The following is a 72,089-nucleotide window of genomic DNA, read 5'->3' as shown; positions in this document are numbered from 1 at the left end:
ATTCACTGTACTGAGTTCGAACCGTAATCCAATACACGTCTGTACGCTCGCGATTGAAACAATCAACTTATGGCAACAATCTCGTAATTATTTTGGCTAGCCTCAGATAATTGGGTTGGTCAACTCAACGGTGCTTTTACACACAAACATTCATTCGAAAGATTCCGGTAACTAAAAATCTTAAAAGCTTTTAAGACAAAAAGCTTTTTCCTTTCCACTATTAAATTATTTTAAGCACCAAAAGCGTGGAAACAGACTGAAAAGAAATCGAAATGGTTTTAATATTATCACTTTATGTAAATTATAAATGTGAAGGATTCTGTATAGTGGTGTCCTTTGTGGTAGTGGGATGCAGATTGCAAATTACACTGTTGTCTATTGTCCAATATTAAATATTTATAATGAAACATTGTCAAGATAAAATTGATCGATACAATAACCAACTTGTAAGATTATCAACGAATTTTAATAAATTTGCATTAATTAGTAGTATAATCTCAAAAGTTTTAAGAAGAAAACTGGTAGAAAAAATGGAGAAATGATAATTTTGATTGATGTGTGGAATTGTGTGGCAATATGATTTACCTATAGTGCGAGTTTACGTTGGCTGAAATTAATTATGAAACAATTTACATAAACAATTCCTCATGGGACTATAGCGTGGGAATTATGACAAATAGGAGAATATACACAAAACACCACCCACAAATCTTTTTATACAATCCACCATGAAATATTCTGAACTAATATGGAATAAATAGTTTTCGTTCAGTTACGAAAGTACCAATGTACTGTGGACGAACTTGTATGGGTATGGCAGCCAAAAATACTTCCTCTGTAGATACGAAAATTTCAGTAAAATTTACTGTAATAACATCAATAATTAAAAAAATCAACATAGGATAGAATTAAGTTATAGCCCCATAGAACAATTCCCCCGATTACTGGTTTTCGAGGATCTTGGCCACAGCATTCAATGAAATAAAATTTGGCAGTCGGTCTTCTGTAGTGTTGGAAAACATTTTGGGATGGGTCCACATTTCGATGTGGTCCCTTTAAAACAGTACCAGGAGCTTTTCGGAATTTTAAGGGTTTTATATACAACTAACAAAGTGTCCGCTGCATCGTATGCGACAAGGATATAAAAACAAAAAAAAAAAAAACAATATTTAATATGGAAATGGCGAACACTGAACATTTTGTTGCACTAATACCAATTTTAATCAATATTTTATTATTTATATTTATGTACTTTTCGCACCATTGTAGTTCGATTTTCAAAAAAATCAGCCGCATCTCACCCTAACACATCAACATTTTTTGAGACATTTTAATTACAGGCTTTCTGTCCTCAGAAGGTAAAACATTCTTGTAAACAAACCCAATACCATTTAGTACTTTTTATAGCCATATAATAGGAATTTCCAATCTAATTTCAGCCATCAGCGACCGGCATACCAAAATTCAGAATTTGTAAGCATTTCAAAAAAAAAAAAAACTTATATTATCGTTTATGCAATAACAATGGTTCCAAATTTAGTCCTTTTGTATACCTGGGTATAATCTTTAAAAAATTACCTGCTTATATTAACCAGCCGCGAATCTCATTTTAAGCTTTATCAGTTCTTCCAAGCCCAAGAATAGTAATTTACACATAAATACATAAGTATGAATTTCCGAAAAATTTCAAAAAATCCTGCTAACCCCTTTACACAATAGCAAATTATATCAAATTCTGTACCTTTATTACTTTGCATAGTATGCATTTCCAAAACCATCTCCATATCTTAACCCAACATACCAACAGTGACTCTAAGAACAAATTTTAGACATTAATACAAAATAATAACAGTAATCTTAACAGTAATCAGGATTCCAGCTCTATCCGTTCTCTCAAATACAAATCGTACTAAATTTAGTAACATTTAGTACGCTTTGTACCCATTAGTACGAATTTCCAAAACATCCTCAATCCTAAACTCCTCCAGTAATCTTAATTTCAGGATTCGAGCTCTATCCATACAATGTAGTACTTTTCGTAACCATAAATACGTATTTCCAAAACTATCACAATCCTACCCCAAACTGTTCCAAATTTAGTACCATTTAGTACTTTCTGGACCCATATGTACGAATTTCCAAAACATCCACACTTCCACAGTAATCTTATTCCAAATTTGTACCGAATTTAGTACCATCGCAATCCTAGACCCAATAGCAATCTTAATTCTGAATTTCAGGATTCCAGCTCTATCCGTTCACCCAAATCCAAATTGTTCCAAATTTAGTACAATTTAGTACTTTCTGTACCCATAAGTACGAATTTCCAAAACTACCTCATTCCTACAGTCCAACAGCAAATTTAATTTCAAATTTCAGGATTCCAGTTCTATCTGTTTGATCAAATCCAAATTTTACCAAACTTAGTACCATTTAGTACGCTTCTTACCTATAAGTACGAATTTCCAAAACATTCTCAATCCTAAACTCCTACAGTAATCTTAATTCCAAATTCCAAGTTTCCAGCTCTGTCCGTACACCCATATCCAAATGGTACCAAATTTAGTATCATTTAGTACCCATAAGTGCGTATCTCCAACAATACATCAATCGTACATCCCAATAGCTATCTTCATTCCTAATTACAAATTTCCGTTCACCCAAATCCAAATTTAGTACTCTTCGTACACATAAGTACGGATTTCCAAAACTACCTCCATATCTCAATCCTACACTCCAACAGTAATCTTAATTCCAAATTTCAAGTTTCCAGCTCGGTCCGTACACAAAAATCCAAGTTGTATTAAATTTAGTACCTGTTAGTATGTACTTTTCGTACCCATAAGCAAGAATTTCCAAAACCACCCCCATATCTCAATCCTACACTTCAACAGTAATATTAATTCCAAATTTCATGATTCCACCTCTTTCCGTTCAGCCAAATTCAAGTTGTACCAAATTTAGTACCATTTAGTACTTTTTGTACACATTAGTACGAATTTCCAAAACCACCCTCATATCTCAATGTTACACTTCAACAGTAATCTTAATTCCAAATTTCAGGTTTCCAGCTCTCTCTATTCACCCAAATAAAAATTGTACTAATTTTAGTACCATTTAGTACTTTTCGTACACATAAGTACGAATTTCCCAAACCATTTCCTCTTAGAATATACAAATGTTACTAAATTTGGTAAATTTTAGTACTTTTCGTACACTTAGAAGTCGAATTTCCAAAAACCCTTTAGTACATCTTTCTAACTCTCCATCAGTGACCCTCATTTCAAATGATACAAAGGGTACTATATTTATAATTTTTAGTACCTTTTAGTACTTTTTGTCCCCTTTTAGGTCGAATTTCGAAAAACCCAGCCTTATCTCACCCATACACACCACCAGCAACCCACAGTTGGCCGAAGTTGGCGCTTTATCTGCCCTCCAGAAATTGGCCCACACACTTTTATATTGTGCCCATAGAACTGTAACGCTTATTTTTCAGTATTCTGAAGGTTTTAGATATATTGTTATCAAAATGGCTGGATTTTCGAAGTTATACATAGAGGACCATGTTTGGGCATAGCCTCCATGTAATTGTACCCCATCATTTTTCTACTACTGCTTGAAAAGTGAAAAAAGCATCCTGGGTGGTACCCTTAGTATTTGGGAACAACTTCAAAAAATTCAAAAACCGGTAGATAGTATATTGAAATTTAGGATCTGATGACTATATACTAAAGAATGACATTACAAAAGACCTTCAGACAACACACATTTTCAATAATGAATTCAAAAACTTAAACACAAAACTGCATAAAAATAAGCTTAATACCTGGGTTTTTAATATTCCAATTAGGTTTGTTTAATATACAGTTCATTTAATTTGATCCAAATATTTTACTTTCATCTAATTGTTGCACTGAATTCTCTTCGAAAATAAACATATTAAACTTTATCTTTTTTGATGCTATTCTCAAAGTGTACGGTACGAAGTAATTCATAAGAAATTTATTTTAAAGAAATGTACAACGTTAAGAGTAAATATGAAAAAAAACCAAAAAGTAGACTTTCATTTTTTAATTTTGACCAATTGCAACGGCCACTGTGCAATGTCAACAATTTTATGTGGAAAAGTTTTTTGACCATTGGAAACCCCAAATACTTAATTTTAGCTATTTCGGTGAGCTAAAAACTTTAAAATACCTGAAATTGGGTGATACCGTCATATGGGTGCTATAGCACAACGTGGGTCCATGTTCACAATTTATGATGTAGAAGTTTTTAACCAATGTGATCCATAATTGTCATAATAATAATAATTGTTCCACAAACATCCCGATTCATATTAGATCAATGATATGGGACCTACTGTTTATCGCCGAGTCCGAACGGCGTGTCTAAGACACCACTTGTAGAGAAGTAATACAAGGCTGTCGCAAACATTACTATCGCCAACATTACTGAGGGGTATTTTGCCACCGTTGAAAAGTTGTTGATGTTGACTGCCCGAAGAATCGAACCCACGACCTTCAGCATGCAAGGCGGGTGTGCATATCATTGCACCACGGTGGCACCCCATAAATGTCATGCAACATCAAATTTTGCTTGGAAATGTAGATAAAAAACTTCTATTGCCACTACCAATAGTTCAAAGAACGATTATTGACTTTTTCGAATGAATTAAATGATGAAATAAGACAATAAAAATAAGGTAATAAAAATTATATTTTTCGAAAGTGGAGGAGTCCACTTCTTGAATAAATGTAAAGGAAACATATAGCAATGGGCCCTAAAGCATTAATTTTCTACTGCAACTGTTTTATTGAAGCCCCCGAATTTTCAGCTTTACAGCAGCACTTCACATAACGGAGGTGGAACACAATTGATCAAAAGTTTGTTTGTTAAAATGTGACATAAAGTGTTCCATGTGACACAAATTGCCAAAAACATGAAAAAAAGATCCTATGGAACAAATCACCAACCTTTTGTATTTATAAAAATTGGCCATAACTTCTAGACTATAGCAGATATCTGACTAAAATAAACTCCCAATATATTCTTTGAGTTTAGTTAAGTAAAACTGAGCTCTTAAAGTATTAGATTTTTGCACCACATCTAGCCTGTATAGACTAAAACATTAACTTGAGTTTTTCTCGGAACAGGCAAATGGCGTATGGAACACTTAAGCATGACACCGACGAAATGTCTATGAACGGTTCTTAATGGTAAAAATAGCAAAAGTCTTTTGAAAATATCCAATTTTTACACTTTTTGCTTCGACTCTGGTCCAAAGATACGCAACCGCCTAAAAATTAAGGATACAGTCAACCACAAAAATGTACCTAAGATTTCAATAAACAACTAAGAATCATTCCTAGAATCTTCATTTGTTCTATAGACTTGTTTGTTGAAATCTAAGGTACATTTTTGTAGTTGACTGTATCCTTAATTTTTAGGCGGTTGAATATCTTTGGACCAGAGTCAGAGAAAAAAAGTATAAAAATTGGATATTTTCAAAAGATTAGTGCTATTTTTACCATTAAAAACCGTTCATAGACATTTCGTATGTTCCGGAAAGTTGTTCATTGATGCCTTTGCTACAATATTGTGGTAGATTGTTTTCTTGAATTTTGAACGGTTTAGTGTCTATGGAGCAAAAGTCGAGAAAAGATGATAAAAATCGAAATTGTTTTGTTATTTTGACCATTAAGATCCGTTTCTACAGAGTTCGTATATTCTAGAAAGATGTTTAATGAGATCTGAGGTACATTTTTGTAGTTGGTTATTTGCTTCAAATTTGATCGGTTTGATAGCTGTATAACAAAACTTGAGAAAAAATTTAAAAGAAATTTTACTATGGCGATTTTGACCTTGCAGATGAAGTTTGGTGGATTATATGTGCCCACAATTTTTGTTCTTTAAGACAAGAGCTACCACTTTGCCTCTGAGATGAATTCAAGTTTCCTTTTGGGTTGGGATATATAGTCCTGACTAAATTACCCTTTTTACACCAAAGCCTCAAACATTTGGAGGCCTATAACCGCGAAAGTTGATGAGATACGAAAAAACGGCGAGACACGTGTCCTCTCTTTTTTGGTCTTCTATCACGCTGCGGTGTCAGAATATGGTTAATAATTTTCATGTTGCACAGTGTTACTAGATAAAATTCAATATTCAATATTGTTTGGAAACCTTTTTTCTAGGCCAAATTCAGTCACACATTCCAAATCTCATCGAAATTGGACACACGTAACGCGTTTGGTGTATCAAATACGTGAAACTGAACCGATTTCGATATAATTTGGCACATTTATTTCTAGACCGAATTCAGTCACATATTCAAAATCGTGTTCAATGCAGCAAATGCGTGAAGTCGGCCGAAAATATATACAGTAGCTATATCTAAATCTGAACCGATTTTCGCCAAAAGCAATAGCGTCCTTCCTATAGCTAAAAAAATATATTCCCCAATTTTCATCTGAATCGGACAATAAATGCCACCTTTACGTTGCAAACGGGCGGACGGGCATTCATAAATCGACTCAAAAAGTGATTCTATGTATATTCCCATAAGGAACTATGGGTCTATTTCGTTTCCTTATGCATGGTACATACAAATGCACAAATACATGATACCCCTTACTACAGTGTGGTGTTGGGTATAAAAAGGGCCAACAAATCTGAAAGCAACCTAATACATAATTATGTGTTGGGATATCGGTTGCGTAGCCGGTATTCAATTCGTTATTGTCAATATATGAAAGTTTAAATTCACACATGCTGAGGGTATAACTCTGCACTTGCATATGAAAAAATCATCGATCACTCAGTTCAGCTCCAACGAGATATTAATAAGAATTAATCTTCGCTCTAACATGAAAAATGTCAAATAAATAAACCAGCTTGAGCCAGGCTGGAATTTGAACCCAAGTTCTCAAAAACATATGATAAATGTTATCATGAACAAAAATGAAATAACTTCCAAAGGCTGTGCTAAAAAGCGTGTGTCATTGCAGCCATGCAGGTTGAATTGGAAAAAAGCTCATCACAGAAAAAAAGACAAGTAAAAAAGTATCAGTTGGCTTTGCCGACTATGTGAATTTAAACTTTCATCTACGGACAGATCGAATGTATTTAGGTTTTTTTTTCGGAATTTGGTGGCCCTTTTTGGACATTTGAGCTTGCCTACAAAAATATGGATTAGGATTAAAGTGCAGAAGTGTTGCGCAGGAGGTACCTAAAGGAATGGACCGACTTGGTTCATTATGGAAGTGGATCTTATTTTGGGAGTCATATGTTTTCGCCCACTATTCATTTTATAAAACTTTTGCACCATTACGCCAGGAAGCATGGACTTATCCACGGAAAACATAATATCGCTTTAAACAGGACCACAACGAACAGCATCGGTATACATTTCCAAAGGATCTTCGAACAGACCCAAAACTGCACTTAGACACAAATGTTGAACTCTTTTGGGGAGGTACCGTAAAAAGAGGACCGATATGGGTCATTTTAGAAGTTGAACTAAATTTTAACAAAATATTAGGAGATCCAAAGCTTGGACCAAATTGGTTGCCAAGTTCAAAAGATATCGTGCATACCATTTAAGTGAAATGTTTAAACATTGGGGGAATTACTGGAATTTGTGGACCGGTACGGTATTGACCAGTGTATGTAAGAAGTATGGACCTGCCCCTAAAAAAACATTTACTGTTCACGGTGTGCCTTAACCAAATGTAAATGGAAGGTGCTTACACCTGGGAAGTTTTTGAAGATTCTGAAACTACAATGCTCATAGATGAGAAATATCAAGAAACAAAAAAAATCGCCGGAGGGATTTTCAAATAAATCGCGATTTAAGTTCACAATTTTAGCGGTTTTTTAGGTTTTCACGATTTTGCTTGGAAACCGCTAGTCCTATGTAAATGGGCCCAAGAAAATGTTGTAAAAAGATTGACCTTTATCATATTTTCGTAGGTTTTACCCTTTTTAAATATAGAAGTTCAAATTGAGACAATTCACTGCATGTATCGCCTCCTTATAAATCAATATCATGCTCAGTGCGCCTTAACTAACTTTTGATGAAAACCGCTTACACATGGGAAGATTTCACGGATTCTGAAACAGCAATGTTCATAGATATGAAAAATAAAAAAAAAAACAGAAAAAATCGCCGGAGGGATTTTTAAAAAATCGCGATCAAAATTCACAACTTTAGGGTTTTTTTAGGTTTTCACGATTTTGCTTGGAAAACGCAAGTCGTATCGAAATGAGTCTAAATAAAATGTTGTAGCTGTGAAAGTTCTCTACAATACTGACCTTTAGGTTTTTTTTGTAGGTTTTACCATTTTTGAGAAATATAGGTTCAGTTCAAATTTTTAGGTTTTTATCTCAAGTTTTCAAGATTTTGCTTGGAAACCGCAAGTCATATCAAAATGAGACTAAAGAAAATGTTGAAGCTGTGAAAATTCTCTACAAGATTGGATAATTTTTTTTCCTAGGTTGTACCATTTTCAAGATATATAAGTTTAATTTGGGAAATTGCAGTAATGACATTGTTTTATAAGGAGGCGATACAGTCAGTGCATTGTCTCAATTTGAACTTCTATGTCTGAAAAACGGTAAAACCTACGAAAAAATCATAAAGGTCAATCTAGTGCTACAACATTTTCTTTGGGCCCATTTACATAGGACTCGCGGTTTCCAAGCAAAATCGTGAAAACCTAAAGAACCCCAAAAAATGTGAACTTAAATCGCGATTTATTTGAAAATCCCTCCAGCGATTTTTTTTTGTATCTTGATATTTCTCATCTATGAGAATTGTAGTTTCAGAATCTGCAAAAACTTCCTAGGTGTAAGCAACTTCCATTTAAAATTAGTTAAGGCGCACCGTGTGTCGTAATTGAGGTAGCGAATGCATGTTGCTTCAACAAAAATCTTCGAGAGCAGGTCTTAAAGTAAACTTATCCGAAATTTTGTGTGGGGAGTACTCAAAGGAGTGGACAAATATAGTCCATATTCGAACCTCATCTATATCTGGTAGATATATTAGGACGTGTAAAGTATGAACCAAATCGGTCACTCCCTTCAAGAGTTATCGTGCGCACAATTTTTCCGAACATTTTTAAACTTTTGTGGGGGAGGTACATGAAGTTTGGTAAGTTTGGACAAAATATTGCGAAGGCCAAATTTTGGACCGATTCGGTAGATCCGTTCGAGATTTATCGTGCGCTCCAATTACTACACCTGGTGTCATAGGGTTTTTTTGGAAACTTTCAGGCTATGGACTTGCACCGTCGTATAGGGAACAGTGAATACAAGTTGTAGCAACAAAAATCAAAGCGATTCAAGAGCAGGTCCTAAACTGAACTTTTCCGAGATTTTGTGTGGGAGGTATCCGAAGGAGTGGACCGATTGAGTCCATATTGGAACCTCATCTAAATCTGGTAGAAATTTCACGATGTACAAAGTATGGACCAAATCGGTTACTCCCTTCAAGAGTTTTCGTGCGCACAAATGTTCAGAACATTTTCGAACTTTTGTCGGGGAGGTACCGGAAGGAGTTGACCGATATAACCCATCTTTGAACTTAAACAAAGTTTGGGCAATATATTACGAAAGCCATATTTTGCACCGAATTTTTTGTTCCGTTCGAGAGTTATCGTTCGCTCCAGCCAGACAGACGGACGGGCATGGCTAACTCAACTCCAAATTGTCTGAAACGGATTTCGTCCAAACATACTTGGGGTCTAAAACCACTATTTCGATGAGGCACATTTTGCCAGTTAGCATAAATGCTGCGGGTATATTAAAAACATTGCATTTGAAAAATCAAAGTTCATAATTGCAATATTCGCAGTTACAATAATACAATAACTTCGGTATAAATTATTAAAAAAGATAATCACTTTATGTTGATAATTTTCTGTGTGGAGGTTTTCTGTCCATTGAGAGCCCGGAATACCAAGTTGCATCTACTTCAGAGCTCACCACCCACACCCAAAATATGGACCAATATTAACAATTTTCCGAATTGAGCTTTTTTATCCTTTGAAAACACACAATAGCACATTACAGCAATCTCAGTTGGAAAATTTGACAAAAAACCCGCATAATATATACGTAAGTATAATATGGACAGTGCATATGTATGAACAGTTAATTGCGAGTATGTTTCCTATCTTCTGGGAACGCAAAATTCCAATTAACAACCAATTCCGTATAAAAGTCTGACTAAAATCTTAAATCAGGTGGTACCCTATAGGGGCTGTATCAAAACGTCGTCGTTTTGTAACTCCAACGACGACTAAATACCAAATTTCAGTAATTTCGGTTGAATAATTTAGTTAAAATTTCTATGGGCGCTATATGAAGAGGTACACTGATTAATTGCTGCTGGAAAGTTTTATGCCGCCAAAGACTCGCTAATTCTAACAATGATAATTTCTGTAAAATTAAGAAACCTCTCGCAGTTTTTCATAGTTTTGACCTCTAAATGTCGGTGATTTACATATAGTGCAACATATTTGGATGCTGCGGTGCAAGTACCAAAATACGTTAAAAATTTTAATGCAGTGCAGACCTGAACTTGATCTGAAAGACATTATTAACAAAATTAATGGTACAGACCTGCTGAATGGACCAATAAACATTATAGATACAAATGAAAACAAAAAAATATTTACATTTGACTCCTTAATAGATGTGTAGGGTTGGGGGGCTTCACCCAGAAGTGGACCTATGTTGACAGCTTTTGTGTGAGGAGGTTTTTTATTCGCTAACATCTTAAAATTTACATTTGCATCAAAATCGGCTGCAATTTTTGTCTTTAACGTTTAAATACCCAATATGAGGGAACCCGGCATGTGGGTGCTATTCCAAAACGCGAACCTATATTGAAAATATTTTGTACATAAGTTTTCTATCCGCTGAAAACTCAATATACCAATTTGCATTAAAATCGATTGAAAAATGAATGTAAAATGTAAAAACGGCAGCCACCATTACATGAGCGCTACAGGAAACCGCGGGTCTATGTGGACCAATTTGAGCCCCACACTGTCCACTACCATAAGAAACACTGGTGCAAAATTTTAGGAATCTACACCTTTTCCTTTAAAAGTTATTAGTAAAGTTCCGCTAAAGTGCTCATATTTCGCACTGTGCGCTGGTTTGGATCGATGTGTGAAAGCTCTCATAGTCATGGTGTACAATGACTCGTCTTCTGTTATTCGTTTTCCCAACTTGTACGAATACTTCAAGCAAACAAATTGTGGTATACCACTCAAAATTAACCGTCCTACGTACCTCAAACCTTATAGTTGCCACATGTTCAGTTTAATAGGTTTAATATCATCGATGCCCTCTTGCCGTGATAATCCACGTCGACAGTTGTGAAAAATGATCAGTCGAAAATGCTCACCAGTAAATTCCATGTTTTGGGTAAATTGATTTTTTCAAGTACAACTCATCGTAGTACTTTAAAGCGTACTGAGTACGTTAATGCAAAAAAATAAACTTCCTAATGGAAATATTAAATAGCGTCTGACAACAATAACACCACGTTGCCTAGGACAGAAACTTATCTAGTTGCCCGCCTTGACATTTCCAAAATAAGTCGTTGACATATCCAAAATACCGAAAATCTTGAAGGGCCGTTCTGTGGGGGCTATATCAAAACATGGTCAGATATAACCCATTTTCAATACTTAACATACAGTGGTGTGAAAAATAATAAGGACAGTGATCTTCGTTGTCTTTGATCATACCAAATATGCGTATAATGGAAGAATTTACGATGACAATTTGTTTTTGACAATGTACATAGATTGCAATAAATGATTGTTTCGTTTTTATGCAAACACATGTTTTTTCATAAAACGCTCGATTTCTGCTGTGAAAAATAATAAGGACAGTTTTTCGTTTTGTGAGAATAAAGTAATTTTATGTTTTTTTTAATTCATTCCTGTAAGTAAAGGTTTAAAATAAATTATTAGCTATCCATTAAATGTTAATGACACTGATAATTTTAATTTTTTTAGCAAATATGGGCAAAAATATGCACTGTGACAACGCTTCTCGAGAGGTCATCAAATGTTTACATAAAGAAGGACATTCGTATAGAAAAATTGCAGGAAAGCTTGGAATTTCCAAGACGATGGTAGAGAATGCAATTAAGTGGACACAAAAAGAAGAAACTTGCGGTAGAAAACCAAAAATTACACCTGCAATAAAAGACGTATTATTCGATGCATGAAAATTGACCCTTTTACCACGTCTATAAAAATAAAAACCGACTTAAATATTAATGTTGACACATCAACAATTCGAAAAACACTCATTGGTGAGAACATTAGAGCTCGCAGTGCCAGAAAAGTGCCATTTTTATCGAAAAAGAATATTCAACAAAGGATACAGTTTGCAAGAAATCACATCGCTTGGCCTATGGAAAAATGGCGTAACATTCTTTGGTCCGATGAAACCAAAAAATATAACAAACAAGAGTTATTTTGACTTTTTTGTCCGTTTCCAATGCAATCTTCGTTTGGGATTTCAGTGTCCTTATTATTTTTCACACCACTGTACTAGGATCAATTACAAAAAATCCACGATTTAAAAAAAATTCAAGATTTGTAAAAAAATATTGTTTAAAAAAAATCCACGATTTGTAAGAAAATATTGTTTAAAATATTCACGATTTGTAAAAAAAATATTGTTTAAAATATTCACGATTTGTAAAAAAATATTGTTTAAAAAAATCCACGATTTGTAAGAAAATATTGTTTAAAAAATTCAAGATTTTTAAAAAAAAAATTATTGTTTGAAAAATTCACAATTTGTAAAAAAATATTGTTTAAAAAATCCACGATTTGTAAAAAATATTGTTTAAAAAATCCACGATTTGTAAAAAATATTGTTTAAAAAATCCACGATTTGTAAGAAAATATCGCTTAAAAAATTTACGATTTGTAAAAAATGTCGCTTAAAAATTTACGATTTGTAAAAAAATATATTTTAAAAATTCACGATTTGTAAAAAATGTTGTTTAAAAAATCCACGATTTGTAAAAAATATTCTTTAAAAAATTCACGATTTCTAAAAAAATATTGTTAAAAAATTCACTATTTGTAAAAAAAATATTGTTAAAAAATTCACTATTTGTAAAAAAATATTGTTTAAAAAATCCACGATTTTTAAAAAGAATGTTTAAAAAATCCGCGATTTGAAAAAATATATTTTAAAAGTCCACGATTTGTAAAAAAAAATTGTTTAAAAAATCTACGATTTGTAAAAGATATATTTTAAATGTCCACGATTTGTAAAAAATGTTTAAAAAAATCAGCGATTTGTAAAAATATTGTTTAAAAAATCCATGATTTTTAAAAAAAGATTGTTTAAAAAATCCAAGATTTGTAAAGAAATATTTTTTAAAAAATTCATGCTTTTTAAAAAAATAATTGTTTAAAAAATCCAAGACTTGCAAAAAAATTGTTTAAAAAATTCCAGGATTTGTAAAAAAATACTCTTTAAAAAATCCACGATCTGTAAAAAAATATTGTTTAAAAAATTCACGATTTCTAAAAAATTGTTTTAAAAATTCACGATTTGTAAAAAAATATCGTTTAAAAATTTCACGATTTCTAAAAAAATTTAAAAAAAAATCCACGATTTGTAAAAAATATTGTTTAAACTGATGAGTCCAAGTGGCGTTGGACGAAGCTAGTCTTCTCTGCCATCCCCTTAAGTAATCAATTTTAACTACATTCCACTTTAAACTTGTTGTTTTTAAAATTGAAAACAACAAATATGAGATTAAGCTTGACTTACCTACAAATAGTAAGTACAAAAACCTTTGAATAAACATTATATGACTGATGTCTTAAATTGTATCCGCAGAAAGTTAACACCAAAAAGTAGCGATGTAGGGTATCACAGGGGTGGCCCATCCCATTAAAGTATTTGTCTACTTGTTATACCCTCAGCCTTTAGGCTAAAGAGGGTATTTACACTTTGATACGACCAAAAATGTGCCTCATCGAAATAATGGTTTTAGACCCCAAGTATGTTTGTACGATATCCGTTTCAGACAATTTTGAGTAGATCTAGCAATGTCCGTCCGTCTGTCTGTCTGGCAGGCTGGTGCGCACGATAACTCTCGAACGGATCAATCGATTCGGTTCAAATTTTGGGTATCGAAATATTTTGTCCAGATTCGATTTGAGTTCGAAGATGGGCCATATAGGTCCACTCCTTCAGGTACCTCCCCCAGAAATGTTCAAAAATTGTCGCAAAACTTGTGCGCACGATAACTCTTGTAGGGAATAACCGATTTGGTCCATACTTTGCACATCGTGTAATTTCTAACAAACTTAGATGAGGTTCCAATATGGACTCAATCGGCCCACTGCTTCAGTGTATAGGATCTGGTCTCGAATCGCTTTGATTTTTGTTTACGCAAGTTTTATTCGCTGTCCTCTATACGACGCTGTAAGTTTCATTAGGGGCAAGTCCATACTTCCTGAGAAAATAGCCTGAAAGTTACCGACACCGTGTGTAGTGGTTGGAGCGCAAGATAACTCTCGAACGGATCTGCCGATTCGGTCCAAAATTTGGCTTTCGTTATATTTTGTCCAAACTTAGTTCAAGTTCAAAGATGGATTATATCGGTCCACACCTTCCGGTACCTCCCCCACAAAAGTTCGAAAATGTTCGGAAAATTTGTGCGTGCGATAACTCCTGAAGGGAGTAACCGATTTGGTCCATACTTTGCACATTATGAAATTTCTACCAGACTTAGATGAGGTTACAATATGGACTCAATCGGTAAACACCTTCGAGTACCTCCCACACAAAATTTCGGAAAAGTTCAGGTTAGGACCTGCTCTCGAATCGTCTTGGATTTTGTTGTAACATCTTGTATTCACTGTCCCCTATACGAAGGTACACGTTTCCTCAGGGACAAGTCCATACTTCCTGAAAAAATAGCCTGAAAGTTGAAAAGCAAACCCTATGACACCATGTTTATGGGTGGAAGCGCAAGATAATTCTCGAACGGAAACGTGATTCCGGCCACAATTTGGGCTTCGTAATAGTGTTTCCAAATTTACTTTAAGTTCGTAGATAAGCAATATCGGTCCACTCCTTCAGGTACCTACTCCACAAAAGTTCAAAAATATTCGGAAAAATTGTGCGCCCGATAACTCTTGATGGGAGTGACCGATTTGGTCCATACTTTACACATTCTCATAATATCTACCAGATATAGATCAGGTTCGAATATGGACTATATTTGTCCACTCCTTCCGGTACCTCCCACACAAAATTTTGGATAAGTTCACTTTAAGACCTACTATTGAATCACTTTGATTTTTGTTGAAGCAACTTACATTCGCTGCCTCAATTACGATGGTAAAAGTTGTTTCAGGGGCAAGTCCATACTTCTTGAGAAAACAGCCCGAAGGGTGAAAAACCCCCTATGGCACCCCCATGGTCTATGTCGGTCCATTCCTTTAAGTACCTTTTCCGCAAAATTTTTGAATTTTAATCCTAATCTACATTTTTGTCGGTTCATGCGACTAAAATTTTGAAATACATAAGTTTTTTGTGAAAAAAGTGTTTCAATTTGCACAGGCTGAGGGTATACCTCTGTCGGCAACGCCGACTGATACTTTTTTACTTGTTTTTTTTTTATTTTTTGCTTGTCGGTATTTAAAATTATCGATTGTTCCGAACTTTATACTATTTCATTGCCCATCGATGTAGTCAGTTGTTTGTTGCAGAATATCACCCCCAACGAAGTTTGTTTCTTAAGTCTTTCGTTTCAGAGAGCAACATAAAAGAGATTATTCAAGCAAGAGACCGGCAACGAATCTCTTCGTTAGTTGGCAACAAAACACACACACAAACGCCTTTAACAACAAAAATATACAGTTAGAAAAGAAAAGTTATTAAAATTCAACACCACACACAGATGCCATGAATTCATTTCGCTCGCCTCTCTTTCGTGGGTTTTTGTTGAGCGTATTGACCACAAACTTGAATGGGAAATAGGTATGACAAGTGAGACTTGATTTGTGGTAAAAGTTTGAAATATATGTATTAAGGTAACAGCATAGTTTAAGTAGTGTTTTTAGAAGTTAAATTAATTTATGGACAAATTGTTGTCAATTTTTTTTTTAAAGATGTAAAATTCTTTTTGCGATAGTACGGGACGTGTTTTCAAGCAAAAAAGTTTTACAAACTGCAAAAGTTGGGCATTAGTACACGCTTTGCAGTACAATTATTACTCCTACGTCCACATTGTATTACTCAGGACGCCTTTTCTTGGGAAGCTGAATAGGTTTTATTGGTCGGAAGGTTTTATGATGAAGTTATTAGTTTCTCATTACGAAATTTTGTCTATCACTTGTTGGAAATGATCACAAATACCCTGAAGAACATATTAACCTTAAATGCAATGGAAGTTAAATACCTGCGAAGTTGATTTTCAAAAGAACATAACAATGCAAATTATTAACCCAAAAGCCACAAATTCAATTCCTCATAACTATACTTCTCAACCGTCATCCCTAAAGGCCAAATGCATGCCAGCACATTAACATTGTTGGCTAGTTGGAGCTGGCCATAATCGCAGTCTTGAATTAAGTTTAAGAAGAACCACGCTACGGTACACAAGCAGCAATTCATGGTACAAAATAAAGTAACGCGATATACGACAAAGACTCAGTGAAACGCTACGAACGGTCGAGAGCGGAAAGGCGGTAACGCATGCGCGCATACCAAAAATAAAATATACCCAACAGTAGTGTATAGCTGAGAAAGAAACAAGAAAACAACAACAAAGAATAAAATCAAAACGAAAACGAAAAGTGAAACAAGTTTTTACGTTCGGCGTTGTGGATTGGAGGTTTTGTCAGTTAGTCAGTCAGCCAGCCAGCTAGTTTCCTCTTTGTGTGTTTCTTTGAAAAGTACATATCGGTTTGGATTTCGCATGACACGACAAATGAAAAAAAAACTGGTGACGCAGAGTGACTGACGACGGTCGGAACGTTATGCTATGGTGCGAGTGAGTGTGTGTGTGTGTAATTTTGTGTGCGTTTTAATATGCAATGAAATTTCTTAGTTAGAAAAAATATAGAGAAATAAAGTGAAATGAAATAAAATATTTAACAAAAAAATTTCAAGTGAATATTTTGAAAAACTTATGATATCAAATAAAAAATTTGAGAAATTTTCAAAGAAATATTATGTTTAATAATACGAAATAAAAATCACTACGAAATCACAATTCATCAACGTCCACGTAGTCTAAAACAAAACAAAATCAATCAAATCAAATTTGATTTTTTCTTATACCAAAAATGACATTGAATTCACGGCGTTCCATTGACGGAAGTTGTATCCAATCATTCAGCTTTAACAGATTATGGAGTTTATGCATCTGCCTAGCTGTAATATGTTTACTCTTTCCTTTACACACAGGTAATATATTTTTTTAAGTTAAAAACAATTCATAAAAACACAAATTTTTATTGTCTTGGGTATACAGTATGCGGCCATTGAATTTTGACAGCTTGAAAAAACATAAAAAAACAGAAAATAGTTAAAAAAATTATGAAATGCCTCAGATACTATCGTCAGGTTGTTGAGGACTCTTGAATTGAATTGAGAAGTAATATGTTTGCAAAGCCATAAGCGTTGGATAAAATTTTGATTATGTCTCTGTAATTTTCTTATCTCTCACTAAGTATGTTTCAATTATCGTGTATGCGTTCCTCTTGCCAGATGCTTCTAACTAGCTGCTGTATACAGCTTATTAACGCGTCACCGCCTGTCATAATTCGTTCGCCTGGTCATCGACCCATTGACTGACTCATTTATGCAATGTGGTATACATCCCATTGAATCTTCTAGATTAGGATTTTGCGGTATCATCGTCTTCAATATTTCTGCATATCAACAACCTAAAAATTGTTCCTTCCATAATAAGCATGTTTTTATACCACCTACTCGTAATATGGAGGCTAGAGTAAACCTTGTCATTCAGCTTGTAACTCATCTAAATCGTATTATTGATCAGCATAACATTCTAAATCGTTATAACCATATTCCTGAGTCCGGACAAGATAGAGCTCGCAATATTTAAGGAAGAGCTTCATAATTTGATACATATGTTTATATTGATACTAGGATATTTGGTATTGAAAATCGGTCCCCCATTAGCAACACAATCCTATCAAAATGAATAAAATGTAATATTTAGTATTCGAAAAAGGTATAAAACATACTAACAGATAATTGTGGGTATTACGCTAGGGGGATTCGAAAACCTTAATGAGTCCTTCGCGTTTCTGATTCCTGGGATTGAACTGAGCAAAAAGACCTCTAGACCATACCGAATCAAAGGTATTTTCGTTGTCCATTGACCCCAACACGATAGAATTTTGTAACAGAACGTTTGAATATTTTTTTGATCAACTTTTGTAGCACAGTGTCATTTATCGATATTAGCCGAAAAATTTGCGCAGTCTCAAGGCCAAAACTGCCTGAAGAAGCATTCAAATACTTTTGCGATGTACTAGAGAGTTCTTAATTATTATCTTGGCTACAATTTTGGTCTTTGTGTTGGATCGCAAATCTCAATGGCTGTGTTTGGCTGTTATATGCCAAAATATCCAAAAACGTCAATAAAAAACTTCAAGTCAAAAGATGGTCTAGTGGACTTTTTTGCGCAGTTCAATCCCAGGAATAAGAAACGCAAAGGGCCCATTAAGATTTTTTCCTTCCACACAAATCGCCCCGGTCTAGTGGGTATAGATCGCGGTCAAAGTTCACATTTTTAGGGTCTTTTTAGGTTTTCACGGATTTGCTTGGAAACCGCTGTCCCTATAGTATTAGAAATGTGCTAAAAAAGGTTGTAGCAGTGAAAATTCTCTACAAGATTGACCTTTATGATTTTTTCCTTGTTTTTACTATTTTTGAGATATAGAAGTTCAAATTGGGACAATGCACTGACTGTATCGCCTTAACTAACTTTAAATAAAAACCGCTTACACCTGGGAAGTTTTTGCGGATTCTGAAACAGCAATGTTTATAGATGGGAAAAATCCGAAAACAACAAAAAATCGCTGGAGGGATTTTTAAATAAATCGCGGTCAAAGTTCACATTTTTAGGTTTATCGTATATTTTATTGCTTTAGCGAATATCTCCGGTTCTTTCAGACAAAATAAGAACATATTCGTGGGTTAATTGTCATTATTTAAGGTCAGACTTCGCTGATAGTTCGTTGAAGCCGACCCTTGCAGATTTCTTTGAGTTTTTCATTCAAATATTTTACAAAAATATTTTACACAGTGGAAATGAAGTTCTTGAGATCCCAGGAAGCCTTGAAGACGTCGCTGTGAGTTATCGGATTTAAATTAAATACATCGATGATCGGAGAAGTAGTGTTCCGGTGAGACACTTCACTCATGTACTTCATTTATTAAGTTAGCATCCACTACGTACAAGTACTTCTTACCTGTTTGATTAGCCCCCACCCGAAGTTGTCGGTGAGTCGAACGGTAGATATACACCAATGCCATGTATATGTTCCTTCCTTGATTTGTCTAGTCCCTGTACTATCTTAAAAAGTTGATAATTTATATGGTTTATTCCAAGTCCAAGGTTCCTGCATTAAGTAAATATGACATTACTTTTATTTATTTTCTCCTTCAGGGTCATATAAATCGTTTAAGGTTTATCCGGATGACCTCAATAATAGGTTCTCAAGTAAACGGGCTTCTTGGGAGTCGCTGTAAGTTTCGTTTCCCGCTTGTGTGTCGCTCTTGGTTGTTTTGTTTAGTACCCCCTTAATTGCCGATTTTTAGAGTACACAATTCCCTTAGTCTTTGTAAGGCTGGTCATTGATATATAGTTAATTACCACCAAAAGTAGAGTACCATCCTCTTTCTCTTCTCTTCCCTATGGAAGACCTGTTATCTCTCGCTCTCTCTGAGCATGCGTTCCATCTCGAGTTTTCAGTCATATCCTCTGACGTCCACGCCTTTTTGGTCAGATGAGAGATTTCATGTTTCCTTTTGTAGCCTGGTTTCGATCGCTGCATAACACAGTTCGTCCCTGTAATGTATTTTTGCTTTGACGTTAGTTGATGGCGACTCCTTTCCAGTCTCCGCGGCCATCTTCCTTTTCTGAATGGTTCGGGATTTCCTTTCAGAATCCCCAGACCAGCTATGAACAAAGCAGTACTCTAGCGTCGATCATGGCACAAATACTGCAGTCACACATATTATTTTGTGCATCATTGCCCCAGACTTTCCAGAAAATTTAGTAATCGGGATCACCTTCTTCATGTCCAAGCTCCTTCTCTGCACGGATCTTGACGAGGCTGAAGCTCTTTTTATACCCTATAAAATTCTAAGACGATCTAGCTATGTCCGTCTGTTTATCTGTTGTAATCATTCTAGCGTTCGCAATAATTGAGCTAGAGCGCTATATTTTTGCACCCGAGCTTTCAATAGGCAAATCAATTTATCTCTCACTTTTTTCAATAGGCAAGTCAAGTTCGAAGATGAGCTATATCGGACCAATTTTTGACATAGCTCCCATAGAACGGTACCTTCCGATTTTCGGTATTTTGTGGATTTTAACTCCATTTTTTGACCGAACTACATTCAATTTCATGTTTCGGGTTCCCTGTGATCAAAAAACATCTCTACTAAAAACTGTCAACATAGGCCCATGTTTTGGTATAGCCCCCATATAACGGTACCTCCAAGTTTCGGTATTTTTGACCGAACTATCTGTAGTTCGAAAAACTGTCAACATAGGTCCATGTTTTGGTACAGACCCCCTATAACGGTACCTCCCGATTTTCGTGTTTTTTGGATTTTAGCTAGAATTTTTGACCCAAGTATCTGCAATTCGACATTTGAGGTTCCCAGTGGTCACAAAACTCCTCCACCAAAAACATAGGTCCACACTTTGATATTGCCCCATATAAGGTACCCGACCGATTGAATACATTTTTATGCTTTTTTACCTTATTTAGGTATCACTGGTCACAAAATATCTCCGTCTAAAATTGTGGACAGGAAAGAAAATAATTATTCCGTTTTAGTTCAGAATATTTTATGGTGGAGGGTATCAAATGTTTGGCCCGGCCGAACTTAACGCTTGTTCTTATTACGTCGTCGCTTTCGAGGAATTGGAAGGAGTGTCTTTGAACTCCCTAGGAGGAGCATCCAGCTATTTATTGTTTTTTAGGCTCTGCGCCGTAAATTTTTTTGTTTTTTGTTGTAGGAGAAGGCAGGTGATGTTAAACGTATCCTAGGGAAAACTGAACATGTAACTAGACTCTCTGAGTTTTAAGTCAATACCAAAGTGTTGATCAGGAACGTAAGATGGGTTGTTTTCAGGTGGACCCCCCCCCCCAAAATGTAAGTATTTCATACACTTGTTTATAACCTGGCGACAAGGCGACCATTTCCTTCGAAGTGCTTCTTACATGAACAACTTTCGTTGGATTTGGCTAGCTATACGGTCGATTTCGGTTTTTTTCGGGCTCCTAAGGATAAATCTGTAAGGATCTTATAAACGATGTTTGAAGCACTGCAATCGTTTTAATTCACAATTTATTTGCACCAGTTCACAAAAGCCGTTTTTGAGCGATTGACCTATTTTGCTGGATCTAACGAGAAAATCCAATTTTTGAAGTCAGGTGTTCATGCAATATCAAATGTTAGTGGAAGAAATGCCCAAGAGTGTCTCTATCTCACGGTATATAACATGGCGATCTTGCATTATCCGTTCACGCACGGCTAGTCTTGTGCAACGGCCGTTTTTTGGACGACCCTCACGACTTTAGTTTTTGGAGCGAGTGTCGGCCACTATTGAATTCATTAAACCAGTTTTTCATAGTACTGTGGGATAGCCCTTTATCGCCATACAAAGATTCAATTTGATCGATGCACTTTTGCCGAGATTATCCATGTCGAAATTTGTGAAAAATTATCGAAAGAAAATGTTCACAAGTAAATCCCATGTTTTTGCAAAGTGATTTTTCAAGTCACTGTAAACAACCTGGCAAACTGTCCAGAGTACGTTTAGACTCAAACGGTCAAACTTTCCAAAAACACGCAGTGTTACCTAGATCAGAAAGTTTCCGTGGAGCCCACGTACGTTGATATTTAGGGTTCATAAAGAAATTTTGTTATTTTGAAGTTTTTAGCTAAATGTTCTGAATTAGCTGTAATATGGCATTTAGGGTTCATAGTGGCCAGACAACTTATCCATCAAAAATTGTGGATATAAGTCTCCTTTTTGGAATAGCTCACATATAATGGTACCGGGATTTTGATGTTTTATCGACCTTTCCTGTCCAAATTGGGTGTGATTTGCCATATAGGGTTCAAAGTGGTCAACAAACATTCTCCACAAAAATTGTGGACCTATGTCCACACGACTCGATTTTAGGAATTTTGGAGTTTTTATCGAAATTTTCGGTTCAAATTGACTGTAATCTGGCATTTACGGTCTTTATCTTCTCCATAAATTGTGTACTTAGATCACGTTACCGTCCGTTTTGATGTTTTGATTGACCATTTTCTTCCAAATTGGGTTTAAGGTGGTCAAAAAAACTTCTCCAGCAAAAATTGTGGACATATGTAGCCCCAATATAACAGTAACCCACGATTTCAGGTACTTTGGTGTTCTGGCATGGTTTAATGTATTTTAAAGTTTTTATCTACTTTTTCGATCTAAATTGGATGTAATTTGGCATTTAGGGCTCCCAGTGGTCAGAAAACGACCCCACCTTAAATTATTGACATATGTACTTTCTTAACAGAAAGAAAACTAATTATTCTATTTTAGCTGAGAATATTTATGGTGGAGGGTATAACAAGTTCGGCCCGTCCGAATTTAATTCATTTTTACTTGTTCACATTTTGCTTCCCAAAATGCATATTAAGTCAAATTGAGTCGATATTGTTGAGCCTGGTCTTTGAGTTTTATATAGGCCATAACTTTGAAGTAATCGTTGTACATGAAAATTCTCTCTAAAATAAATGTTGATCTGTGATAAACTTATGCACAGGGGTAGTGGTTTAGCATATCATATAGTCGGTCATGTCCTGGCTTTAGCTTTTGTTTACTTGTTAAAAATTTGTAGCCTATAGTTATCGAAATAGATGTTTTGTTTTCAGATTATTTTTACATCATTCTAATGCACAAACCTTTTACTGTACTCCAATAACTAACAGACTGGCTTTGGGTTTGCTTTGTTTTCAAGTTTCCCTTTCAAGTTTATCGGAGTACGAAGCATAAAAAAACATGAACAGAAAATATACTCCAAAGAGTAGCGAACTTAACTAAGCTGCGCTTAGCTGAACTAAAATCGCATAAAAGAAATTCACTTTCGTTCAAAACTAGAGAAACTGGTATAATGGCTATTGTGGAGACTAACAGACAGACAGCAGCCTGATAGACTGGGTAACACTGACCACTGTCATGCTTTACTCTCACATCTACAAATGTTGGTTCTTCTTGCCAAAGTTGTGTGGCTGTCTGTTTTCTTTATTTCGCATAGCATTAATAATAAAAAATATTTTTATTATTCACATAGTTATGCTTAGCATCACAACCTTTTTGGTCTTTCGATTCATTGTTGTTATTTTGTTTACTTTCCAGCTTAATAGGTCAGCTATAGCTATAATTCGTATGCATGAGAAGAATAATAAGAAAGAAAAAAAAAAACAAAGACATTTAGTAACTTTTAAGATTGATTGGAAACAAATGAGCTAAGGTTTAGTATTGGCCTTAAAAACAAAGGTGGGTAATTTCTTGTATTTTTTGTTTCGTTTTAAATCATCACTGTTGAGTCATAACGAACCCTGTGGTTTAATAATTTCATCAAATTCAAAATAAATTAAAGAGTTGTTCTGGTTATTATATTTGGAGTTCATGAGTAACAATTTTTCCAGATAACAAACATTATTTGAGGAAAAGCCCCATTTATACATTGATTTGCATATATGCCGATGATTATCATGATGCCGATGATTGTCATGAAGAACATTGTTGATAACTACCGGTCCTAACAAACAGTTTTGGTAAAAATCCGTTTTTAATATCTCACTCACTGAAACTCACAAATAATTACAGATCAGACCATCGAAACTGGATTTTTTAAAGAATATTTTTCATGGGCCATCTGAACAAGAAACGTGGATTTTTTGAAAGAATATTTTTTCAGGGGCCATCTGAACACCAAACGTGGATTTTTTAAAGAATGTTTTTCCATGTGCCATCTGAACACCAAACGTGGATTTTTAAAGAATATTTTTTCATGTGCCATCTGAACACCAAACGTGGATTTTTAAAGAATATTTTTTCATGTGCCATCTGAACACCAAACGTGGATTTTTTAAAGAATATTTTTTCATGTGCCATCTGAACACCAAACGTGGATTTTTTAAAGAATATTTTTTCATGTGCCATCTGAACACCAAACGTGGATTTTGTAAAGAATATTTTTTCATGTGCCATCTGAACACCAAACGTGGATTTTTTAAAGAATATTTTTTCATGTGCCATCTGAACACCAAACGTGGATTTTTTAAAGAATATTTTTTCATGTGCCATCTGAACACCAAACGTGGATTTTTTAAAGAATATTTTTTCATGTGCCATCTGAACACCAAACGTGGATTTTTTAAAGAATATTTTTCATGTGCCATCTGAACACCAAACGTGGATTTTTTAAGGAATATTTTTTCACCCAATTTCAGACCACCAAACATGGATTTTTTTAAAGAATATTTTTTCATGTGCCATCTGAACACCAAACGTGGATTTTTTAAAGAATATTTTTTCACCCAATTTCAGACCACCAAACGTGGATTTTTTTAAAGAATATTTTTTCATGTGCCATCTGAACACCAAACGTGGATTTTTTAAAGAATATTTTTTCATGTGCCATCTGAACACCAAACGTGGATTTTTTAAAGAATATTTTTTCATGTGCCATCTGAACACCAAACGTGGATTTTTTAAAGAATATTTTTCATGTGCCATCTGAACACCAAACGTGGATTTTTTAAAGAATATTTTTTCACCCAATTTCAGACCACCAAACGTGGATTTTTTTAAAGAATATTTTTTCACCCAATTTCAGACCACCAAACGTGGATTTTTTTAAAGAATATTTTTTCATGTGCCATCTGAACACCAAACGTGGATTTTTTAAAGAATATTTTTTCACCCAATTTCGGACCACCAAACATGGATTTTTTTAAAGAATATTTTTTCATGTGCCATCTGAACACCAAACGTGGATTTTTTAAAGAATATTTTTTTCATGTGCCATCTGAACACCAAACGTGGATTTTTTAAAGAATATTTTTTTCATGTGCCATCTGAACACCAAACGTGGATTTTTTAAAGAATATTTTGTTCATGTGCCATCTGAACACCAAACGTGGATTTTTTAAAGAATATTTTTTCACTCGACATCGAACGTGGATTTTTTAAAGAATATTTTTTCACTCGACATCGAACGTGGATTTTTTAAAGAATATTTTTTCACTCGACATCGAACGTGGATTTTTTAAAGAATATTTTTTCACTCGACATCGAACGTGGATTTTTTAAAGAATATTTTTTCACTCGACATCGAACGTGGATTTTTTAAAGAATATTTTTTCACTCGACATCGAACGTGGATTTTTTAAAGAATATTTTTCATGGGCCGTCATACCATCGAACGTGGATTTTTTAAAGAATATTTTTCATGGGCCGTCATACCATCGAACGTGGATTTTTTGAAGAATATTTTTTTCATGGGCCATCAGACCATTAGACGGTTGCTTCTATAGAGCTTTTTCACAGGAAAGGTTGCTTTTGTAGACACCTTCCAGAGGAAATGGTTCCTCTAAAGACAATTTCCAAAGGAATAGGTTATTCTATAAATCCTTTCCACAAGAAAGGGTGCTTCTATAGACACTTTCGGAGGAAAGAGTGCTTCTATAGACACTTTCCAGAGGAAAGGGTGCATCAAAGGACCATTTCCAGAGGAAAGGTTGCTTCTATAGACCCTTTCCAGAGGGTTTTTTTAAAGAATATTTTTTCATGGGCCATTTGAACACCAAAAGTGGATTTTTTTAAAGAATATTTTTTCGTGGGCCATCTGAACACCAAACGTGGATTTTGTAAAGCATATTTTTTCATGTGCCATCTGAACACCAAACGTGGATTTTTTACAGAATATTTTTTCATGTGCCATCTGAACACCAAACGTGGATTTTTTAAAGAATATTTTTCATGGGCCATCACACCATCGAACGTGGATTTTTTAAAGAATATTTTTCATGGGCCATCACACCATCGAACGTGGATTTTTTAAAGAATATTTTTCATGGGCCATCACACCATCGAACGTGGATTTTTTAAAGAATATTTTTTCATGGGCCATCACACCATCGAACGTGGATTTTTTAAAGAATATTTTTCATGGGTCGTCAGACCATCAGACACGGTTGCTTCTATAGAGCTTTTTCACAGGAAAGGTTGCTTTTGTAGACACCTTCCAGAGGAAATGGTTCCTCTAAAGACAATAGGTTATTCTATAAACCCTTTCCAGAGGAAATGGTTCCTCTAAAGACAATTTCCAGAGGAATAGGTTATTCTATAAACCCTTTCCACAAGAATTGGTGCTTCTATAGACACTTTCGGAGGAAAGAGTGCTTCTATAGACACTTTCCAGAGGAAAGGGTGCATCAAAGGACCCTTTCCAGAGGAAAGGTTGCTTCTATAGACCCTTTCCAGAGGATTTTTTTAAAGAATATTTTTTCATGGGCCATTTGAACACCAAACGTGGATTTTTTTTTAAAGAATATTTTTTCGTGGGCCATCTGAACACCAAACGTGGATTTTTTAAAGAATATTTTTTCATGTGCCATTTGAACACCAAACGTGGATTTTTTACAGAATATTTTTTCATGTGCCATCTGAACACCAAACGTGGATTTTTTAGAGAATATTTTTTCATGTGCCATCTGAACACCAAACGTGGATTTTTTAAAGAATATTTTTTCATGTGCCATCTGAACACCAAACGTAGATTTTTTAAAGAATATTTTTCATGGGCCATCAGACCATCGAACGTGGATTTTTTGAAGAATATTTTTTTCATGGGTCGTCATACCATCGAACGTGGATTTTTTGAAGAATATTTTTTTCATGGGTCGTCATACCGTCGAACGTGGATTTTTTGAAGAATATTTTTTTCATGGGTCGTCAGACCATTACACGGTTGCTTCTATAGAGCTTTTTCACAGGAAAGGTTGCTTTTGTAGACACATTCCAGAGGAAATGGTTCCTCTAAAGACAATTTCCAGAGGAATAGGTTATTCTATAAACCCTTTCCACAAGAAAGGGTGCTCCTATAGACACTTTCGGAGGAAGGAGTGCTTCTATAGACACTTTCCAGAGGAAAGGGTGCATCAAAGGACCCTTTCCAGAGGAAAGGTTGCTTCTATAGACCCTTTCCAGAGGATTTTTTTAAAGAATATTTTTTCATGGGCCATTTGAACACCAAACGTGGATTTTTTTAAAGAATATTTTTTCGTGGGCCATCTGAACACCAAACGTGGATTTTTTAAAGAATATTTTTTCATGTGCCATCTGAACACCAAACGTGGATTTTTTACAGAATATTTTTTCATGTGCCATCTGAACACCAAACGTGGATTTTTTAAAGAATATTTTTTCATGTGCCATCTGAACACCAAACGTGGATTTTTTAAAGAATATTTTTCATGGGCCATCACACCATCGAACGTGGATTTTTTAAAGAATATTTTTCATGGGTCGTCATACCATCGAACGTGGATTTTTTGAAGAATTTTTTTTTTCATGGGCCATCAGACCATTACACGGTTGCTTCTATAGAGCTTTTTCACAGGAAAGGTTGCTTTTGTAGACACCTTCCAGAGGAAATGGTTCCTCTAAAGACAATTTCCAGAGGAATAGGTTATTCTATAAACCCTTTCCAGAGGAAATGGTTCCTCTAAAGACAATTTCCAGAGGAATAGGTTATTCTATAAACCCTTTCCACAAGAATTGGTGCTTCTATAGACACTTTCGGAGGAAAGAGTGCTTCTATAGACACTTTCCAGAGGAAAGGGTGCATCAAAGGACCCTTTCCAGAGGAAAGGTTGCTTCTATAGACCCTTTCCAGAGGATTTTTTTAAAGAGTATTTTTTCATGGGCCATTTGAACACCAAACGTGGATTTTTTTAAAGAATATTTTTTCGTGGGTCATCTGAACACCAAACGTGGATTTTTTAAAGAATATTTTTTCATGTGCCATCTGAACACCAAACGTGGATTTTTTACAGAATATTTTTTCATGTGCCATCTGAACACCAAACGTGGATTTTTTAAAGAATATTTTTTCATGTGCCATCTGAACACCAAACGTGGATTTTTTAAAGAATATTTTTTCATGTGCCATCTGAACACCAAACGTGGATTTTTTAAAGAATATTTTTCATGGGCCATCAGACCATCGAACGTGGATTTTTTGAAGAATATTTTTTTCATGGGTCGTCATACCATCGAACGTGGATTTTTTGAAGAATATTTTTTTTTGGGTCGTCATACCATCGAACGTGGATTTTTTGAAGAATATTTTTTTCATGGGTTGTCATACCATCGAACGTGGATTTTTTGAAGTATATTTTTTTCATGGGTCATCAGACCATTACACGGTTGCTTCTATAGAGCTTTTTCACAGGAAAGGTTGCTTTTGTAGACACATTCCAGAGGAAATGGTTCCTCTAAAGACAATTTCCAGAGGAATAGGTTATTCTATAAACCCTTTCCACAAGAAAGGGTGCTCCTATAGACACTTTCGGAGGAAAGAGTGCTTCTATAGACACTTTCCAGAGGAAAGGATGCATCAAAGGACCCTTTCCAGAGGAAAGGTTGCTTCTATAGACCCTTTCCAGAGGATTTTTTTAAAGAATATTTTTTCATCGGCCATTTGAACACCAAAAGTGGATTTTTTTAAAGAATATTTTTTCGTGGGCCATCTGAACACCAAACGTGGATTTTTTAAAGCATATTTTTTCATGTGCCATCTGAACACCAAACGTGGATTTTTTAAAGAATATTTTTTTCATGGGTCGTCATACCATCGAACGTGGATTTTTTGAAGAATATTTTTTTCGTGGGCCATCAGACCATTACACGGTTGCTTCTATAGAGCTTTTTCACAGGAAAGGTTGCTTTTGTAGACACATTCCAGAGGAAATGGTTCCTCTAAAGACAATTTCCAGAGGAATAGGTTATTCTATAAACCCTTTCCACAAGAAATGCTGCTTCTATAGACACTTTGGGAGGAAAGAGTGCTTCTATAGACACTTTCTAGAGGAAAGGGTGCATCAAAGGACCCTTTCCAGAGGAAAGGTTGCTTCTATAGACCCTTTCCAGAGGGAAGGGTGCTTCTATATACCCTTTTCAGAGGGAAGGGTGCTTTTATATACCCTTTCCAGAGAAAAGGGTGCTTTTATATACCCTTTCCAGAGAAAAGGGTGCTTTTATATACCCTTTCCAGAGAAAAGGGTGCTTCCATAGAGCCTTTCCAGAAGAATGGTTGCTTCTATAGAGCCTTTCCAGAGGAAAGGGCGCTTCTATAGACCCTTTCCAGACCGAAAGGGTTCTTCTTTGCAGAGTAAAGGGTGCTTCTAAAGACCCTCTCCAGAGAAAATGTCGCTTCTATAGACCATTTCCAGACCGAAAGGGTTTTTCTATTGATCCTTTGCAGATTAAAGGGTGCTTCTACAAACACTTTCCAAAGGAAAGGGTGCATCTATAGACCCTTTTCAGACTGAAAGGTTTTTTCTATAGATCCTTTCCAGAGGAAAGGGTGGCTCTATAGACCCTTTCCAAAGGAAACGGAGCTTCTGTAGACTATAGACCCTTCTAGAGGAAAGGTTGCTTCTATAGGCTATAGACCCTTTCCTCTGGAAATTATCCAATTATTTGTGGCGAAAAGATTTTTTTGTGAGCCGGTATTCAATCTGTCACCGATCGATTCGAAATACCCTACTGTAGAATGTGGATTATAAGTGGAGGACTAATGCTCGCACAATTGTTTCTGGTTTTGTGTTATTTCATTGGCATTCTTTGTTTTCCTACAAGAAAAAATGCTTTAAAGTAAAACTTGTTATAGTAATTATTCGTGTTTTTTTGTGAATGTATTTCAAAATATGTGTTACAGATATGCAGACTTAACGAATCAGACATGGAAAGGGGTTTATGATTGTTTACTCGTATTGATTCCGTAAAGTCGACAATTTATTAATTTCTTGTGTTTCTGGCAGATACAAAATTGTTTGCAATATAATTTTGTATTTCATTTTCAAATAAACAGAATAAAAGCATAAACCATTGGTAAGGTGTTAGTTTGGTGGTGCTGTTGGGGTCTGTATGGGTATGGCTATCGTGCTGGTGGCGATACCACCTACCCACCTTTCATTCATTCATTCATTCATTTACTCGCTTACTCTTTGTGTGTTCGTTTGAAGGAGATATGGTTACGTGTAGTCTTGTAAAAATGATTTCTTTGTCTTTAATTAGGCTCATTGTTATTGTTGTTGCTGTTATTGTTGTAAATTTGTTATGCCTCGTCGACAGATAATTTTACTTAAATAGTGGGTGTTCAATTGGAATGATGAAATGTTGGTAATGTTTGTTTTGAGGTGAAGGTTAATGAAAGGGAATGATTTTGCAAAATATTTGTGAGTTTGATTGAATATTTCACTCTATTCATCACAAAAGATGATGGGCAAAATTATATTCAGAAATGAAGTCAAGATCAAAGTGACAAAGAAGTAATTGATGGAAGTGTGGAGGAATTAGTAATAATTATCAACAACAATTTGCTTAAACGTTTAATTGTTAAAATTGTTGTGTTAAAATAGACGATACAATTATAATTTGTCATTCCATATTAACCGAATGATACCAAATGCAACGACTGTTAAATTATAAATTGTAAGATAAACTGAAATACATACCCAGCAAAATCTTCGATGACAAGGATGCTATTGAATCATGGGTGCAAGTGATCTGGCATGTCATCTCTTTAGCATTTTCACTCATGAATTTTATATGAGCGTGACCACCATAAGATGACATTTATTTTCGGATCTTAAGATGACATTCATTGTCGGATCCTAAGCATGTCATTTTGACCAATGCTTTGACATGTCATTTTCACCTACCCTTTGGCATGACATTTTCATGTCTTGTTTGGAAAATGGAAAATTTATTACTGAAATATGATTTTCATGACAAACCAAACTCTTTATTAATTCAAACTAATTCATGAAATAATTAGAACTAATTTATCAGCATAAAGTTTACACCCAAAATTTCAATTTTATCACCGCCGCTGCACCGCAACAGAGTTTACTTCGTCCACTCTCAGCCACTGATTTTGTTTCATCTTACAAAAGCTTTTCTATTATCTTCTCATCACTAATTCAGATTTCGACATGGACTCCAACAGCACTCCTTTAAGAATTTCTAGTTCGTGAACCTACATTTAATTTGTAATTTTGTAATTTTATAACAAAAATTTTGGAAATGTATACTCTTTTGTTTTGATGTCGCTACATGTAGGGATGTACAAATCGACTTGTTTGTTTCTAGTGATCTGTACAAATGATTCAAATGCTGATGAAAAGATCGGATCTTTCACGACTTCCTTTGCATGGGTTTAAATGCTAATGAAAAGATCGGATCTTTCACGACTTGCTTTGAACCAATGCAAAATATGCCATGAAATCACGTCATCGCATAGAACCCCTTCCTTCAAATTTTGCTGGGTAACTATTTAGTTCAATTTTTCGAACCAGCATCGTTCATCGTTTATTTAAAATTATTTTTTCCAAACATAGTTTAAGTCCCACTCCTTGCAGACCTTCCTCACAAATGTTCAAAATGTTCCTTAAAATGCACCGCATGATAACTCTCGAAGGGATTAACCGATATATACTTTGCACATCGTAATATTTCTACCAGGCCTAGATCAGGTTCGACTATGAATTATATCAGTCCCCTCCTACCCGAGTTCCCACACAAAATTTCAAAATATTTCGGATAAAGGTACACCTTTTGCAGATGTAATTCGAATCATTTTAGTTGTAATTCGAGAATTCCATTTGTAATTTGTTATTTTTTTTTTGTAATTCAAGAATTCCATTTGTAATTCGAAACATTTCAATTGTAATTCGAACTATTACATTTGTAATTCGAATTATTTCATTTGTAATTTGAATTATTCCATTTGTAATTCGAATTATTCTATTTGTATCTCGAATTATTCTATTTGTAATTCGTATTATTTTATTTGTAATTCGAATTGTTTTATTTGTAATTCGAATTATTTTATTTGTAATTCGAATTGTTTTATTTCCATTTATTTTATTTCCATTCCATTTTTAATTCGAATTGTTCTATTTGTAATTCGAATTATTCTATTGAAATAATTCGAATTACAAATGGAATAATTCGAATTACAAATAAAACAATTCGAGTTACAAATAAAATAATATAAATTACAAATAGAATAATACAAATGAAATAATTCGAATTACAAATGGAATTCTCGAAATACAAATAAAATGTTACGAATTAAAAATAGAATAATCGAATTACAAATGAAGTGTTACGAATTACAACTGGAATGTTTCGAATTACATTTGAAAAACGTTAAGTATAAAACCATATCTCCTTGCGGCCCTTTTACGACGGTTCATGGACATTTCCATACTTTCTGAGAAAATGATCCGAATGGTGTAAAAACCCCTACATCCACCATGTGTAGTGGCTGATGCGCACGGCAATTTTCGTATCGGATTAACAAACATTTAGACCACACTTAGATCAAGTTCGAAGATGGGTCATATCGGCCCACTTCTACCTTTTTCGCTAAAATTGTTTGCACGATAACTCTGGAATGGATCAACCGATTTGGTCCAAAATCGATCGCTTGACATTTCTGGAGCAGGTTGTCCTCCCAGCCTCTATTTCAACGTCAAATTTTTCTGCAGCATATCCATACATCCTGAGATAACGATCCAAGAGCTCTAAAAACCCCTATCTGCACCAATTAACATTACTGATATGCACGGAACCTTACATATATTAAAATTTCTTCCATGAATGTTTATATCGGACCCCACTTTTGGGTACCTCCCTAACAAAAGCTCAAAATGCTCGTTAAGTTGCAGCTTAAGCTAAGCATCGCTGTTACAGCATCGTTTCGAATTTATTACAGAAGTTTCTACCTCTGGTCCTGATTACAATGATATAATGACCCAAAACCTAAAAAAAACACTACGTTAAACAAAAAATGGCTGGTGGGAGCAATAAGGAGTGAGTCACATTGGTCAAATTGTTGCACATAATAATTGTTCGAATATAGACAATATAGGAAAAATCCTACCGGTACATCCCTCAAATTTTCGCTAAAGTGCAACTTAAGAGTTTGTTTTCAAGATTGTTTCGAAATTTTCATCTAAGGTAGTTCTTGTGATTCTGCTTGCAAGGACATAATTTTTCCGCGAACATGTCCATATTTCCAACGGTTTTAAAAAATCCTACTGTGATTGACTAAAATGGCTGGTTGGAACGATAATTTTTCAAGCGAATGACTTCCGAAATTAGACTAGATTAAAATAGACTAAGTATGTCCATTGTTTCAAGTCAAAAAAGATCATCCAAAAATCAACAACTTTGCGTATTATTTGCGTATGATGGAGGAAATATGAGCGTTAGAAGTTTTTCTTTAGCAACCTCAGACAACCCCGACGAAAGTGTTTGCAAGACAAACCAAACCTTGTCCACTGTTATGTCCACTGAAAAATGAACTGAAAGCAATTTTTAAGAGAGAGAAAGAAAAAACAAAAATGGCGTTATCTTCATTACAATTGCATGGCTCAATCTATATTTTCGAACGTATTGAAGTTGTCTACTTGGCACACTTGTAGTCGACCACTGAATTACTAGTTCTTCTATGACCACTAGAATGACTAATTATTATTATAACAGAATTTGAAAAATAAGCTAACAAATTCCATTTTTATAGAACAGTTGAAGTGGAATTTGGTTTCAATTTCAACACACTTCATATTTATACCCTACACCACTATGTGGAAAGGGTATTATAAGTTTGTTTTGGGAAAAATGCATGTAACACCGCGAAATATTCGTCGTAGACCCCCAATGTGGTATACCATTCTTCATATCTCGACGAGATATGTGCCGATTTTGAGATGTGTGCCCATCTGTCTGTCCATTATATATTGTAATCAAACTCCAGGCCGCAATTATGGACCGATCGTCACGAAATTTTGCAAGGAGGTCGGGTTTAGAATAGAATAGAATTAGAATAGGCACTTATTGTTATAGGCGTTGATAGTGAAATATTTAGCGGGTGAAATGGACCAAAAACAAAAATTTTAACCGATTTTGTAGCTGCTCTGTATGTTGCAATAATAGTCCGATCGCCTCGAAATTTTAAAAGAGGTATATTACAAAGAAGAAGTTTGCAATTTAAGATGGTGATCAGATAAGATTAAGAGGGTTAAATGGACCAAAACTTTTGTGTGGGAATTATGAAAAATTTTAACATACAGTTTATATCTTTAATCCTGGAAGACACAAGTAAACTATATTTGGAAAAGGAACTCTTGACCTTTCTATTGATGACAATTGTGTTGGTGTACATGATTAGATAACGGAGTTACAGCCTAATATATCCAGTTATTTGTTTTTAGTATAATCATAAACACGCTAGAGGTTGCAATTATAGCTCAATATTCACGAAATTTTGCACGGGGTAAGAGTTTAGGTCACAGAAGATGCCTGAAATTTTGGATAATGATCTGAAATTATTAAGCGGGCGAAATGGACATTATTTTGGTTTGAAAAAATATCAAAATATAATTTTGATCCATATTTTAATTCCTGGAGGGCATATACCTGCGAAGTAGACAACATATGGAAAAAGAACTACTGACCTTTCCCCTGATGCAAATTACAAATAATGTGCTACATAACGGACCTACTGTTTATAATATAATGGGTTTTGTGTAGAGAACCATATTTTCCTCCGATGCTACAAGTTTGCAATAATAGTCTGATCGGCGCGAAATTTTAACTAAGGTTTGGGTTTACGACGAAGAAGAAGCTTGCAATTTAACATGATGATCAGATAATATTTTGCGGGTTAAATGGACCAAAACGTTTGTGTACAATTTGTATTTTATACTGAACGACAACATGAGTTATATTTGGAAGACGATCTTTTAACCTTTCGTTGATGTCAATCATGTTGATGTACGTGGTCAGATAACGGAGTTACACCCTATTATATACAAGGATCCCAAAGTTTAATTGTGTGCAATGTAATTACATTCACGCTAAAGGTCGCAGTTATAGTTGAATACAATATGTCAGTATTCAACTATAACTGCGCACGAGGTAAGAGTTTTGGTATGATGGAATGCTCTGAACAAAACGACATATTTAAACAAACTGAACAGCGTCCAAAGCGGCATCATTTTTAATCACTGGTGCCATGAGGAGCACTCCACAAGCAGCCCTAAATGTGCTACTAGATCTACATCCGCTGGATCTATTAGTGCCGGAACTGGCAGCAATGAGTGCACGTCGTCTTAAGGATCTAGGTTCACGGCGCAGTTCCGAACATTAGTGATTATATATCACCGCAAATTTGCTTCGAGTCAACGAAGGTGCACATACCCCACAGGGATGATTGGACAAACACCCACCTCTAGACGGTATAGAGATCTATACTGACGGCTCTAAGATGGAAACAGGCACAGGAGCAGGTGTCTATAGCAACTCCCTTGGTCTAGGACTTTCATACAAGTTAAGCGAATATTGTAGTGTCTTCCAAGCTGAAGTTTTTGCGATCAGAAAGGCCGCGGAACTGATGAACAACATGAGAGGCATTTCCAAACAATATGTATGGTACAACTGCACTTTTTTTGACGATAGATCATCAATAAACTCGCAATGTTCCTTTTGAAAATTTGTATATATTATTTGTAGTGTTCAAAAAACTGGAGCAGTGTCCGTCTGTCGAAAATTTCACTGTTAGTATGGCAAATTGCATTGTAATTGGGTATATTTGCAGCGGCTTATATATTTATTTATATTAGGTTTACTCCTAGAAGGAACCTGATATTCAAAGAAAATTTGTAGGTGTATCAGAAGGTGCTATCAATGTCAATTTTCGAATTGTGGAACTTTTATTAGAAATATATAATGGTATACATAATTGTTCCACAAACATCCCAGTAGTGACAAGGGAGGCTTCTCTCATATGAATGAGTGCACCCCGATTCATACTAGCTCAATGATAAGGGACCTACTGTTTATCGCCGAGTCCGAACGACGTGTCCTAAGACACAGCACGTAGAGAAGCTTTTCATGGCTGAAATACTCAGCCACCGTTGAAAATTTCATGTGGCCTGGCCTAGGAACCGAACGCGGGTATTCAGCATGAAAGGCGGGTGTGCATACCATTGCACCACGGTGGCACCCTATTAGATATGCCAAAACATGAACATTTGATATGCTTAAATCAAAACAGCATTACGTATCTTCGTTTCTAATTTTATTCCATAGAGTGGAGCTATATTTCAAATTCACGTCCGCCTTGTAGAATGTCGTGAGTTCGATTCCTCGGCGAGGTAACATCAAACTTCCAACGGTGGCAAAATACAACTCAGTGCAGTTGGCGACATTTTTTTGAGTATTTCAGCCATATAAAATTTCTCTAAAAGTGGTGTTGTAGGACACGCCATTCGGACTCGGCGATTAACTGTAAGGTCCCAAGCTTAATGTGATGAGGTGGCAGAATCGACAAAGTTATTTCTTACAATAAGCTTATTTGTTCCATAAAGGAATTTTGATTTGCTGAAAGCTAATTCCCAGAGGCAGTGGTGTAGGGTGTCACTTGTTTTATATTAGATCGGTCTCTGCTGGATATGACCATTCGAACTTCTGTTTTGTAGCCGAACACACTACACACTCGGCCACGCGTACTTAAAGGCTAACATGTGCACCACCATCTGATATTTTTTGTCAACAGAAAGCTCGCGTGCCGACGATGGATTTGTATTCGGACACACAGGCTCTGTGCCACCGTACTCATAACTTAGTAAGGAGTAATAAACATAAGTATGTAAATAAAAATAACTTTGTAATGGGTTACATAATGACAAACGGATCCGGCATTTTTTCTACCCCTATTGAGACACCTCCAAAACATGGTTTTGAGCGCTTCAAAAGCATCTTCTGGCGACAAAAATCGTTGACCACACTTTTGTTTTGATGTGCGGAAATCCAATGAAGTCATTGGGTTCCAAGTCAAGCTGTAAGGCCGATGACCGATCAACTCCGCGTTTTGTACGGCCAAAAAGGAGCTGGTTTGAATCGATGTGTTAGAGCTCACACTGTCATGGTGCACAATGATTCGTCTTCTCTTGTTCGAGAAAAAGTTTTGAAAAATGATCGGGCGAAATGTTCACAAGTAAATTCCATTTTTTTGCAAAGTGATTTTTTCAATTCACTGTAAACAACACAGCACATGATAGTTATCGAGCAGCCCTCGTAGAAAGGAAGATAGGCTGATTTTCTATAGCCTTTGGGAAGTGTACGACTTGACGTGCCCGCTTTGGGAATGTATGTCATCGTGATTCCGCTTCATAGAAACGTAATGAACGATTGTAGATGTGGTATTAATGCCACATATACGTTATGCAGCATTGGAGTTACGATACCGGGTAATTTAAAGGGTTCGAAGGCGTTTATTTACCATGCAATTTTTGGACGACTTATGATGTCCTCGATAACATTCACTCATCGGTGGTGTTTTTGGGTGCGGTTGGAGCGCTTAACCGCTCTGGTACGTCCGTGCGAAAGTGATTATTAGCTAGGAGATCCAGAGTCTCTAGACCAGATTTTGTTCATGTGCTGTCTTTCCCTTTGAGACTATCGATTGATTTAGGATTTTTCGGAAGTACCTTACGAAATCTAGGTAAGTCTTTGACTCACTCTATCGACTGGTTAAAACATATACACGATTTCCGTATAGCCTTCTTAATTTCGCTGTTGTACTTATTGAAAGTCACCTTATAGTTCTCCCAATCTGTGGATAACGTCGTTTTGTTGGCTTTGTTGTTTCTGTTGTTCTTCATAAGGTTAGCTATCTTTCTTTGACCATCAAATCGGTTGACATCTCCTACGTGGATAAGTTAGTGCGCAGTAGGCATCATAGCTATCCACAAGAACCTTTATTACATGCTTCTGTGCGCTGTCAACCTCGGTGTCTGTTGTAGGGCAAAACGATGCCTCCAACTTGGATTATGGCAATTCAGCGAATTTTTTCCAGATGGTTTTTGTGGATTCCTATATGGCGATTGTTGAATGCCGTCAACAGAGACTTGAAACAGTATCTTCCGGTGATCGGAAAAGCAGCCACTCAACGAATAATTTTCAGTCAATAATAAGTGATCTGTCTTTATTAATAAGGGTTGTATAGATTTGATCCGATCTTTGCACATCGTTAATGTTCTTGTATGCTTCTATCAAAATCGAAGATGACTATATCAGTCCTCCCCCACATAAATTATAAACATTTAGGCTTAAGAACAGGTTGAAAAATCTTCATGGATCAATTTTAAACTTTATTTCGAATAGTTCTCACCGTACTATTTACTAGAGTTGTATAGTTCATGAACGAACTAGTTCAATTGAACGATTCATTGAAAAGAGCGTATGAACTAGATCAGTCGATATAGTTCATTATAGTTCAATAGTTAACTGAACTATAATCAGTCGGTGACCGTACGATCAACGAACGATTCACAATCTAGTTCAACATGTCGTTCACAAATACATAAAGTGACGGTGTCGTCTATGTTAAGGGATGCCTTCGTAATGTGATCAGTTTGTTACTGTTTTGGATCAAGGCACATGGAATAGCTGTCCGAAAATGAAGATTTCTACAAAACCATAGGGACATAACATATTACAATATGTCATATCGATTACCTAATGAATCTGCCTTTTTGGATAGAAAAAAGGGAAAACATAAAAAGAAACACACACGCACAAAGCTTTTTCGCAATGACAATTTCTACACACACAGCATAAGATTTTTTGCCAGCCACCTAAATGAAGGATGTTTTTTTCTAAAATTAATTAATCTTACTTTAAGAATGCAATAAAACTATGTAAATGTAATATTTTTGTTATGGAGTAGTTAAATTATATTAGTCTTTTGTTTGTTTGTATTTGGTGTATGTATGCGTTTTCATCAAACGACCGATTAAGAGCCGATGAACGATTTTTATCCGAATGATTAAACTGGACAGTGAACTATGAACTAGATTACTGACCTAGTTCAGTTTAAAGAGCTAAGCTATTGAACTAGATCTTTCAAATGAACTAGATTGTACAACTCTACTATTTACAGCAGTAATGATTTGGAAAAGCAAACCATACAGTGTTTGCTTCTTTTCATTATGTCACCGGTTGAGGATATATTTCTGTACAAAAAAAAAACGACTGATACTTTTCTACTTGTTTGGTATAGATTTCAATGCTTTTATAAAAACCTATTGCTATATTTCCCAATACCACTTATAAATATGTATTTTTTTATTTCTTTGCAGAATCAGCTAGTGACTTCGACGATGAAGATGGTCCCTATCAGGGGAAATATTTAGGTAAAATAAATTCCTATCATCATCAGGTAAACTATTTGGTCCATATATTTAATTGCAACAGAATAAGAGTTTTACTATTACCATTGATCTTTCAAGGTATCGGGTGATGTCTACGCTGTTAATGAATTTACCTTCCTTTTTGTGGGTTTCAATTATGATGGCAATGGTGCTGATACATTTTTCTGGGCGGGAACATCCAATAGGCCAGGACCTCAAGGTTTCATTGTGCCAGATGAATATGGCAAGTAAGTTGCAAGGCTTTGTTTCTCTCATGTTTTGAAAACATTTTTACAAAAAACTGCTTTCTTTTTTGGATTACAGAACAAATATTTTAGATCGTTATCACAACAAGGATTTCACATTGCAATTGCCGGATCGTAAGAAAATTACCGAAGTCAAATGGTTGGCAGTTTATGATCTAAATAATCAAAATAATTTCGGTGATGTCTATATACCCGATGAATTTGAACCGCCACAGGCCCAAATTGGCGGAACATTCTCCAAACGTAATCATAATGTTAGTAGTGGTGCTATTGAAATATTAGATTCCAAGACAATACGCATACCCGATTTCACTTATGATGGCAAGGGGAAGAGGACATTCTTTTGGACTGGTGTTGGAGCACAACCGTCTAGTCGTGGTGGTAAAATACCCGATGAAATGGGATAGTAAGTTTCGTTATTAAGTCTTGCTATTCTCATGACAATCAAATGTGTTTTTTCTTTTCAGTTTGGATCCAATTCGAGAATACAAAAAGGAGACCATAACCTTGGAGTTACCTGGAGATAAAACCATATTTGATATCGACTGGATTAGTATTTATGATTTGGCTGATAATGAAAACTATGGGCATGTCTTGATAGCTGATAATCTCAATGTTCCCCCTTCGTTGGTAAAAATAACACCATATGAATTTTCCCTGCCAAATTGTCGGCAACTGCATAAAAATCTACAAGTTTCCTGGGAAGTATTTGGTCCCCAGATAACATTCCAATTATCGGGTCAGGTGGAAAAGGATGATTATATGTCGTTTGGTTTATCTGGATCAGATACTTCGTCACAAATGGTTGGTGGTGATGTTGTTGTGACCTATATCGATGATATTCGAGGTTATTCGGTCGATTACAATATCACCTCTTTGGCTCCCTGTGTACAGGTATTGGGCCAGAACAAGGGTGTCTGTCGCGATGATGTTGTCGGAGGTTTGGATAGTTTCCAATTGAACACATATAGCCGCAAGGATGGTATAAATACGCTAACCTTTAGAAGAACATTAATATCATGTAAGTTGGCGGGACATAACCTTCTTATCATATCCCGAATTAATATATTTTTCACTTTTCTTTTTAGCTGATCCTGGTGACAAAGAAATCCGTTTGGATCGTAGCAATTATGTTATCTGGGCCTTGGGTCAATTAGATACAAATAATGAACCTGCCTTCCACACCTATTATCCCAAAAGCGACGTTTTAATCGATTTCAATACAACAGAACCGGTTAATGATTGTTTCAGTTTTACCAAACATGTGGATAATCCCATCCAGACATGGGAAAGAGTAAAGATTTTAGATCCGTAAGAGAAGTAGAAAAACCCAAATTTTTAGAAAAATAATAATTGAGTTGTTGTTTAATTTTTCAGAACTGTTCGCACCTTCAATGCGTATTTGGGGCCATCGGGAGGACAAAAAGCCTATCAGGGTTGGACCGGTAAGTTTTAATAGTGCTAATATGAATTTAGTAAATTTATATTAAAAAATACAATTTAAGTTTGTAAGTTCGCTTTTCTGGTTAAGTTGGCTCTGGGTCTATCTCCAGTTATAGGAGTGTGACTGCATCGATGGGTTGTAATCACAAAGCTACTGAAGTTAGTTAAGCAGGTTTTTGAAAAGGTGCAGTGTTGTATGTTTGGCAGATGGTTTTCAGGTTGTTCACAATCCTTGCATTATAGAAATTTAGATGCCTGCACCATCCCGAGCGAAGTTGAGTCAAAACTACTCTGGTTTGTCGTGACAACTGCGCTCCTCAACTGCGACAGATGAGGGATGGCATCTGAGACTGCATGTGTGTGAATGCTATTCAGTCCTGTTTTCTTTCCTGTAAAGTTGCTCCTTGCCTGGGTCCCCCATCCCTGAACCCCCCGTCCTATCCACCATATGGTGATTAGGATGGCTCTCACGGGAACATCAGAGCAAGTACTGCAACGAAACCATGCCACTGTGTTGTTGTACCCGAAGAATCTTTGTCCCCTTATGTAAATGGTCCACTGAAGACATGGGGAGGTATCCTGTTGCAGTCTTCAGGCTGGCATTCTGACAGATTTGCATACTTTTCTATATCATGAAGATTCCTCCTGACATGTTTGGGTCCCCCACCCCTGGACCCACCTCGATAGAACCATATGGTGATTAGGATGGCTCTCACGAGAACATCCGAGCAAGTACTGCAACGAAACCATGCCACTGTGTTGTTGTACCCAAAGAATCTTTATCCCCTCATGTAAATGGTCCACTGAAGACATGAGGAGGTACCCTGTTGCAGTCTTCAGGGTGCCATTCTGACAGATTTGCATATTTTTTCACTCGCATCGCGGACAACAATGGTGCCGAATAGCTTACCACAGACTGACCGATCGCGTAATATGTGGTCAACAAGGTTTCCTTATCTGCACCCCAAGTGCTGCCGGCTAGGGAATTGAAGAACTTGTTCTACATCTCGGTTTATCGCAGATAGCTAAGCTATGCGTGGACGACGTGAAAGAGCTGTCGAATGTGACCCCTAGAATCGGGGGATAGTGCCATAGGAAAGCTAATCCCCCACCTCCATTTCTGGTGCGATCCCTTACACGTTGTATCCATAAAAACGCTGTAATTGTTGTTGAGATTGGTTTCCCGCAATGCCGCCAAAAAAGTTAATCTTTCGATTCATGAAATGACGACGTCTCACTGGCTGATGAGTTCACATAACTTGCTGCAATATAGTCCCTGTCGTAGTCCCTCACATGGACAAATCCCCTGAGATGCACCTACCCCCTGCAACTATTGCATCTCACCGAAGTTTTAGTGTGGTGGATTCGGAATATGTAAATATACATAACTAGCGGAAAATACTTTTTTCCTCTCTCCTTTTGTCCTGATACCTTTCTCGTGCGCCACGCGTTGCTACTGATTGTAGACTAGGCCTATATGCCGCATTTTTTATCTTCGGTAGTAGGACGAGATCTCTGGTATCCAAGTATGGATTTTGCGGCTGTTTGCATGGAGTGGGCAATTCCTTTCCACTTTGTTGATATGTTATCGGTACGAGGAGTCCTTTGTTTTAGACAGCTGATTGGAATATTCTGTGGCTATCTGTTGCGATTGCAGATTACCAATGTCCAACTTCTATGATGTGTCTGTTCGTACTTCATGTGCTATGTTTAATCTGGTACGTGTCTTTGTTGCAAAAGGAGGTGGTTCGAGAGTATGTTTGCTCCTGGGATTGATCGTTCATCCAACACGCTCGATAAATGTCTTCCGTCTATCACAATCCGATCAATTTTGTTTTGTTTTTTTTTTTGGTCTGGACACAACCAGGTGCTTTTCTGAAATAGATAACCTTAAATCGGATACTGCTAACTACCATGTTTTTGCCGTTGCGAAGTCTATCAACCTTATTCCATTGTCAGGTGTTTCATTGTGGAGACAGAATTTCCCGACTGTTGGGTCGAAAATATTCTAATTTTAATTTTAGGTGTTGTTGTGACCCTTTCCAACTCCAAATATACCCTGCACCTTTTCAATAATGAAGAAATATTCCAGGTGAAGTTTCGCAGATCAGTTCCTTAAACGGGTGTCGTAAACCTTAGAGGGGTTTATTTTACTTTTTTGTATACCCTCAGACTTGAGGGCATAGACCCGAAGTATATTTGGACGAAATCTGTTTCAGACAATTTGGAGTCGATTCAGTACGATAACCCTCGAACGATGCAACTGATCGCGTCCCAAATTTGGCAAATTTTCAACGGTGACAAAATACCCCTCAATTAACAATTAAATTAAAAAAAATAATATTTTGTCTAAACATAGTTTAAGTTCGAAGATGGGAAGTACCGGACAGCTCCCTTTCGGTACCTCCCCCACAAAAGTTAAAAAATGTTCCCTAATATGGTGTGCACGAAAACTCTTGAAGGGAGCAACCGAAATGGTCATTACTTTGCAAATGGTAGTATTACATTCAGGCATACATCGGGTTTGAATTTGAACTATATCGGTCTACTCATTGGGGTAAATCCCACACAAAATTCCGAAAAAATTAAGTTTAAGAGCTCCTTTCGGATCTTGCGGCTTCTTTTACGATGACACAATTTTTTTCGGGGGCAAGATAATCGTCTAAAAGCTGCAAAAAGCCTTGTCGGCACCAACTAAAATTGTAAATCCTCCCATACAAAGATGGGAAAGAGTGCAGTTCAGGGACTCATCAGCGATAGTTTTTACATTTTTGGCAACATGTTGTGTATGCGGCTCTTGTTACGACGGTAAATTTTTTTTCGGGGGCAAGTTCTTACTTCATGAGACGTCACAAGTATTGTGTTTACTTCTTTTCTTTAGGTCCGATCTGATACTTATTTTACCAAAATTAGATCAAGTTCGAGGATAGGCAGATAGTTTTTGTTGTTCTTATTGCAGGGATATTCTTCCCAGTGTTTGAATTTGCTACCAGCACAGCACTGAAATCACTAAAAATATGCTATTGCTATGCTGTGCTGTTTTCAAAAACAAAATCGAAAACTGTTGCTGTGCTATGCTGCGAACATAAAATTAGCATAGCACATGGTCTATGCTGTGCTTCTGAAATCTTCACAGCACATAGCATAGCATAGTCATCCAAAATAAAAACGAAAACTGTTGCTGTGCTATGCTGCGAACATAAAAGTAGCATAGCACATGGTCTATGCTGTGCTACTGAAATCTGCGAAGCACATAGCATAGTCATCAAAATCAAAAACGAATGCTATTGCTATGCTGTGCTGCAGACATTTTAACAGCATAGTAAAAAGCCGCAGTCAAGGAAACAAAAACGAAAGCTATTGCTGTACTGTGCTATGAACAAAATCAACAGCATAGCATCAAACATAACCCAGAAAAATGTTTGATGGCAAAGAAGTATGTATTTGAAATATTACAGAATTTGGTATTGAGCTGTGAAACCATTTCGATATTTTTAACACACTACTATTATTTTGACCGCAACTATTGCTCTGTTCCAGAACCTGCAACAGTCTACTATTTTTGAAATGTTGACACTTTTTCTTTATAAATTGGTCAAAAAAATCAAAAATAGTAGATACTTTAGGTTCTGGAACAGAGCATATCTTTCTACCCTATGGATCTTTTATAGACAGACTACATACCAAATAGCCAGCAAATTGGTGGAAATATTCAACTGCTGCTCAACTATAAGAATGTATTTTCTGAGTGCTTAGATACACAAATAAATATATTTTTACAGTATGGAACATTTAGAATGTTTAACGGAAATTAGAAATATGCATAACGATGGCTAATTATAAAAAAAATTTGCACTAATCTTCTTGATTCTGGTCTTCAAAAAGGGACAATTTGTTTATAGCTTCGTTTATAAAGGCTGAATTTACCTTTACTAATAATATGTCTTCTAGAGTTGCGGTTCATTAATTCGGTTTCGCCTGTTTTGTTAAAAATTAAGATTGTCAGAGTTTGAGCTCAATCGGAGTATGTTAACACGTGCCACTGGGACCTCAAAGTTTCCATGGGCCATTTATATAGCCAAAATTAAAATCTGACTCGATTTTCAAAAATTATTGTGGGATTACTTGTTTAGCAACTTGTAAACTGTTTTCATCGATTGGACAATAAATGTGATCTGTAAAGTGATTTTGTTTAAATTCGCCAATACAAATTAAAATTGGTGCCCATTTTATAGGGCCAAAGGCGAATTTTCACAAAATCACTCTATAGACCACTTTTATTACCCAATCGATGAAAAAAGTACCATGTATGTACCTTATAAGCAATAAACAACACTGAACAACTCATAGGGTCATTATTATACGTTTTCTTTTACTATTGGATGTATTTGAAAACGTAAAATAGACGTATTTGAAGACATTAAAATATAATTTTCACATTATAAGTTAATGCCAAGAAAGTTCTCCTTGAAATTGAATGATCCCTTTTAATATTATTTTAACCGGAACGCTAAAAAAATCTGATCGAAAAATCCAAACTATAACCAAAAAAGGCTCATTTATAATAATGGGGGTTAGTGAGTTTGCTGGGTTAACATTAATTATGCTATGCTATGTAGAAATGTTTACAGCATAGCAGAGCACAGCAATCGTTTTTCGATTTCATGACTATGCTATGTGCTATGCTACTTTTATGTTCGTAGCATAGCACAGCAACAGTTTTCGTTTTTGTTTTTGAAAACAGCACAGCATAGCAATAGCATTCGTTTTTGATTTTAATGACTATGCTATGCTATGTGCTGTGAAGATTTCAGAAGCACAGCATAGACCTTGTGCTATGCTACGTTTATGTTCGCAGCATAGCACAGCAACAGTTTTCGATTTTGTTTTTGAAAACAGCACAGCATAGCAATAGCACTCGTTTTTATTTTTGATGCTGTGGCTATGTGCTATGCTGCGTCACTTTCACAGCACCAGCATATACCTTGTGAAAAACTAGTAGCAAATTCAAACACTGAGTCTTCCTGTGATAATTACCCAACGTATAAATGGTAGTTACCATACTTAGCCTTCGTCTACCCACCATGTCTACATAATATGCCTGATGACCGGACTTAGCCATCCCAGAAACGTAGCATAATGGTTGTAAGACTTATGATTTTTCATTGTACTTCTTAGGTCATAACAGCTCAACTCGAAAGCGTATTAATTAAAATATCCACATAAAATGATATAAGGGAATCGAACCTGGGTCTCCCAAGTGACATGGTTACCGACGTCTCAGCTTTCTAAGCCTATGAAATCTTAAGCATCTAAAACCCTGCAGTAATCAACTAATATGACATTTAATAATTCTTGAATTGAATACGCGGTTTTGTTCAAACTTTACACATCGTAATATTTTATCCAAACTTACATAAATTTCGAACATGAACTATATGTTGGTCCACTTAATCTGGTACCTTGTCTTTACTATAAATTGTACTTTGAAATATTCATCGAAGACCCTATAAAGTATATATTCTTGATCACGGTAAAAATCTTAGTCTAAGATACACCTCACAATTTTTAAGATAGAGCTAGGATGTTTGGTATTGCAAATGGGCTTTATCGGTCCACGTTTTGATATATCCCCCATAGAAAGGTACCATCCGATTTTCGGTATTTTGAACCTTCTATATTTATAACCTTCCCCCAGAAACTTGTCGGTACAGGTCCACGCTTTAGTATAGCCCCCATAGGACCGTTCTATGGTACCCAATTTTCGGTATTGTGAAGGCTTCAGCCTCTTTATCACACCGTTGGGGTACAAAACTTTCCCCCAAAAATTTGTCGGTATATGTCCACGTCTTTATATAGCCCCCATAGAACGTACCTTCCGATTTTCGGTATTTTTAAGGTTGTGGCCTGAATATTCCTCAGAAATGGCTGAAATTTGGTATTTGGTCTTCGTTGGGGGTATACAACTTTCCCTCAGAAACTTGTCGGTACAGGCCCACGCCTTAGTATAGCCCCCATGGAACGGTATTTTGAAGGCTTTAGCCTCATTAATACACCGAAATGGCTGACATTTGGTACTTTGTCTTCGTTGGGGGTATAAAACTTTCCCTTGTCGGTACAGGTCCACGTCTTAGTGTAGCCCCCATAGAACGGTACCTCCCTACTTCCGGTATTTTGAAGGTTGTGGCCTCAATATTCCTCAGAAATGGCTGAAATTTGGTATTTAGTCTTCACTAGGGGTATAAAACTATCCCCCAGAAACTTATCGCTACAGGGACACGCCTTAGTATAGCCCCCATACAACGTTACCTCCCTATTTACGGTATTTTGAAGGTTGTGGCCTCAATATTCGACCGAAATGGCGGAAATTTGGTATTTGGTCTTTATTTGGGGTATTAAACGTTCCATATGAAATTTGTCGCTATAGGTCTACGCCTTCATATAGCCCCCATAGAACGGTACCTCCCGATTTTCGGTGTTTTGAAGGTTGCGGCCACAGCAACCCACCGAAATGGCTGAAATTTGGTATTTAGTCTTTTAGCCTTTCTGGCTGAAATTCGTCGGTATAGGTCCATGTTTCGATATAGCCCCCATAGAACCGTATCTCCCGTTTTTCGCAATTCTGAAGGTTGTGACGTCAATGTCCCACCGAAAGACTGAAATTTGTTATTTAGTCTTCCATGTGGTTATGAAATATTCCAGAAGAGAATGATCAGTGTGGGCCCGCGGGTTCCTATATATCCCGAAAAACGTACCTCTTGATTTTCGGTATTGTAATGGTTTTACCGAAATATCGGAAATAGTGTATTTAGTCTTCTTTGAGCCTAAACGCTTTCTGCCAGAAATTTATAGGTATAGATCGACGTTTTGAGATAGAACGGTACCTCCCGAATTTCGGTATTTTGAAGGTTAGCCACATTGTTTTACTGAATTTGCTGAAATTTGGTATTTAGTCTTCTTCATAAACGAAAGGAAACTAATTGTTCCATTTTACTTCAATACAACTCGTGGTGGAGGGTATAACAAGTTCGGCCTGACCGAAATTAACACCGTTCTTACTTGTTAAATTTGTCATTCCGTTTGTAACACATCGAAATATCCGTCAGAGACCCTATAAAGTATATATATTTTTGATCAACATTAAATTCTAAGTCGAAATAGCCACACATACCTGACCGTCTGTTGAAATCAAGATACAGCCTGCAATTTTTATAATAGAGTTTTGTAATTTAGTATAGAAGTTTCTATTACTCCTAGGATGTTTGGTATTGCGACTGACACTTGCCGATTTATTTGTTTAAACTCATGGGGGTCATTTGTGAGCCTAGAGAAATTACAATGAATTTTCAAGCGTTTTAGCATATTCCAAGCATTTTATTTACTACTATAATATATTTATTTGTTTGCAGGACATGTGTCCAGTGGTTTGGCTTGGTACATCAATGGCTACATGATTCCTGAATTATTTATGAAACGAGGTCTTACATACGTATTTAAGGTAGGTAGTGACAAACACACTATTCAATAACATTTCAATAATTTCCATAACTTTGTCTTTTTTGTGCAGGTTCGTGGTGGCAATAATCCCCATTCACCCGATAACTATCATCCGCTGGTAATAACCGATGAACCACGCGGAGGCTATGATCGTCTCAGCGATGCTAAACAAAGTGAAATTCGTGTCTTAGCTGGTGTGGAATTTACACGACGTGGTCGTCCTAAACCCACTGCTGCCGGTCCCCTGTGTATATCACGTTATCCACCCGGCTATGATCGTCGTCTGGATGATAATTTCCCAAGTTTTAAGAAATTCAATCGCTCCCTGATAACCGATTGTCCGCCCGAGGAGCCGGCATATTTGGAAATTACACCGAACATAACATGGCCGGATGTGGTGTACTATAATAGTTTTACCCATGCCAATATGGGTTGGAAGATCAATATTATCGATAGTTATAGTAATGTCAGGAATGCAGGCAAATCAATGGAATTGAATATTTTAGTTACCCTTGTTGTGGCTGTAGTTGCTGGTGTAATAGGATTTTAAAAAGAAAACTGTATTCATCTTGTATTGACTGATGTTATTAATTTTTAGATAAATACCTACATGCATGTGTATACATATTTATGTCCGTATGTAGCTGCATACTTAGCGATGTATGTATAATTCGAAAACAAAGTTGCAATAATTATCATTTAAATTTTGTATTATGTATTTAACAAAATGTCCATTACAATCACCTCTTTTATAGTTATGTTTTGATTTCTCGTATCTCTCGTTTTGTAAGTCGAAATGCATACAATCTTATGTACTGTACATATATATACATACATGGTGTATATAAGATTTAAGTCAATAAATTAACTTAAATTAAAATTATTTAAAAAATGTCTTTTTAAGTTGAGTATGGTCTGTTGTCTTCAAAGAAGGTTATAGAAATAATAAGCAAAAAATAAAAGAAATGCTTCTAGGCGGTGCTACAGTGGGGAGCATATTTAAAAGTGACTTCAAAGAGGAGGGACCAAGGTACATGAATTCAGGTAACAGTAATAGCCCAGCTGATGGTAATATGAAACGTCCAGCACGAGTTGTATTGAAGTAAAATGGAAAATTAGCTTCCCGTCGTTTATGAAAGTATTAAGCCCTTCCACCACGTCAGGGCTTATTCCTAGGAGAAGCGGAATATGCTAACTGAACAATATCAATTTTTTTAAACAAGGTTTAATACCAGTGACACATCGATGATAATTCGAAATACCAAGATACGGCCAATTCAGTAGAAAAATCCTTTAAAAGACTTCATCGTTTATTGTTTACCTTCCAATCCGAGAAACTCTATTAAAAACACAAACAAGTAAGAAAGTATCAGTTAGCAGTGCCGATTGAGAAATTCCCTCAGCGTCGAACCTAAAGAAAAGAAGGAAGCACAATACTTCTGATGTCTATAGGGATTTTTGAGTTTTTGGGCCAATTTCTCAGGAAGTATGAATTCGCCCCGAAAAAAAGTGTGCCGTTTTAACTAGAAACTTTGTGTGGGAGGTACCTGAAAGAGTGGTCCGATATAGTCGATATTCGGACATAATTCGAAGCTGTTCGAAGGTTATTTTACGTACTACCCAATTTAGTTGGCGCCGGCAGGCTTTTTTGGAGCTTTTGGGCCATTATCTCAAGAAGTATGGACTTGTCCTCAAGAAGAACTTTTTGAAAAATATTTCGAAACGATCCGAGATGAGCTGTTAGGCTGCACTTTTTCCAAATTTTGTGTGGGAGTTACCCGAAGGAGGGAACCCATATTCTCCATATTCCAATCTAATACATGACAAGATGAAATAATACGATGTGCAAAGTTTGGACCAATCAGAAACTCTCTGTGATAGTTATCTTGCGGATTTGTCATTTTAGTTGCAGCCGTCAAGGTGTTTTGGAGCTTTTAAGCCATTTTCTCAGGAAGTATGGACTTGCCCCCGAAAATAATTGTACCATCGTTAAGGGGGTCGCACGGACAATATGCTGAAAAAAATTAAAAACGATCCGAGGGGAGATCTTAAACTTCACCTTTCCGAATTTTTTGTGGGAGGTAACCGAAGGACAAAATATTACATGTTGGACAAAATATCACGAATGCAAAATTTTGGACACGATCTGTTGCGTCGTTCGAGAGTTATTCCCCTTGAAAATACCAAAAATAGGGCGGTACTCTTCTATGGGAGCTATATCCAAACGTGGACCTATGCTGACAAATTTCTGGGAGAAAAATTTGAAGCCCCCGAAGATAACTTAATAACAATTATTAGCCATTTTGGTGTGATAATATGCATAAAACTAATAAAGTACCGACAATCGGGAGGTACCGTTTTATGGGGCCTATATCTAAACATGGACCTGTACTGACAAATTTCTGGGGGAAGGTTTTGTAGCCCCCAAGAAGACTAAATACAAAATTTTAGCCGTTTCGGTAATTTTGTACGGTGAACGCTGAAGCTCTTACGTGGATAGGATAGAACATTGCCACAGATCGCGAGACATAAGTAATGTGGCACAGCTTCTGACAAATTTCGTGCCCTGGCAACCCGTCATTTTGCTTGGCTCAGACCACCTTCCTATAGTCGTCTCCATTAACAGACCACCAGAAGCGTAAAAAGTGATATAGGATTCAGTGGGAAAGACGGATGATGACAAGTACGAAGATGTGCTCGTGCTATTTTAAACGGAAATTATAGGGCACCCCGGGTGTGACATGGCGCAGAGGGGTATGATACCAGGTAGGTACCAACACAATTTACAATGACGTCATGCCACACGGAATTTCAGTGGTTATGCTTAAGCAACTGGATAAAACAGGAGTTGAGTATTTGACATGTGTCCGCAATTTATCGTTAACCATCCATATTGTACGAGAAGGCTGAAACTGAAGCCAAACAAGGATGCCAGCAGAGGTGAATCGTACAGGGCGAATTCCCTTCTTTCGCCATGTAATCAAACAGTCATGATGGTTTTGGCCTATCCTTCAATACTATCAACTATGGCAAGCTGTTCGAGGACATATAGAAGATTTGCCTTCCGGTGTGTTTAACACAGTGTTTGAATTTGCTACTAGTTTTTCACAGCACAGCACAAGGTCTATGCTGGTGCTGTGAAAGTGACGCAGCCTAGCACATAGCCACAGCATCAAAAATAAAATCAAATGCTATTGCTATGCTGTGCTGCTTTCAAAAACAAAAACGAAAACTGTTGCTGTGCTATGCTACGAACATAAACGTAGCATAGCACATAGCATAGTCATGAAATCGAAAAACGATTGCTGTGCTTTGCTATGCTGTAAACATTTCTACATAGCATAGCATAATTAATGTTAACCCAGCAAACTCACTAACCCCCATTATTATAAATGAGCCTTCTTTGGTTCTAGTTTGGATTTTTCGATCAGATTTTTTTAGCGTTCCGGTTAAAATAATATTAAAAGGGATCATTCAATTTCAAGGAGAACTTTCTTGGCATTAACTTATAATGTGAAAATTATATTTTAATGTCTTCAAATACGTCTATTTTACGTTTTCAAATACATCCAATAGTAAAAGAAAACGTATAATAATGACCCTATGAGTTGTTCAGTGTTGTTTATTGCTTATAAGGTACATACATGGTACTTTTTTCATCGATTGGGTAATAAAAGTGGTCTATAGAGTGATTTTGTGAAAATTCGCCTTTGGCCCTATAAAATGGGCACCAATTTTAATTTGTATTGGCGAATTTAAACAAAATCACTTTACAGATCACATTTATTGTCCAATCGATGAAAACAGTTTACAAGTTGCTAAACAAGTAATCCCACAAACATTTTTGGAAATCGGGACAGATTTTAATTTTGGCTATATAAAGGGCCCATGGAAATTTTGAGGTCCCAGTGGCACGTGTTAACATACTCCGATTGAGCTCAAACTCTGACAATCTTAATTTTTACCAAAACAGGCGAAACCGAATGAATCACGACACTCTAGAAGACATATTATTAGTAAAGCTAAATTCAGCCTTTATAAACGAAGCTATAAACCAATTGTCCCTTTTTGAAGACCAGAATCAAGAAGATTAGTCCAAATTTTTTTATAATTAGCTATCGTTATGCATTTTTCCAATTTCCGTTAAACATTCTAAATGTTCCTTACAGTAAAAATATATTTATCTGTGTAACTAAGCACTAAGACAAATACATTCTTATAGTTGAGCAGCAGTTGAATGTTTCCACCAATTTGATGTTTGTTATATAACAGGCTATTTGGTAAGTAGTCTATAAAAGATCCATAGGGTAGAAAGATATGCTCTGTTCCAGAACCTAAAGTATCTACTATTTTTGATTTTTTTGACAAATTTATAAAGAAAAAGTGTCAACATTTCAAAAATAGTAGACTGTTGCAGGTTCTGGAACAGAGCAATAGTTGCGGTCAAAATAATAGTAGTGTGTTAAAAATATCGAAATGTGCAATTAGTCATGGTTTCACAGCTCAATAGCAAATTCTCTTATATTTCAAATACATACTTCTTTGCCATCAAACATTTTTCTGGGTTATGTTTGATGCTATGCTGTTGATTTTGTTCATAGCACAGTACAGCAATAGCTTTCGTTTTTGTTTTGTTGACTGCGGCTGTTTACTATGCTGTTAAAATGTCTGCAGCACAGCATAGCAATAGCATTCATTTTTGATTTTGATGACTATGCTATGCTATGTGCTTCGCAAATTTCAGAAGCACAGCATAGACCATCTGCTATGCTACTTTTATGTTCGCAGCATAGCACAGCAACAGTTTTCGTTTTTATTTTGGATGACTATGCTATGCTATGTGCTGTGAAGATTTCACAAGCACAGCATAGACCATGTGCTGTGCTACTTTTATGTTCGCAGCATAGCACAGCAACAGTTTTCGATTTAGTTTTTGAAAACAGCACAGCATAGCAATAGCATATTTTTAGTGATTTCAGTGCTGTGCTTGTAGCAAATTCAAACACTGGTTTCACACGGTCGATAATCAGCTATATGAGTAAAATGCAATCGTTTGTAAAATTTCGAAATTGGATGTCAAAGACCCGTAACTTTATACCTCTCAAAAAAAATGTAATTGCATTATTTCAACGACATAGGGATATTATACAAATAAGATAAGAAAACAATTTATGTATTAAGAAAATATTAGGCCATTCCTAAGTTCCATTAGGGAATATATTAGACTAGCAAAATAACCCAATATTTGACGAGACAAAATAAAGTTTACACTTTTGCCAAAAGTAAGAACTTTTTTATTTCTTTAACAAAATAAAGGCATATTTTGGCTTTTGAACTTCTTGTCATCTATTGGAGCCTCTAAACATTAAATCAACGAGTAGTTTGGTGTAATCTTGTGATATTTCCCCCATTAGACCCGTGCTAACGCTTACGTGTAATTTTGGCATAAAATAGGCCTATATTTAACATTCTGTCGATTTTTTTTTTTAATTAATCAATGGATTTGAAGTCTAGAGAGTATGTGGTATCCGATGGAATTGCAATGTTCGAATTTCGAAAAAAGCTGAGTTGTGCTGAATAGGTTTTGTACCCATTAGTGCAGAATTTTTTTTTCAAAATTCGAAAAAATTACTGAGATATTCGACAAAACATTTTTTTCGAAAAAATGTTGCCAGAATTGCAATTTTCGATTTTCGGAAAATTGAAGTTGTGCTGGATTGTGCTCATTTGTGCCGCAAAAATTTTTTTGATATCTCGTACCATTTTCGAAAAACCGAATATTTTCGAATTTCAAAAAAACAAAAGTTGTGCTGAATTATGCTCAATTTGTGCTCATTTGTGCCGCAATAAAATTTTTCGATATCTCCTACCATTTTCGAAAAAACCGATATTTTCGAAAATACGATAGAATTGCAATCTTCGAATTTCGAAAAAACAAAAGTTGTGCTGAATATAATGCAAATATCGAGATGATTTTTTTTGTGATGAGTTGGATTCGCCGAGATCAATTTTTCGTCCATACATTGGAAATTTCCAACTTTAATCGTTACTCGCTGAAAATGAAAAAAACTTTATCACTCTCGCAAAAAAAAATAATTTTTTAATTTTGTAAATTGCGCTGAATTGTGCTCACATAACAAAATTTTTCGCCCTTAACACTATGCAACACTGAAAATACAAACAACTCCTAGTATGCATTTTTTGAAAATACTAATTGAGACTACAAAAACCATAATAGGGTTTTGTCCTGTCAGATCCAGTTCGGATTTTATGGCCTCAATCTAAACCAGGCAAAAACTAAATTTTTTGAGTTTAGAATTTATTATCGGCCATGTCTCCTGTCTTTATAATAAAGCACCTAATTATAAAAGTTAAAAAAATAAGTCTAATTCTCCCACTTATTGAGACTTATATGTTTTAGTTTTTCATGCCTGGTGGACCGTTGAACCTCATAATTTAAGGAAATTTGTAAATATTTCGTTTTTCTTGTTAGGGGGCGCGCGCAACCGTCGCAATTTGCAAGCCGATGCATTAATAAGTAGCAAATATAGCGATTATAAACAATGGGCCCTCGAAATTCGTCTACAAATACATATATAGCATTTTGGAACACGGGACATTCCTGAACATTTTTCAAAAATTTCATCATATTAGTCTCAGTAGTTTTGGAAAAATATGTATCGAAAAGAGTGGGAGTGGTAATCAGTTTTCAAAATATAACATATTTAAAAAAGTGGCCGTGGTCTGGTGTTTTGGGTCCAAATCATAAGTTTGGCTTATACATATAGCGTTTTAAAGAAAATCGTGGGAAAGGTACCCAACATTAGTAATTTTTGCAAATGTCGTGATTTTTATGTTGTTTTTCTTATTTAGCTTACTGACCTATGTTGGTGTTTTGCAAATAAAACAAAAGTTTATTGCGTTTATTCCCGACGATTCGTCGATGTTTTGTCGACTTCTTCTTGGGAACTTGATTTTTATTTATATAGATATAGCATTTTTAAAGAAATATGGTATATGGGAAGTATCCCACCCCTTTCGGAATTCAAGTAAATTTGTAGCCTATTTGAACCTGTACATTCCCTGGCAATTTCATGAAAATCGGTTCAGAAGTTTTTGTAGAAGTTATAAAAATTGAAAAAGTGGGTGTGGTCAATATTTTTTCGCATAAAAACACAGGTCGGGATATGGCGCACATTTTACAGGAAGAATTATCGAAATCGGTCCAGCCGCTCTCAACTGATGCCATTACCAACTAACGACATTTAATTTTTATTTATATAGATTTCGGATTTCACCACATTATTGACATATTTATTAAATCGTCGTTGAACAAGTAAAAAAGTATCAGTCAGCTTTGCCGACAGAGATATACCCTCAGCCTGTGTAGATTTAAATACTTTTTCCTCGAAAAAAAACTTATGTATTTAGGGGGGTTTTCAAAATTTTGGGGGTATGAACCGACAAAAGTATGGATAGGATTGAAGGTCAAACATTTGCGGGGATATCGATAGATAGAGCTTTATTACCATACTAGCCTACGAAAAACATAATATCGCTGTAAACAGGGCCAAAGGATCCTCCAACAGACCCTTAACCACACAAAAATGTTGAACATTTGTGTGGGTGGTACCACAAGGATTGGACAGATAGGGACCAAATTTGAACATAAACTGAGTTTCGACAATATTTAGAGATCTGAAGTTTGGACCCAATCGGTTGCTTCGTCTAGGAGAAATCGCGCGTACCATTTTAGCGAATATTTTCGAACTTTTGTGGGGGAGGTACCGGAAGGAGTGGACCTATAAGCACCACCTTCGAATTTGATCTAATATTCGAAGATATATTATAATATCCAAAGTGTGGACGAACGCAGTATTCGGTTCGAGCTCTCCAGCCACTACATATGGTGCCAAAGGAATTTTTTACAACTTTCGGGCTGTTTTCTCAAGAAGTATGAACTTGCCCCTGAAAAAACTTTTACTGTCGTAATTGAGGCAGCGAATGCAAGTTGCTTCAACAAAAATCAAAGTGATTCGAGAGCAGGTCTTAAAGAGAATTTATCCAAAATTTTGTGTGGGGGGTACCCGAAGGAGTGGACAAATATAGTCCATATTCGAACCTAATCTATACCTGGTAGATATATAAGCATGTGTAAAGTATGGACCAAATCGGTCACTCCCATCAAGAGTTGTCGTGCGCACAATTTTTCCGAACATTTTTGAACCTTTCTGGGGGAGGTACCTGAAGGAGTGGACCGATTTGGCTTATCTTCGAACTAAAACTAAGTTTGCACAAAATATTACGAAGGCCACATTTCGACTGAATCGGCAGATCCGTTCGAGAGTTATCTTGCGCTCCAACCACTACACACGGTGTCATAGGGTTTTTTGTAACTTTCATGCTATTTTCTCAGGAAGTATTGACTTGCCCCTGATGAAACTTATACCGTCGTTAGGTGGGCAGTGAATACAAGTTGCTACAACAAAAATCAGAGCGATTCGAGAGCAGGTCCTAAACTGAACTTTTCCGAAATTTTGTGTGGGAGGTACCCGAAGGCATGGACCGATTGAGTCCATCTTGGATCCACATCTAAGTTTGGTAGAAATTTCACGATGTGCAAAGTATGGACCAAATCGGTTACTCCCTTCAAGAGTTATCGTGAGCACACATTTTCCGAACATTTTCGAACTTTTGTGGGGGAGGTACCGGAAGGAGTGGATCGATATAACCCATCTTCGAACTTAAACTAAGTTTGGACAAAATATTGCGAAAGCCAAATGTTGGACCAAATCGGTTCATCCGTTCGAGAGTTATCGTGCGCACCAGCCAGCCAGACAGACAGACGGACGGACATTGCTAAATCGACTCCAAATTGTCTGAAACACATTTCGTCCAAACATACTTGGGGTCTAAAACCATTATTTCGATGAGGCACATTTTGCCCGTATGAAAGTGTATATAGCCTCGTTAGCATAAATGCTGAGGGTATAAAAATGTTCTGAAAACAACGAGATAGGGTCATTTTGCAACAATGACATGTTCTGAAGAGTTGTGTATTACATTCGAATATTTTTTCAACAGAAAATACTTAGAAAACATTAACGGTTTTAGAGATACGATGCGAAATGTAAAAATATTATGGAAATTTTCGATATTTTATAAAATTCGAGGCAATAACTGTAGTCTTTCGATTTCATTATTTCTCCAAATATTTTATTATTGCCCTTTTCTACAAATTTGCTTCAGAGGTCAGATGAAGTTTCACATAGGTTTCAGAGATATAGCCCAGAATTGCTTTAAAAAGTCAATATTTAGCCATGTTTAGATGGGGCCATAAAATCCAAGCTGGATCTGACTTAACGAAACCTAACGATGGGTTTTGTCGTTTGGGTCAATAATTTCAAAAAATCCTCAGTTGCACAGTGTAATTCGCAAATTTGTATTTCCACTCGTTACTCGCTAAAATCGCAAAGAATGCGTTTCAACGCAAAATCACTGTGATTTCTGTGAATATGCAAATATCGAGATTTTCTGTTTGTGCTGAATCTTCAGAAAAAATATAAACTTGGTAAAATTTAGATTCATTATAACGTAAAATATTAAGGGGAACATCCGACTTCATTCATACCACATTTCCTGGAAAAATCTACCTGTTTAAAAGTGATAGTTGGTTTTTACACGTTACACTGTGTGTAATTTTTTGAGTCATTTTTTATTAACCATATTCTGACTCCACAGTGTGATAGAAGACCAAAAAATAGAAGACACGGGTCTCGCCGTTTTTCCCTATCTCATCAACTTTAGCGGTTACAGGCCTCCAAAAGCTTGAGGCTTTGATGTAAAAAGGGATAAATATCAAGACTATATCTTCCAAACCGTTACGAATTTTGAATTTATCTCAGAGGCAAAGTTGTAGATCTTGTCTTAAGGAAGAAAAATTGTAAACTTCAGCTGCAAGGTCAAAATCGCTAAGGTCAACTTTCTTTTAAAATTTTTTCCCGGGTTTTGGTCTGCAGCTATCAAACCGATCAAATCTGAAGTAAACAACCAACTACAAAAATGTACCTCAGATTCCAATAAACTTCTTTCTAGAATATACGATCTCTGTGTAGACGGTTCTTAAAGGTCAAAATAACAAAGCAAATGGAATTTTTATCCTGTTTTCTCTTGTTCTGGTCCACAGATACTAAACCGTTCAATATTCAATGAACAACTTTCTGGAACATGCGAAATGTCTATTAGCGGTTCTTAAAGGTGAAAATAGCAAAAAACGTTTGAAAATATTCAATTTTTACACTTTTTGCTCCAATTCTAGCCCAAAGATACCCAACCGCCCAAAATTAAGGATACCGTCAACCACATCAATATACCTAAGATTTCAATAAACAACTTTCTAGAACCTATGAAGATTCTAGGAACGACTCTTCAAGCTCAAAATTCGATTATTTTAGATCATTCTTTCCTGTTCAGGTCCGTAAATACCAAACCTTTAAAATTTACTTGAGTTTTTAACAGTTTGTTATTTCCAAACCTGAACAGGGAGAAGGTTAAAAATAATTCAATTGTTCTTGAATTTCAGCCATGAGAATTATTCCTAGAATCCTCATATGTTCTAAAAGTGGTTTACTGAAATCTTAGGTACATTTTTGTAGTTGACAGTATACCTAATTTTTTGGCGGTTGGGTATCTTTGGACCAGAATCGGAGAAAAAAGTGTAAGAATTTAATATTTTAAAATGTTTTTTTGCTATTTTCATCTTTAAGAATGTCTTTGCTACATTATTGAAGTTGGTTGTTTTCTTGAATATTGAACGGTTTAGTATCTGTGGATCAGAACCAGAGAAAACAGGTTAAAAATCCAATTTGCTTTGTTAATTTGACCTTTAAGAAAAGAGATCGTATGTTCTAGAAAGATGTTTATTGGGATCTGAGGTACATTTTTGTAGTTGGTTGTCTGCATCAAATTTGATCGGTTTAATAGCTGCAGACAAAAACCCGAGAAAAATTTTAAAGAAATTTGACCTTGCATATGAAGTTTGATGGATTAAATGTGTTCACAATTTTTGTTCCTTAAGACAAGATCTACAACTTTGCCTCCGAGATAAATTTAAAATTCCTAAGGGTTTGGAAGATATAGTCATGAAAACTTACCCCTTTTTACATCAAAGCCTCAAATCTTTAGATGTCTACAACCGCGAAAGTTGATGAGATAGGGAGAAAAGGCGAGACACGTGTCTTCTATTTTTTGGTCTTCTATCACGCTGCGGTGTCAGAATATGGTTAATAATTTTCGTGTTGCACAGTGTTATATACGAGATTTCATTTCATGTCACAAAATTGACCTGTGGTAACACAAAACACATATCAATGGGAAAACCATATAATAATTGTTTGAAGTGAGAATCCTTTCCGCGAAGAGGTGAATAGGTTGGGTTTTTTTTGCGTAAGGTAAATGGTGAGTTGGGGTTTTTGCGTAATAATTCATTCCTTTTTTATAAACATTTTTTGCCTGTTAATTAAAGGCAGCTAGGCGTGTGGGCAGCTTTGTGAATCGACCTTTCGTGTAATTCAGTGTCTGTTTGTCAGTGCAGTTTTAAACTTCATAGTGAACGTATAACTATATTTTTCCAAAATATACCGTTAAAATCGAATATAAAAAGTGTGTGTAAAATACAGTTTTATAAAAACAAAATACCTAACCGTATATATTGAACTAGCAAAGTGCCCGCTACTTCGTATGCGGAAAGGATATAAAACACAAATAGTTTTAATCAATATTTATTTTTATGTTACTACTGTTCGTACCCCTTTAGTTCGATTTTCAAAAATATCAGCCGTATATCACCCTTACACATTAACAGCTAGACCAACGTTGCACACCAATACTCACCCTATATCCAAAAAATACAGATTCCAGAACTGTTCCTACACCCAACAACAAATTGAGTACCATTAAGTACATTTCGTATACATATGGTACGTATTTCGACGACATATCTCAACCCCACACTGACATTAATACAAAATAATAAAAGTAATCGTAATTCCAAATCTCAATATTCCAGCTTTTCGTGCAATTCCAAATTGTACCAAACTTAGTACCATTTCGTATTCTTCGTATCCATATGTAAGATTTTCGAAAACTACCTCAATCCTTCACTTTAACGGTAATCTTAATTCCGAATTTCAGGACACCTGCCCTATCCGTTAAACCAAATCCAAATTGTACCAAATTTAGAACAATTTAGAACTTTTGTACCCAAATGTACGAATTTTCCTTCCTCAATTCAACAGGCCTACAATAATCATAATTTCAAATTGCAGGATTCTTCCGCTATCCGTTCACCTAAATCCATATTTTACCAAATTTATTACTTTTCGTAACTATAAGTACGATTTTTCAAAACTACCTGAATCATTCCCTTCGACTGTAATTGGAATTTCAGGAATCCAACTCTATTAATTCACCCAAATCCAAATTGTATGACTTTCCAAAACTATCTGAATCCTACACTTCTACAGTAATATTAATTAAAGAAGTCAACCGAAATATTGGAATAAAAATAAAAATTTAAAACTAAACATATACAACGTCTTTTCACTTACCTTTAGCCGAAATATACATCAAATATAAATTACCATATAACAGATCAACAATAAATAACAACATTAATTCCAAATTTCAGGATTCCACCTATATCCGTTCACCCCAAATCCATATTGTTCCATATTTAGTACCATTTATTACTTCTCTTACCCATAAGTACGAATTTCCAAAACTACCTCAATCCTACACTCTAACAGAAATCTCAGGATTCCAGCTCTATCCGTTTACCTAAATCTCTATTGTACCATTTCGTAATTTTTGTACTCTAAGTACGAATTTCTAAAACTACTTTAGTCCTAGTAATATCAATTCCAAATTTAAGGATTCCAGCTCTATCCGTTTACCCAAATCCAAATTGTACTAAATTTAGTACCATTTTGTACTTTTCGTACACTCACAGTTCATAAAAACCCTTTCCCCACCCTCAGTCCAAATTTGAGGAATCAAGCTTTATCCGTTCACCCAAAACCAAATTGTACTAAATTCAGTACCATTTAGTACTGTTCGTATACATAAGTACGAATTTCGAAACCTAACTCAGTGCTCCACTCCAACAGTAATCTTAATTTCAAATTTCAGCATTCCAGCTCAATCCGTTCTTCCAAATGCAAATTGTACCATATTTAGTACCATTTTTACTCTTTGTTCCCATAAGCACGAATTTCCAAAACTACCATTCATTCATTCCTATTCTCCAACAGTAATTGTAATATCAAATTTCAGGATTCCAGCTCTTTATGTTAAACCAAATCTCAAATGTACCAAATTTAGTACCGTTTAGTACTTTTCCAAAACTACCTCAATCCTACACTGCAACAGTAATCTTTAGACATCGGATTTTGCATATTTGCATATTTTTTAATAATAAAGATACGAAGATTCTGATTGGACCAAAATTCGTTTTAAGGAAATCTAAATTCAATGGCAGGGTCATATTTTAATTTATTTTGCATATTTGCATATTTTGCATATGCACAAAATATGCAAAAAATATGCAAAAAATATGCAAAATATGCAAAAAGTATGCAGAATATGCAAAATATGCAAACAGTTTTTGTCCGAAAATCGTCATAAAAGTCGTAAAATTGACAATTAAAGTTGGAAAAAATCATCAAAACAACTTCAAAGTGTCCTAAATTAGGATTGTTGGCCGTTTAACGTCGCTTTTTTAGCAGATTATTGTGCTATTGAGAAACCTTACCACAGTGTGGATATAAAAATATGGTTATATGTCTATTGTAATACCATTTTTTTATTATTAACCTATTAAAAAATATAAAATTTGTTAAATGGTCAAATATTTTATGTAAAATTCAATATTTTCTTTGTCTTAATTTGTTGCATTAGTCTGGTTTTAACTCAAAGGGAAAACATCGATGTCCAATTTTTTATGCGGCACTCCCCTAAAGTTGTTAGTTTGGTTAGATTTTAAGATTGTTAAAGTTTGAATACCATTGGAATATGTTAAGACATGCCACTGGGGCCTCGTAATTATGAAAATCTTGATTTTTTGGCTATTTGACGACTTCAACGACCCATATCTATGAAACGGTTAAAGCTATTTGCTCCTGTTATGCATTAAATTAAATGCCATACTTTTCTTGATATTTCTTGCCGAACAACAAAATACCTATGTAAGTAGTACTGAATTCAAGATAATAAAGTCAATGTCCTGAAAACGCCTTAGGGTGAAAATGGAGTCTATTGTGAAAAAGCCCTTTTTACAGTGTTTTATTTAACTTGTCTGTTTAGATCAAATCTAGTAACTTATTTTCCACACAGTTGTAGTTGACCAATCGAACTAAAACTTTGCACACTTTTCAGACTTGGATGACAATACATGAATATGAAATCAAAACTAATATGGGTCCACTTTTTTCTTAGAGGGTATTCTGTTTAAATTTTTAGGCCGAATTGGCTATAACTTGGCATTTGGGGTTCCCAATGGTACAGAAACTTCCTCACTAAAAATGTTGGACTTAGGTCAAGGTTTTGGTATAGCCTCTATATAACGGTACAGCACGATTACAGGTATTTTAAAGTTTGTTCGGCCTAAATTGGCTATAATTTTGTTAAGTTAAAAATAAAAAATAGTTAAAAAAAATAGTTAAAAAATAAGTTACAGTGTTTTATTTACAAATGCACTTAAATAATTTTTAATGATTAAATCTCTCAAATAAAACGCTTGCATTTGAATTGAAAATTGGGGCAATATTAAACGGCCACCAGCGTTTTATTTGAGAGAATCCATCATTAAAAATTATGTTCTCGTTTTAAGTGCTTTTATAAATAAAACATTGTAACTTAATTTTTTAAATTATTTTTTATTTCTTCCCATATTATCAATTTTTGGGAATGAAAACAAATGTCTTTTACATTTTGTTCATATTTAAATTTATTTAAGGGACTGACATAATGTGATTTTGGAGACATCTGGGTAAAGATGACTACTTAGTGATGAACTCGACTCCTTGCTCTGCTATGTCGTTCACAACTTTCAAATTGTTTAACATCCTTTACCCTTCCTGGTAATTGATGTTCTGCGGCCAAGTTACAGGATCTTTTTCAAGAAATTCGGAGTTAATGCTTAATCTCTTGAACAAGAAGTAAATATACCCTGTAATTACGCCTGGTAGACTTTTTCTGGAAATTTCGGTAGTTGTTCTTTTGTTATACCCCGGTTACACTTAGCCAGATTAACCCAGTGGGTTTGGATTTCAAATGTCAATACTATTAGTTTGGTTTTTCCATCTTCTTTTGCTTGCTTTGTTAAGATTTTTGTCGCATTTGGCTCTTTACGGTGGTTTGAACTATCAGATCAAGCCAACAAGTTCAGGACTAAGATACCACAGATGATTTATCATTTTGTTATTTCCTTTATCTGTTTTTTTTTCGTATTTCAATAAATCTTCAATGCGGTTTAGGTCTTTTTTTGGACCTAAAAAATATTTCTGAATTTCGTTTTCACTATTTGTTGTATTAAACTCAATCTATTGTCTCTAATCCTTTTCAACCTATTGATTATGTTTACCCAATCCATCCAATATTATATCTACATAACCATTATCTTGTTCATTATACGTATTGTAAAATCAATAACCCACACTCTCATTTATAACACTCAGTTGTTGTCGTTTGATACAAAATAAATAAACAAAATAAGAAACGTTCTGGGCGCGTTAAACCAGGCTCGAAAGATGAAAACACAAAGTGCTTCTACGACCTCTTGTTCTTGGGAAGTCAACTGGGAAGTAGTTTTAAAACATTCTCGCCTACATCGAACTTGGATTTGTCAATCGCAGACTATTCTTACAGAAATCGCGTGAATAAGTTTGGATGATGTCCGTATGTGCTGCCAAACTTGCAGTCAAAAATCCTTCTCAACAATACTTCTTATAAATCTGTAGGCAGGTACAGAAGCTCTCGACTTAACGTCTGCTCAAGCTTGTAAGACCCCATTATTCTAGGCATTCGTACACTGCTAAGTCTTGTTTCTCCCCTGAGCTACTGTCAGTTTCAGGAACGTCCAGGAGTTGTTCTTTACCTCCATACCAGATGATACCAGAACAGCAACCCGTTTTTTCTGCACTGTTTTGGAAATACCCGGTAATAGTTTTCCATGCCAGTGCACGCAAATAGCCTTGTTTTGGGGTATCTTCCTTGAAGTTGTTGCTAGTATTTTTCACTGTTTATTCTCCGGAATAAACGGATAAAGCTTCTAAAGATCATATATTTGTTGGGGTCCTCTCCGAGAGCTTCTACTGTGGATAAAATGATTCGACTAACGTTCCTATAGGACACTTTACAGGGATCCAGCAGCAATGACAATTTCATGGTTAGGAGTTTTTGTTGAAGCTGCGCTTGATTATTTTCGGGACAGATGGTTCTTCAGATTCTACGAAGCGTTTAGCATCAAAAGAAGACCTAGACTCATTGAAAATCTATTGAAATACGAAAACATAGACGGAAAAAGGAAATAAAAAAATTATAAATCACCTGTGGTATCTTAGTCCTGAACTTGTTGGCTTGGCATTGTTTGATCAGACAGTGCAAAACACCGTAAAGAGTCAAATGGCGACAAAAATTTGAACAAAGCGAAGATGGAAACTTCTCCGGAAATATTCGACCCAAACTTACAAAAGAACAACTGTTCGAAATTCATAAAAAAGTCACATTAACTCCTAGTCGAGCTCACCACAGATTACAACCAATTAAATACAAAGGACGAACAACTAAAACAATGCGTTCTCCAAGTAGTCGGATATACCCAGATAGGCTCCAATTTCTCTCTACGTACGCCAGTCACGTTAATCGGGACACTGGCTTTCTAACTCGAATTCAGTAATACTTACGCATTTTGTTTTTGAATATAAAATAAACAGAATGACCTTTAATTTACTGTATAATACGGGCAAATAGCTTTAACCATTCCACAGATATGGGTCGCCGAGAGAGACGACATTTTCATAACTTCGAGGCTCCAGTAGCACGTGCTAACTTATTCCAATGTTGCTCAATTGGCAATTTTAATCTTAAATATATCTGAAATCTAATCTAAGAAAACCGTTTAGGCGGCACCCCCGCCTAAAAAAATCCTACATCGATTTCATCCCTTTGAGTTAAAACCAGCCTAAAGCTACAAATTAAGACAAAGAAAATATTGAATATACATAAAATGATTGATATTTTATCAAATTTTATATTTTTGTGTAGTTTAACAATAAAAAAATAGTATTACAATACCATATACCCTACACCACACCGCCGTAAGAGGTATCAAAAACATAATAATTTGCTAAAAAATCGACGTTAAATGGCCAACTGTCTTAATTTAGGACACTTTAAAGTTTTTTTAATGATATTTTCCAACTTTAATAGTAAATTTTACGACTTTTATGACGATTTTTGCCCAAAAACTGTTTGCATATTTTGCATATTTTTTGCATATTTTTTGCATATTTTGGATATATTTTGCATATTTTGCATATTTTTTGCATATTTTTGGCATATTTTTTGCATATTTTTTGCATATATTTTGCATATTTTTGATATGACCCCAAATATCAAAAAATTGACTCTCAAAACGCCTAGATCCAAAATTTGAGTCCAATCGGATGAGAAATAAAAAAACATGCAAAAATCCGATGTCTAGTAATCTTTATTCCAATTTTCAGGATTCCAGCTCCATCCATTTTACGAAATCAGAATTGTACCAAATTTAGTACCATTTACTACGTTTCATACACATAAACACGAATTTCCAAAACCACCTCAATTCTACTCTCCAACAGTAATCTTAATTCCAAATTTCAGAATTCAAACTCATCCTGTTCGTCCAAATCCAAATTGTACAAAATTTAGTACTATTTAGTACTTTTACCACCCATAAGTACGAATTTCCAAACTTATCTCAATCTTACACTGGAACAGTAGTCCTAATTCCAAAATTGAAGATTCCAGCTCTTTTCTTCACCCAAAATCCCCATTGTACCAAATTTAGTACCATTTAGTACTTTTCATACACATAAGTACGATCCTACACTCCAACTGTAATCTCAATTCCAAATTTCAGGTTTCAAGCTCGATCCGTTCGCCCAAATCCCTATTGTACCAAATTTAGTACAACTCAGTACCTTTTGTACCCACAAGTGCGAATTTAGTACTTTTCGTTGCATAAGTACGAATTTCCAAAAGTATCCCAATCCCACACTCCAATAGTAATTCCAAATTTCACTATTCCAGCTCTATCCGATCACTTAAATTCATATTGTACCAAATTTGGTACCATTTAGTACTTTTCGTACCCAAAAGTACGAATTTTAAAAATTCCTCTATCCTGCACTCCGACAATAATCCTAATTCTAAATTTTAGGATTCCAGCTCCATCCGTTCCCCCAAATCCAAATTGTACCTTATTTGGTACTATTTAGTACCTTTCGTACGCAAATGTACGAATTTCGAAAACTGCCTCCATATCTCAAACCTACACTCCAACAGTAATAGTAATTCCAAATTTCAGAATTCCAACTTTATCGGTTCGCCCAAATTCAAATTGTACCAAATTTAGTACCATTTAGTACTATTCGTACACGTGAGTACACATTTTCAAAACCACCTCCTAATATCAACTCATCTTATAAACCTTGATTTTCATTCCAAATTTCAAGATTTTAGCTCTATCCGTTCACGTGATACCAATTGGTACTAAATTTAGTAACTTTTAATACTTTTCGTACACGTATAGTTCGAATTTCCAAAAACCCTTTGGTACACCTTTCTAACTCTCCATCAGTGAACCTCATTCCAAATTTCAGAATTCTACCTCTTCGCGTTTGCCTAATACTAAGGGTACCATATTTGGTACCTTTTAGTACTTTTCGTACCGTTCTAGTTCGAATTTCCAAAAATCCAACCTTATAGATTAAACATATTTAAAATGTCTACCCAACAAAAAAGTGATTGTGAAAATTCTGCTATTGAAATGAAAAGTGTACGCGAAAATTCTGGCAATGATGTAGGAGGAAGTGGAAGTGTGTATAGGAATGACCTCGATTTTCTTGATAGTATGTTGGCTCAGACCCAGAGCAATAACAATCACCTGATATTTTAATGATTAACTTATTTTAATGCCATCATTGACCCGTATTATGGAATAGAAGTCGTAGGATTTTGAAGTTTCTCGACCCAATTTTCAGTAGAATTTCAAGGTTATTTTACACCATCTCTCTTCATTCCTTCGTTTTTCTTTAGTTTTTTATAAAACTAAGAAGAAACTGTCAATTTATGCCAAATTGTTAACGAATTAAAGACAATTAAAGTCCACAGCTTTCATAAGGTCTTATTTCCCCGGTATTAAAGTCATAGTTCGACCAATTTTAGCGTTTTAAACTCGAAATAGCTTTTATGCTTTTCCGATGAAACAATTTAAACCGTACAACTTTTGGGATTTTTGAAAGAAAATTAAAAAAAATTATAACGGTACGTTATCGAAGCCAAACTTTCTGTTGAAAGATACTTCATAAAATGACAAACCAAGATACTTAAACTTTCCCGACGTTATTCCACGGATATCGACTAAACTGAAGTAACAAAAAGCAATTTGAAATGTGCTATTGACATGAAACAAAGTGTATAAGCGATTCTCTAGACTGTGACAATAAATTAGAACCAAAATATATTTATACTATACTTAAATTAAATCGGTATAATGTATACTCCGACCTATTAGAATTTTTAAATATAGAGCCTCCCAACAACGCTTCGTTAACGACTAATACCTCCTTGGATTCCACATCTAATTCTATACGTTTTACGATAGATATCACAGAAATTTGGCCATGTATGAAGCCGGAAATAAAATCATACAATTTCGAAACCGGCTACCGGGCTATTAGATCATTAAAAGTAATTCGTGGACACACGTACTTTATGAAGAAATTCATAACATTACAAACATACCGTGCGCGTTAAATTTTAAAAGTTCGCAAATATCTTCTTCTAAAGTTGGAAATTTCCAATGTATAGACGAAAAATTGTGCTTGGTGAAAAGATCAGCTCGATATTTGCACTACATTTACAATGTAAGGCGAAAAATGTATGCTTGGCGAGGACATTCGGCGCAATTTACAAAATTAAAAGATTATTTTTTTTTGCGGAAATGATAAGGTTTTTTCATTTTCAGCGAGTAACGAGTAAAGTTGGAAATTTCCAATGTATGGATGGAAAATTGTGCTCGGCGAATCCAACTCAGAACAAAAAATATCATCTCGATATTTGCACTTTTGCAAAAATTGCAGTGATTTTTCGTTGAAAAACATTACTTGCGATTTTAACGAGTAATGAGTAGAGATGGAAATTTACAATGTAAGGCTAAAAATTTATGCTAGGCGAGGACAATTCAGCGCAATTTACAAAATTAATTTTTTTTGCGAAAGTGATAAGGTTTTTTCATTTTCAGCGAGTAACGAGTAAAGTTGGAATTTTCCAATATATGGACGAAAAATTGTGCTCAGCGAGTCCAACTCAGCACAAAAAGATCATCTCGATATTTGCATTACAGAAATTACAGTGATTTTTCATACAAAATACTGGTTTTTCGAAATTACCATATCTTGAAAACGGTTAGAGATATTGAAAAAATTTAAACGGCACAAGTTGGCACAAATTGAGTAGAATTCTGCACAACTTTTGTTTTTTTCGAAATTCGAAAATTGCAATTCTATCGTATTTTCGAAAATATCTTTTTTTTGAAAAATGGTAGGAGATATCGAAAAAAATTTTTGCGGCACAAATGAGCACAAATTGAGTAGAATTCAGCACAAATTTGTTTTTTCGAAATTCGAAAATTGCAATTCTATCATATTTTCGAAAATATCAGTTTTTCGAAAATGATAAAAGATATCGAAAAAATGTTTGCGGCACAAATGAGCACAAACTAAGCACAATACAGCACAATTTAAATTTTTTTGAAATTCGAAAATTGCAATTCTGTCAACATGTTTTCGAAAAAAAATTTTTGTCGAATATCTCAGCCATTTTTTTTCGAATTTTGAAAAAAAAATTCTGCACAAATGGGCACAAACCTACCACAATTCAGCACAACTCAGCTTTTTTCGAAATTCGAAAATTGCAATTGCATCGGATACCACATAGTGTAAGGCGAAAAATGTATGATAGGCGAGCACAATTTACAGAATTAAAAATTCCTATTTTTACGGAAGTGATAGGATTTTTTCATTTTCAGTGAGTAACGAGCTAAGTTGGAAATTTCCAATGTATGGAAGAAAAATTGTGCTAGGCGAATCCAGCTCTATCTCTTCTAGTTTCGGAGATATCACGACTTTTTTATAGGTGTACTTTTAATGTTCTATCTCTTCTACTTTCGGAGATATGACGACTTTTCTATAAGTGTACTTTTAATGCTCTATCTCTCCTAGTTAAGGAGATATCATGACTTTTCTATAAGTGTACTTTTAATGCTCTGTCTCTTCTAGTTTCGGAGATATCACGACTTTTTTATAGGTGTACTTTTAATGCTCTATCTCTTCTATCTCTTCATCGCAGATATCACGACTTTTCTATAAGGGTACTTTTAATGCTCTATCTCTTCTAGTTTCGGAAATATCACGACTTTTCTATAAGTGTACTTTTAATGCTCTATCTCTTCTAGTTTCGGAAATATCACGACTTTTCTATAAGTGTACTTTTAATGCTCTATCTCTTCTAGTTTCGGAGATATCACGACTTTTTATAGGTGTACTTTTAATGCTCTATATCTTCTAGTTGCGGAGATATCACGACTTTTCTATAAGTGTACTTTTAATGCTCTATCTCTTCTAGTTTCAGAGATATCACGACTTTTCTATAATTGTACTTTTAATGCTCTATCTCTTCTAGTTTCGGAGATATCAGGACTTTTCTCTAAGTGTACATATAATGCTCTATCTCTTCTAGTTTCGGAGATATCACGAATTATCTATAATTGTACTTTTAATGCTCTATCTCTTCTGGTTTCGGAGATATCACGACTTTTTATAGGTATACTTTTAATGCTCTATCTCTTCTAGTTTCGGAGATATCACGATGCGCTATCTCTTCTAGTTTCGGAGATATCACGACTTATCTATAATTGTACTTTTAATGCTCTATCTCTTCTGGTTACGGAGATATCACGACTTTTCTATAGGTATACTTTTAATGCTCTATCTCTTCTAGTTTCGGAGATATCACAGCTTTTCTATAAGTGTACTTTTAATGATCTATCTCTTCTAGTTTCGGAGATATCACGACTTTTTATAGGTGTACTTTTAATGCTCTATATCTTCTAGTTGCGGAGATATCACGACTTTTCTATAAGTGTACTTTTAATGCTCTATCTCTTCTAGTTTCGGAGATATCACAGCTTTTCTATAAGTTTACTTTTAATGCTCTATCTCTTCTAGTTTCGGATATATCACGACTTTTTTAAAGGTGTTCTTTTAATGCTCTATCTCTTCTAGTTTCGGAGATATCACGACTTTTCTATAAGTATACTTTTAATGCTCTACCTCTGCTAGTTTCGGAGATATCACGACTTTTTATAGGTGTACTTTTAATGCTCTATCGCTTGTAGTTTCGGAGATATCACGACTTTTCTTTAAGTGAACTTTTAATGCCCTATCTCTTCTAGTTTCGGAGATATCACGAATTTTTTATAAGTGTGCTTTTAATGTTCTATCTCTTCTAGTTTCGGAAATTTCATGAATTTTCTATAAGTGTACTTTTAATGCTCTATCTCTTCTAGTTTCGGAGATATCACGACTTTTTTTATAGGTGTACTTTTAATGCTCTATCTCTTCTAGTTTCGGACATATCACGACTTTTCTAAAGGTGTACTTTTAATGCTCTATCTCTTCTAGTTTCGGAGATATCACAGCTTTTCTATAAGTGTACTTTTAATGC

At 35.4% G+C, this 72,089-nt stretch overlaps 1 protein-coding gene across 3 annotated transcripts; it reads left to right on the top strand.

The window, feature by feature from the left end:
- The first annotated feature begins 16,623 nt into the window (after positions 1 to 16,623).
- Positions 16,624 to 49,932, top strand: knk (cytochrome and DOMON domain-containing protein knickkopf). Of its 3 annotated transcripts, XM_073958939.1 has the most exons (10): positions 16,632 to 17,065; positions 17,123 to 17,481; positions 39,784 to 39,863; positions 39,934 to 40,082; positions 40,159 to 40,506; positions 40,568 to 41,121; positions 41,189 to 41,411; positions 41,478 to 41,545; positions 48,953 to 49,041; positions 49,111 to 49,932. In XM_073958939.1, the coding sequence occupies exons 2-10, from the start codon at positions 17,361 to 17,363 to the stop codon at positions 49,588 to 49,590; spliced, it is 2,112 nt and encodes a 703-aa protein (XP_073815040.1). In that variant the 5' UTR covers positions 16,632 to 17,065; positions 17,123 to 17,360; the 3' UTR covers positions 49,591 to 49,932. The 3 variants fall into 3 exon arrangements, with proteins under 3 accessions (XP_073815039.1, XP_073815040.1, XP_073815041.1); XM_073958938.1 differs by having other exon boundaries at positions 16,624 to 17,481; XM_073958940.1 differs by lacking the exons at positions 16,632 to 17,065; positions 17,123 to 17,481 and adding an exon at positions 39,566 to 39,698.
- The last annotated feature ends 22,157 nt before the right edge of the window (positions 49,933 to 72,089 follow it).

The sequence above is a fragment of the Musca autumnalis genome, unplaced genomic scaffold, assembly GCF_047663935.1.
Source record: "Musca autumnalis isolate F117 unplaced genomic scaffold, ASM4766393v1 scaffold_1, whole genome shotgun sequence".
Taxonomy (NCBI): Eukaryota; Metazoa; Arthropoda; class Insecta; order Diptera; family Muscidae; genus Musca; species Musca autumnalis.
The sequence above is the reverse complement of the archived record's forward strand: the minus strand, read 5'-3'. Positions and strand labels throughout refer to the sequence as shown.

Coding starts and splice junctions, on each gene's coding strand:
- knk (XM_073958938.1), top strand. CDS start 17,361: ATGACATTGAATTCACGGCGTTCCATTGACGGAAGTTGTATCCAATCA. Junction 40,507..40,567: donor ATACCCGATGAAATGGGATA/GTAAGTTTCGTT, acceptor TTTTCTTTTCAG/TTTGGATCCAATTCGAGAAT. Junction 41,122..41,188: donor TAGAAGAACATTAATATCAT/GTAAGTTGGCGG, acceptor TTTTCTTTTTAG/CTGATCCTGGTGACAAAGAA.